Source organism: Leptodactylus fuscus, chromosome 1 (assembly GCF_031893055.1).
Source record: "Leptodactylus fuscus isolate aLepFus1 chromosome 1, aLepFus1.hap2, whole genome shotgun sequence".
In the NCBI taxonomy this organism is placed as follows: Eukaryota; Metazoa; Chordata; class Amphibia; order Anura; family Leptodactylidae; genus Leptodactylus; species Leptodactylus fuscus.
The window spans coordinates 58,222,908-58,294,996 of record NC_134265.1 but is presented as its reverse complement, the minus strand read 5'-3'; the positions used below and the strand labels follow the sequence as shown (position 1 = coordinate 58,294,996).

General features: G+C 43.2%; 1 protein-coding gene across 2 annotated transcripts; it reads right to left on the bottom strand.

Moving 5' to 3' along the window:
- Positions 1 to 24,825: 24,825 nt before the first annotated feature.
- On the bottom strand, positions 24,826 to 69,956 carry LOC142200723 (V-type proton ATPase subunit S1-like protein). Of its 2 annotated transcripts, none has more exons than XM_075271297.1 (7): positions 69,657 to 69,956; positions 61,575 to 61,621; positions 61,177 to 61,238; positions 47,253 to 47,494; positions 32,761 to 32,811; positions 26,669 to 26,912; positions 24,826 to 25,455 (listed from the first exon to the last, which is right to left on the bottom strand). In XM_075271297.1, the coding sequence occupies exons 1-7, from the start codon at positions 69,695 to 69,697 to the stop codon at positions 25,129 to 25,131; spliced, it is 1,014 nt and encodes a 337-aa protein (XP_075127398.1). In that variant the 5' UTR covers positions 69,698 to 69,956; the 3' UTR covers positions 24,826 to 25,128. The 2 variants fall into 2 exon arrangements, with proteins under 2 accessions (XP_075127398.1, XP_075127390.1); XM_075271289.1 differs by lacking the exon at positions 69,657 to 69,956 and adding an exon at positions 69,462 to 69,637.
- Positions 69,957 to 72,089: the final 2,133 nt, after the last annotated feature.

Sequence of the window (72,089 nt, the reverse complement as noted above, 5' to 3'; positions counted from 1 at the left end):
ATATCCTGCTGGCCTTAGAAGCAGCTGATTGACATTGGATGCTGTAATTTAACCCATGATATACAAGTACATGCAGGTATGAGCTTGACTAGACAGTGTCAATAATGTGGATGTGGCTTGGCAAAATATTGTCTAATATAAAACCCAAAAAGTGGCATAAGGATGATAAAGATTATAGCATGAAACTCCAAATTTATTATACAACTTGTGCCAATGTGATGTATTTGCTAGTCTGGTCTAATTTAAGTTAAATGGGTAAACTATGCAGTTGGGTAAAATAAAAAATAAAAAAAAAATAGGGTTAAACACTCCCATAATCCATTGTGGCATCACATTCTCCATTCCACTCTATGACCATACTAGTCAGGGTGGAAGGGAAGATGCTCAGGTGACCACCATGGCCATTCAATGGCATTAGCAGTCAGATGTTGCATACACCATCACTGCTAATATGCTGTTGACCAGTGTGGGCACAGGATGGAAAACCCCTTTAAGTTTTAAGTGCAGACACATGCACATTTGTGGCCTGCTGGATGTCATTTTGCCGGGTTCTGGCAGTGCTCCTCCTGTTCCTCCTTGCACAAAGGCGGAGTTAGTGGTCCTTCTGCTGGGTTGTTGCCCTCCTACAGCCCCCTCCACATCTCCTGGTGTACTGGCCTGTCTCCTGGCAGCGCCTCCAATGTGTCACATTGCACCACAGACTGTCCAGGAGTTGGCAGATACGTTAGTCCAGGTCTGGGAGGAGATCCCTCAGGAGAACATCCACAACCTCATCAGGAGCATGCCCAAGCATTGTAGGGAGGTCATCCAGGCACATGGAGGCCACACACACTACTCAGCCCCATTTTGGCATGTTTTAAGGACATTACATCAAAGTTGGATCAGCCTGTAATTTGTTTTTCCACTTTAATTTTGGGGGTGACTCCAAATCCAGGCCTTCATTGGTTAATAAATTTGATTTCCATTGATGTTTTTTGTGAGATTTTGTTGTCATCACATTCAACTTTGTACAGAACAAAGTATTCAATGAGAATATTTCATTCATTCAGATCTAGGATGTGTTATTTGAGTGTTCCCTTTATTTTTTTTGAGCAGTGTATATGTGTACATAATATGTCATTAATGTCCCAAATGAAACTTTTACCTACTGCAAGAACTAGGGTCTTGAAATCTTCACTTTGCAATACAATGACCCTTGAGGCTGCAAATAGTAGACAAAAGTACACAATTTCTGAGCAAGAATCTTGTATTGTTAACTAGAACCCCTACAATATGTCCTATAGCTATGCCATACTGCATACATCTTTGGTCAGTATACCCTTTCAACATATTTATAAGTGGTTTGAAAATTGTATATTGCACACATTGTCAAAGACACATGAGCGAAGCATTCTTTCCAGAACTGGTATAGGGACACAATGTGATGTTATGTATTGTATACAACAAAGTATATATTCTGCATCTACAAAATCATCCATAAGGCTCCTGGACTTCATTAGACCATAAAAGGAAAAACTTGGCATAGTGGCACATCTTCCAGAGATTCCAAGGTTTGGATGGTTTGCCAAAAATGACTCCCAAGGGCTGAGGAATAACTCATCCGAGAAGTCAAAAAACACAACATCCAAACCACAGGTTTCTTTGGGTCAGTTTTCATAACCTTTTAGTGCCTAAAATTGAGTCTTATTGTGAGTACTTTGGGTCTCAGGCTCATTGTAAACAGAAAATATTCAATGAATGTCACTATAAGCCTAAGGCCCCACATAGTGTAGTTTTTCTCTGTGGACTTTCTGCTTCCATTATACCTATAGTTAAACCATCGGCGTTTCCGTAGGTATAATTGACATGCTGCAATTTCCAAGACCACGATGGCTTTGGAAATCACAACATGTCCGCAGCACATATTTTCCCACACTATGGGGATGGGATTCAGTACAATCCCATAGGCTATACAGTGACTGTAAAACGCTGCTTTTTTTGGTGGCATTTCCACTATGGGCAAACTGCAGCGTTTGCGCCACGTGGGTTTCCGGCCTTAAACTCTACCACTCTGCCTGATAGGACCAGAGCCATATAGATGGCTGAGCCATTGAAGTAAGGCATTGATTTCATATTGAAAATCTGCCGAAAAACCCTGAAATATCTGTAGATGCTTATTTTATCATGGAAACCAGCAGGAAAGAATCCTTCTGTCAATTGGATATAAGCTTTAAAGGGGTGTTAGGGAGTTATTTATCGAAATAACGTATAATCAGTGAATGAATGAAAAGCCCTACAACTTTCCGGTATACAGTACCTTATGTTATATTTCCTCTTCATTGCCAAAAAATTAGTTTACTGTCAATAAGTGTGAACACTGTTGGTTATATTCATGGGTTGTAAACCTGAACATAGCCAGTCCTGCTCACTACAGAAGAAGGGGTCACAATAGTATCCAGTCTAGGTAATGCTGCGTGAGTGCACCAGCCTGGACTTCATACCAGTGCATTGTAGGATACTAGCAAACAGATCTGTGCAGCTGCTGTGTACATATTTAGCTCGCAGAGCATTGCCTAGACTAGATACAACTGTACCCACTTCCAGCTCGTAGTTGCCTCCCATACCTCTTCACTTCGGGCCCAGCGAGCCCATGGTTAGGTGAGTATGATTCTTTTTCATATTTTGCACCACCCCAAGCCCACCCTGACTTAGCTGTTTATCCTGGACAAAAAAATTCTAACAATTGTGCAAATTGAAACAAATTGGCTTCATTATTTATTATCACTTGACACAATAAGTGCATAATGTTTTGTTTGTGCCAGGGTCAGGCTGGAGTGACTTTTATATTAGGCATAATTGTAGAACATTTTACAAGAAATCGGAAATAATACTCGACCAGTGCAAAACTGTCAGAAAATAATGTAAAAAGAGAGCATAACTATAACCAATAATTATTACAGCCACAAATTACATCATTATTTCATACATTATTATTTAATTCCTCCAAAACTATTTGTTGTAGAACTTTCTACAAGCTTCATTCACACGTCTTTTTATGGGTAGTATAAGTATAAGCTCTTCTTTGTTTACAATTACTTTTACTTCCACTTGTGCCCTTTGCTCAAAAAATTGCCCTACAACTACATGTATGATCCCAGCCTAAGGGTATGTTCACCTACAGCAGACTGTGATACAAACTTTTCTGACTAACAATAAGTTTCATTCATCTTAATGGGGATTGTAGAAATCCATGTAGTGGCCTCCAAAATAACTGTCAGGGTCTGGGGTTGCTAGGTGGGGTGGCATAGACACACAAGTCCAGATTCTTAGTCCACAAATGATAGAGTTTTATTTTCACTCCAAAAATAGTACAGCAAAAAAAGAAACAATACAAAGATAAATACCTGCCAGGCTAGGCGCTAACTAAACACAGAATAGGTTACCTCACTTATAACAGCAGATTGAATAGCAAGTTGAATCATACAGGACACAGCTCCAATAGTGCGACCTTCCTGCTGGCTCTCCAGCCAAGCTCTGTCCAAGGTCTTGCTGCTGGAGCTGACCTCTTATTTCCTCACTGATAAGGACAACTCTCAGCAGCTGAATTTCTGCAGGAACAACCACAAAGTGTGGACTGGAGGGGAGTGGAATGACAGGTTCCACTACCAACCTACCTGTCTTTCCTAAAAAATCCAGCCCAATAGACAGAACTTGAAATAACGCCCAGCAGACAAAAGTTATCTGCTGAGAAACAATCTTTCTGGAGTTTTTCAACTCACCCACCTGAGTAGTCTGGGTGAGATGTATACCCCCTCCATTATCTGACCAGCCATTGGCTTACGTTGGGTTCACACCTGCACCACGGTCTCCGCTTTCAGTTTCCGTCTTCTGCCAACAGAAGACAGAAACCTGGCAGACCGTGACAGTGAGCGTTTTGTGCTCTCCGTGGTGAAACAGTTTTTTTTAAAACCGGACATAAAGTCCTGCATGTCTGACTTTGTGTTCCGTTAAAAAAAAAACGGTTTCGCCGTGGAAACAAAACGCTCACCGGCACTCATGGCCAGACACTTTTCAAACCCATTCATTTGAATGGGTTTGAAAAATCCCTGCAGGTTTCCGTCTCCTGTCCAGTTTCGGGCAGGATACGGAAACCTGCATAACGGAGACCCGAGGCGCTGATGTGAACGAGCCCTTAAACATCCTATTGCGTCTAAATGCTACACCGATGCCAGTGTGTGCCAGTCATTGAATTGGCTGCCTATTCATTAGAATACAATATAAATATAACCCTTATTTACAAAGCTCTCTATAGCACTGCACCTCCCTCATCTCTGTTTATCATCCAACTGATGGTGTCCTTTTGGCCAATGACTATCACCCTCAATTATTGGAAACCTCCCACTCCAGTACCCAAGACTTCTTCTGAGTTGCACCCCTTCTCTGGAATGCCCTACCCTGGACAATCAGAATAACTTCTACAGCTTCAAGCACATCCTAAAGACACAGGACAGGCCTATCACAATTCATAATCTAAATCCTTCCACAGTTAGGCTCCCTAAAACTAACCCTCCTCTCTTCAAGCCCCCCTATTATCCAACAGAACATGATGCCTTATTGGACTGTAACCTTGTATGCCCAGGCACTTTAGATCTGCTAACTGGTGATGGCTCATATAGCTTTTTATAATTACAATAACCTTTATCATAAGAATGGCTTGTGCACTGTATATGCAATGTTACCTCTTATGTCACCCCTGCTACCTCTTGTGTCACCCTCTCTACCTGGTAGATTGTAAGCTCTTGCGAGCAGAGCCCTCATTCCTGTTGTGGGAATTAATTTATTACTCTGTAATGTCTCATTTTGTCTGGATGTGAACTCTATGATTCATAAAGTGCTGCGGTATATGTATCATTTTTATTATTCGGATGAATGGAACCAATTTTCAATCACAGAAACTTCTGCAACTGAATATGCAGCATGTGAACACCCCCTAAGACTTCTCAAGAGCAATTTCCACCTAGAAATCTCCATTTATATTGTTCAGCACTGGTGAATAGCCCCGGTGCTAGGATGCTGATTGGAAATACTATGTAAGATAAATGACTTACTTATTAATGCCATATGAAACATGCAGTATATCAGTTTCACAAGCTACACAGTGCAAACAAAGGATCCTTGTCCAATGTTAAAAGACCTAATCAAATAAAGATGAAATTCCTTATCGGTAGTTAATCATGTATTTCAATGGGCTTCTAGAACAAGTCTAGAGATTCCCACAACATACATGAAAACCACTGATATGTGGACAGAAGCCAAGAAGCTAGAATGTGTGGACACCGGTGACACAATTTGATGAAATTGTTGATAAGGGATAATTAGTGGCAATAGACTTGGCTTCATGTATCACATCGTTCCCACCAAATACTTATTGGTAAGAAATACCTCCGAGCAGCTGGCATTAAATGGTTCACATTAATAACATTAAGATAACAAAGTAAATGAAAATTGGCCTTAGCCTAATGTAATGGATAACTCAGGTCCTGAATTAAAACGTCAGTTTTAGGTGCATTACACTAAGAAAGTAGCCAAGTCCATGTACTGTAATTTTTCAGACTATAAGATGCACTTTTTCCCCAAAATTTGGGAGGAAAATGGGGGTTGCGTCTTATTCTCTGAACACATAGTCCCACTCTTTCCACTGCCGGCTTCCTGTAGCAGGGCTTCCAGCAGCGGCAGGAGTGGAGCAATGCTACGGGCCCTGGGCTTGAAAGAGAGGGTATCCCGGTGGTAAGATCTCAACCCATCATCAACCAAGCTATTACAGTGAATGCCAGGTCTGTAAAGATAATGGCGGCTGATCTCCTGCAAAATGGTCACCATAGCTATTGAGTCTCTGCTGTAATATACAGCAGAGACCCAGAGCTAATGCCCGCGATCAGAGTCCATTCTGATCGTGGGCATTACCACCTTTAAGCCCCCCCCCCCCAACTGCTCCCAGGCCAGTGGGTACCTTGTTTGTTGCAGGCCTGCTCCTGCACGGCAAGATCGCAGGAGCCAACCTGTTCAAGTGACAACCAGAAACCTTATGAAGCTTCCCAGAATTGCAGGCTCAAGCTCTGTGGGGGGGGTTAATAAAATAGTTAACAAAAGGAAATCTTTAAAAATAAATAAATAAATAAATAATGAAAAGTTCTAAATCATGCTCGGTCCCTTGAATACATATAAAATTAGAAAATTATTTTGAAACACATACAGATTAGGTATCCCTGTGTCTGAAAATGCCTGGTCTACAAACTTATAAAAATATTTTTCTCATAGGGTGAACGTTGTAGAGGGAAAATAATCAAAATTGCCAAACTGCCTTTTTTTCACTATTCCGCCTCTGATTCGAATAAAAAGTGATTAAAATAATAGACATTCCCAAAAATGGTATAACTAAAAAGCACATCTGGCCCCGCAAAAAAATATGCCCTATACAACCCTGGACGGCTGCAGGGCCTCCTGTCCCCTATATTAAATATTTTACCACATTTTTGCTGCAAATTTTTCCCCTATTTTCCTCCTCTAAAACATAGGTGTGTCTTATAGTCCGCAGCATCTTATAGATTGAAAAATATTGTATGTACTATACTGATACCAGCTGAGACATGTGGCAGCAATGGAAACATGTAAAAAATAAAATATCATAATAATATATTGGCTTCATTAACAGAATATCAATACACTTTATTGTGCCCTAGCAAGAAACCGATGACATGGGTCAGTTTCCTACATGTAACAATGCTGAGCTTTAAATTTGGATTACAGATTTATAGGATTTTATAAGAGCTTATTGAGTTAGCTTAGAATCTGTTCACATTACATTTATGGCTTCCATTAAAGCATACCCCCAAGGTAAAACTTTTCATAAATGAATGGTACGAGTGACTAAAAGAAACTTTGCAATACATCTAACTAAAGAATTACTTTTCTATTTTCACTTATTTAACTGCTCTGCTTCTTCTTCCCTTCATCTGGGCTCTTATTTATAATAGTTTCTGTAGTCTTCTTCAGTCTCACACACAGACGTCTATGGAGAGGGGGGTAAAGAAGCCTATTAACTGATTTATTGTCTCTGTGCAGTGGCAAGCAGTAGCAAAAGAGCTGTCTTATTCATGGTGTAGCAATCCTGAGTAGCTTCAGTTATGTGTCTGTCTTTACCAGCATCCTAACCCTCGCACTCCTCACTCCATAGACTTCTATGTAGCACAAACTCAGCCTGTTAAGGGAAAGAAGTATATATCATTCATATGATATATTGCAATGTTTCTTATACTCACATTTAATATTCATTTATGGAAAAACAATGCAATACCATAATCCTATAACCTTACCAACCTTCCCTAGACTGTTGTTCTAATGGGCCACATGCCGAGAGCAGGCCATGTGCATGGGGTCTATATGAAGTAATGCTTCTAAAGTAGTCCTCTGTACTGCATACACAATGGAACAGAAAAGAATCAAAGAGATACCAAGGTACCATAAGTCTTCAAAGATGTCTATGGGTTTTGAGTTACTGCTGCATACAAAATAGAAATTGTATGGAGTGGAAGAATGAAAATGAGCCTTGGATTTACATTCTAAAATATGCGAGTGTGCCTGAATTATTAAGAAGCCAGAACTGGAGCCTCTTAATATTTCAGGCATAGTTAGTGCTAGCAGAGCAATGGATGAAGACTGCCATACAGAACACCAATCCATTGTAACAAGTTAACAGAACAAAAGATGATGTCTATAAACAATACGATGGCAATATACTGATATATAAAGATTATTAAAAAGATGTAGAACTTTGTTACAACTGTGTTACAATGACTCAGCTTTACGTTACGATTTACATAATTCTACATAATTTTATTCTATGAGTTATAATATGGATATTCCTATAACCATGCTAAAGTAAATTATCAGTGTTAATAAGACTTGAATCTCCTTACTATTTTTTACGGGCCTCTTGTTCTTTTCCAATGCAGTCTTAACTACACCCAACCAAACCACATACATACACCCTTAGGCTAAGTCCCCACGTAGCAGCCTGCAGCAAAACAGCGGACGAGACATGACTCAAAAACAGTAGATAAGATTATATCAGAAACAGAGTAGGAAAAAAGTGGAACAATTAAAGCAAAGATCTAATTGGGTGATAATTGTAACCTTTAGGCTGGTCTTACACGGCTGTAATGATTTTACGGTCTGCAAGTTGCTGATCAGCAACACTAGACACCTCAGATGCCCGTAAACTGCCGCACAGAAGTCTATGGGCGAGTCCATGCAGTGCTGCAATTCACACTCATTACGGACATGTCCTATAAATTGCAGACCACAGCCACATCATGGATAAAATATCCAGTGGTGTAAGAGGCCACATTGAATATAATGTGCCTGCAAATGGTCCGCAATTGAAAACCCTCAATTGCGGACCATTTGCGGATTTACTTTACGGCCTTATATGTTTCCCTAGCACTAATTTTGATAAATCTTCTCCATTATCTTCAGATCACTTCCTATACTGAAACCATACAGGACAAAATACTTAATTTATATGGTCATGAACCTTTCAACAAATTACAAAATACTAAAAATTATATAAACTTTACAAAATAGGCATGGTAAATCTAATTTATCAGGTTCAATAAATGTATAATCACAGTAAATGATGTTAAATATGAAGCAACAGATCATGTGAATTCTGCAATGTGTTTTACACATACAATACTAAATACAGAATATAGATTAAGCAGATAGGAAACTATTACATGTGAAAACAAGGGAGGACACTGCCTAAAGTAAATCTGTGATAATTGTCTTATAATATCTCCAAATTGTCTGACAACACTTATATATGATAGAGGAAACAGATTTAGTCTTAGATAGCAAATGTTGGAGCCATTAGAACTCATTGATTACCAGGTGGGCTTTGTTCCCTGTTGCTAGGGATGTGATAATACCAAAAGGGCTGTGGACTTGGTGGAGGTAGCCAACCACTCATATACACCAGCCCTACTTCTAAGTCTGGATGCCGAAAAGTCCTTTGACCGTCTGGACTGGTCATTCATGCAGGCCACCTTGGTTGCTTTAGGGTTCTCGGATCCCTTCCTCGCAGCTATCCTGGGGCTTTATTGCTACCCCTCGGTGGCGTTTAAGCTCCCCCATGCTTCCTCGCCCTCCTTTCCCATCAGTAATGGTACCCGTCAGGGATGCCCCCTCTCCCCCTTAATCTTTGCTCTGTGTATTGAGCCTCTGGCGGCCAAGATCCGTCATGACCCCGATGTCGAAGGCATACTAGTTCGTGACAGGGAGTTTAAGGTGTCTCTCTTTGCTGATGATGTCCTTCTTACCCTCTCCTCCCCCCATACCACTCTCCCTAACCTCATACACTTGCTTGAACCTTTAGCAACTTCTCGGGCTATAAGGTGAACCCCTCCAAAACTGAGGCCCTCCCTCTTAATATCACAGCACGTGATCTAGCACTTCAACAGACTAATTTTTGACTTCCAGTGGCGCTCCTCCTCCATTCGCTATTTGGGGGTCCAAATTACCTTCTCCTATTCGACCAAACTCAGCAAACTACCCACGCCTATTCTGTGACCTTAATTCCCTTCTTGACAAATGGCAACCCCTGCCTATATCTTTGTTGGGTAGGATTACCGCGGTCAAGATGACCCTCCTCCGGGAAACTTTTGTATTACTTCGAGATCCTTCCCGTTGCGGTCCCGCGAGCTGAACTTCATAATCTGCAGAAGGCTAGCTTTCATTTCATCTGGCAAGCTAGGCGCCATCGTATCCCTCGTTCGGTTGTTCTGGCGGGCAAGGATTGTGGGGGTCTGGCTGCCCCGAATCTGTTGCATTATTACTGGGCGTCCCACCTGCGTTGAATCCCATTTTGGGCTGCTGCCCTGGCTTATACCAGGTGGGTGGAGATTGAAAAGCTCTGGCTGGCTCCGATGCACCCCAACGCCTTTCTGTGGGTTGCCTACCCCCGCACCTCCTTCTCTGTACTTGCTAGGCCCCATTTGCTTTACCTGCTCCATATGGTCGACCTGTAAGGCCCAGTTCTCCCTAATGTCCCCACGATCGTCGATGGTGTCCGTCCTTTATAATCCTCTCCTCCCTCCTAGCCTATCCTCTGATATGGTCCAGGCGTGGTCCAGGGCGGGTGTACTGCTGCTGTGGGCACACTGTAACATATTTTTTGGACCTGCCCCATTATCCTGCGCTTCTGGCAGGAGGTTAGGGCATTAACGGCCTCCCTTTTCTTGCAAGGGATTCCCTTAGACCCCCTCATATACATTTTGAACCTCCCCCCCCCCCCCCCCCCAAACAACGGGTAGTAAGACCTCCAGGCTATTCCTCTATCTCTGCACAGCAGCAAAGACCCTTATTGCCAAGCATTGTAGGAGCCCTAAACCCCCTTTGGTACTGAGCTTTTGGCCCGCATTAAGGACGTGCGGAGCCTTGAATTTTTGACTGCTAGCCTTAACAATACACTAGATGCTTTCCATTCCATTTGGTCCCCTTGGGACGCTTACAGAGCATTGCATGGCCTAGGACCTAGTACCCCCCTCCCCCTCTTCTGTTTCTGTGTGTCTGTCTTCCCCCTGTATTCTTTTCTACTATTGTGCTTCTTTATCTTGTTTTTTTTTTCTTGATTGACACGAGTTGCAGGACTGGCAGTCTCACCATTTCTTTATTTACACTTCGTTTGATGGAATTGTTCTACTTCTTGTTTTGTTATGTTAAAAAAAAAAATTCAATAAAAATTACAGGTGAACAAAAAAAAGAACTCATTGATTTAACTATTCCCTGGTTAAATATTAGAAGCAGTTTAGTAAAGTTTATAGCTAACTACATACCTTCCAACTCTCCTGGATTCTGCGGGAAATTCCAGGATTCAGGGTCCTGTCCCGCAGTCCTGGTCAGCGGGAGGTATGTCCCGGTTTCAACTGATCTGCATCCTCTGGATGAGTTGAATACACTGGCAAGTGAAGCAGCGGCTGTCACAGCTCAGCTCCTACACTCCTCCGCTGCACTCCAGATCCTGGAGACGTAGGCGCAATGTGATGACATCACTCATTTCGCGCCTACATCTCAGTGAGTGAGACTGCAGAGAGAACTGCGGGGGATAGAGGGAAGGCGGGTATCACTGTTTTTTATGTTAAACTTTGAGGGCAAGTTGAGGGGGAACATAATGAAGGGGGCCCATGAAAGTTGGGGCAGATGAAGGGGGTCAAGAAACTGGGCGTAGAGATGAGAGAGCACATGAAACTGGGGTCAGAGATGGAGGAGGGCACATGAAAATGGGGACAGAGAATGAGGGGAGGACATGAAACTGGGGAGAGATAAAACTGAGGGCAGATGACACAGGGAGCAGTTGAATGGGGGATATGGAACTGGGGATAAAGATGGAGGGGGACATGAAACTGGGGTAGATGAAGGGGGCACTTAAACTGGGGGGAATATTAAGGGAGACATTAAACTGGGGACAACCAATTACCTTTGATCCAATGTTTGTGGGCATTGTTACCTTCCCCTTGTATTCAATGTTTTGCGATATGATTATCCTTTTGTAATGAAAAATTTCTTTCTCAATAAAAATCAAATTTAAAATAAACTGGGGACAACTTTAGGATATTAAGCGGGGCATTAAACCATGGGGGTAGCTGGAGGGGGACGTGTCTGCCTCTAGTTGCCCCAAGTTTAATGTTTCTCTTCAGCTACCCCTATGGTTTAATGTCCCATTCCAACAGCCCCAGTTTAATGTCTCACTTCAGCTGCCATTAATTTATTGTCCCCCTCCAACTCCCCCCACTGTTTAATGTCCCTCTCTAGTTTCCCCCATTTTAAACTGGGGCACCAGGGGAGGGACTTAATATTGTGGGGCATTTGGAAGGGAACATTATAATGTAGGAACATATAATTTACGGGTGACTGTAAGAGGATTATACTGTGTGGGTGCAGATGAAAAATGAATGAGAATGGGCGGTGTCAATGTAAAAGTGGGCGGAGCTAAATTTGCTGCAGGGCGCACATTTCTATTTTTCAAAAGTTGGGAGGTATGGCTAACTATGGACCTGGGCACGAAAGGTAGCACATAGACGAGATACTTACACTTAAAGCAGCAGGCTGCATTGGTCACATGGATGTACTGTATGGTATTCGGGTGACCAACTGTCAACTCAGCACCAACTCATGTTTTGAAGTATTGTACCGCCAAACTTTGATGTGGTTGTACTGTGTTCTAACTCAAATAAAAGCTGCAAGTTACCCTGTTCTTGCATACCTTGTGTCTCTTGTGGCTTATTCCTGCACAACCATCACAGGCAATCCAATTCCCATTAGACTTAGGAAAGCTGACAACATTTAGGACATGTCACAGGGGGAACCACTACCACCACCAGCAGGTACCCTGCAGTCCTCCTCAGCGCAGTAGCTGATTGAATGTTTAGCTAGCTATAGTGACCACTGCAAGTACTACTACTCCTGGCCTCCCCCAATGGGTTTCTGCAATTCTGCATGCTCCACTTGAAGTCGCCACAGCAAAATCCTGCTTAAGGCTGAGGCCCCACGCTGCAGAATTGAGGCTTTTTTTTGTTGCAGATTTTGTTGAGGTTTTTTGACCAAAGCCAACAATGGCTACAAAAGGAATGAGAAATATCTAGGAAGTTCTTGTACTTCTCCCTTCTGCTCAATCCACTCCTGGTTTTGGCTAAAAAAAAATGCAACAAAATCGGCAACAAAAAAAGCTGCTTTTTCGCAATGCGGGGCATCAGCTTGAGGCAAATTCTCTGTGATACAGAAACACATCCTTTTTAGCCATTGAGGAATTGCTGAGTTTTACAGTCCCAGCAACACGTTACCAACAACAGTGTTCTTAAAAACTGAGCCTAAGTCACTCTGTGCTAAGGGTCTTAGTTGCAGCAAGTATATGAGATCTGTTTGAATCTCATCCACAATGTTGCTGCTGTAGATAGCAATGGGTTACTCACCTGTGATTTCACATTGGCTGACATATTGGGATCACTGCATGTGTGGTCCCAGCCTTAAAGAGGACCTTTCACCATCTCCACCAAGTTATCAACTCAGCTGGAATTTTTCTCTCTAGCCCCCACTATTCCTGAGCAACAAACACTGTTATTTATGGTGCCTGATGTATTATTTAAGATCTGTGGGCGGTGTCAGTTAGGGGGTGTGACTCAGAGCTCCAATCAGAGGCAGCCAGTGTCAGAGCTCAGAATCACACCCTTTGACTGCTCCTGCCTGACTCCGCCCTCCTGACAGTACAGAGACTAAATAGCATATCAGGGACCACAACTAACAGCATTGATTGCTCAGGAATGGTGGGGGGCAAGGGAAAAAATTCCAACTGTGCCAGAATCAGTGGTGCAGCACCTATTAAATGATGTAAAGCGCTGGACTTGGAGGTAGTAAACTGTCCTCTTTAAGAGGACATTCAATAATATCCTATTTTCATAAGTTCTGCAGTTATGTACAATCTATTGTTCTCTGTAAGCAGACAGTTAACTAGGCAAATGTTAACTATAGTGTTTGCATACCTCCCAACTTTTGAAGAACCGAAAGAGGGACAAAATGTGCGGTGCGCGTAGAGCGCCGCGGAAAATTTAGCCCCGCCCACTTTTGTGTTGACTCCGCCCACTCGTTAATTTTTCATGTGCCCGCACACAGTATAATCCTCCTACAGTCACCCGTAAATTATATGTCCCCCCTCTATCTCTCCCCCAGTTTCATATACACCCTTCATCTGCCCCCAGTTTCATGTCCCTCTTCCATCTCTGCCCCCAGATTCATGTCCCTCCATCTCTGCCCCCAGATTCATGTCCTCTCCATCTCTGCCCCCAGATTCATGTCCCACATCTCTGCCCTCAGATTCATGTCCCTCCATCTCTGCCCCAGATTCATGTCCCCCATCTCTGCCCCCAGATTCATGTCCCCCATCTCTGCCCTCAGATTCATGTCCTCTCCATCTCTGCCCCCAGATTCATGTCCCCCATCTCTGCCCCCAGTTTCATGTCCACTCCAGCTCTGCCCCCAGATTCATGTCCCCCATCTCTGCCCTCAGATTCATGTCCTCTCCATCTCTACCCCAGATTCATGTCCCCACATCTCTGCCCCCAGATTCATGTCCCTCCATCTCTGCCCCCAGATTCAAGTCCTCTCCATCTCTGCCCCAGATTCATGTCCCCACATCTCTGCCCCTAGATTCATGTCCCTCCATCTCTGCCCCCAGATTCATGTCCCTCCATCTCTGCCCCCAAATTCATGTCCTCTCCATCTCTGCCCCCAGATTCATGTCCCCCATCTCTGCCCTCAGATTCATGTCCTCTCCATCTCTGCCCCCAGATTCATGTCCCCCATCTCTGCCCCCAGTTTCATGTCCACTCCATCTCTGCCCCCAGATTCATGTCCCTCCATATCTGCCCCCAGATTCATGTCCCTCCATATCTGCCCCCAGATTCATGTCCCTCCATCTCTGCCCCCCGATTCATGTCCTCTCCATCTCTGCCCTCAGATTCATGTCCCCACATCTCTGCCCCCAGATTCATGTCCCTCCATCTCTGCCCCCAGATTCATGTCCCTCCATCTCTGCCCCCAAATTCATGTCCTCTCCATCTCTGCCCCCAGATTCATGTCCCCCATCTCTGCCCCCAGATTCATGTCCCCCATCTCTGCCCTCAGATTCATGTCCTCTCCATCTCTGCCCCCAGATTCATGTCCCCCATCTCTGCCCCCAGTTTCATGTCCACTCCATCTCTGCCCCCAGATTCATGTCCCTTCATCTCTGCCCCCAAATTCATGTCCTCTCCATCTCTGCCCCCAGATTCATGTCCCCCATCTCTGCCTCCAGATTCATGTCCCCCATATCTGCCCTCAGATTCATGTCCTCTCCATCTCTGCCCCCAGATTCATGTCCCCCATCTCTGCCCTCAGATTCATGTCCTCTCCATCTCTGCCCCCAGATTCATGTCCCCCATCTCTGCCCCCAGTTTCATGTCCACTCCATCTCTGCCCCCAGATTCATGTCCCTCCATATCTGCCCCCAGATTCATGTCCCTCCATCTCTGCCCCCAGATTCATGTCCTCTCCATCTCTGCCCCAGATTCATGTCCCCACATCTCTGCCCCCAGATTCATGTCCCTCCATCTCTGCCCCCAGATTCATGTCCCTCCATCTCTGCCCCCAAATTCATGTCCTCTCCATCTCTGCCCCCAGATTCATGTCCCCCATCTCTGCCCCCAGATTCATGTCCCCCATCTCTGCCCCCAGATTCATGTCCCCCATCTCTGCCCTCAGATTCATGTCCTCTCCATCTCTGCCCCCAGATTCATGTCCCCCATCTCTGCCCCCAGTTTCATGTCCATTCCATCTCTGCCCCCAGATTCATGTCCCTTCATATCTGCCCCCAGATTCATGTCTCCACATCTCTGCCCCCAGATTCATGTCCCACATCTCTGCCCCCAGATTCATGTCCTCTCCATCTCTGCCCCCAGTGTCATGCCGTCCTCTCCATCTCTGCCCCCAGTGTCATGCCGTCCTCTCCTTTATCTGCCCCCAGATTCACGTTCCACCTCCACATTAAACTTACCTTCTCCTCTGCTCCCTCGCCGCTCTCTGCCCGCCTCTCTCACTGACACATGCGGCTGAAGGAAGGAGCTGACACAGGTCAGCTCCTCGCTTCGCCGCTGCCCGCCTCTCTCCCTGACACATGCGGCTGAAGCTGCTCGCGTGCTCGCTTCGCCGCTGCGTCTCTCTCTCGCTGACACATGCGGCTGAAGCGAGGAGCTGACCTGTGTCAGCTCCTCGCTTCGCCTCTGCCACCGGCTCCTGGCTTGTACATCGCGTCTACAAGCCAGGAGCCGGCGGCAGCAGCGAAGCGAGGAGCTGACACAGATCAGCTCCTCGCTTCAGCCACATGTGTCAGCGAGAGAGAGACGCAGCGGCGACGCGAGCACGCGAGCAGCTTCAGCCGCATGTGTCAGGGAGAGAGGCGGGCAGCAGGAAGCGAGGAGCTGACCTGTGTCAGCTCCTTGCTTCAGCCGCATATGTGTTCAACTCAGATCTGCGTCCTCCGGACGCAGATCTGAGTTGAAATCGGGACATACCTCCCTCCAACCGGGACCGCGGGACATGTCACCCAAATCGTGACTGTCCCGCAGAAATCGGGACGGTTGGGAGGTATGTGTTTGTAAATGGGATTATTGACAGGAAGGCCAGAAAAATGTCTTTCCTCAATGATCACTTCTTTATATAGCTTTAAAAACCTCAAGGAGCCTATATATACTTTCTGTTCAGATTTTTCCAACATTGAAGACAATGGAACATCAGTTTTTTCCATCCATCACTGAGAAGAAGAGAATGACGTGAGACTATGTGAATACACTTAGCAGCAATTTTTATAAACTGCACTTTAGCTGTATTGGACATTGCTAGCCAGACACCCTTGCTATGGTGACACAGACTTGTTTTTGTCCCTGTATTCCATTATTGTAAGCAATATATAAATTACATAGAGGACCTCCAAAGTTGTCACAAAGGTCATTTATGAATGAGAAGAGCGTTCGAGAAGTTTGATTTGGGTTCCATCTTTTATACATGTCCCTGTTCTGTCTTGTTGCACTACTTTAATCTGTTTGTTGGTAATAAAAGATTTTTAGCTTTAGCCATAAAATTCTTGAGAGTGGGATAAAGCATTAATGTGCAGATCATTTACCCATGCAAAGGCCACATGAACTGCTGAGCGCTACTGCCATCTTGTGGTGTTTTAGTATATTGACAAAAAGTAACTGCAACTTTGGGCTGCCAGTGTTCTCGTCACATTCTATCACATCTATATTAGGTGGTGTGTTATGTATATATTTTCTATAAATGCTTTGCTATTATTATTATTATTATTATTATTATTATTATTATTATTATTATTAATAATAATAATAATATTAATAATAATCATAATAATAATATTTTAAAAATCTGTTAATTGTATATTGTTCTTAGTACTGTATAAGTAGAACCCAACAGTAAGCACAGTATAAAGAAAATGGTTTGCCTGCAACAGTGATCTCACTGGTTTCCAGGCAGTGAACTACAACCTTCTGGGTGGTCATATAAAGACCTCTGGTGAGGTACGAGCCTAGAATGATATAGTCTAGCAGTGCAGTCCTGAGGGACTCTGGAGGGAAGAAGAAGAGGCGGAGGCAGCTGTGAGCAGGAGTGGGGATCAGTAATTGAAGCCTGCACCCCAAAATACTGCTATCATTATACTCTGAGGTCTTTTCAGACCCCAGAGTATAATAATCAGAGGGCAAGGGGAGGTGAGGGAACATAAAAAACAGTGTTACTTACCTCTCCCGCACTCCAGCAGTCTTCAGGCCTCTTTGGTGATGTCCCAGACGTCAAGTAGGCCAGGTCAGCGTCATTATACAGTACTAGCTGGTACCCGCGACTTCGTCTGCGGTGATTGTAAAAGTGGGTATATACAGGCGTGGGTAAGGTTTTCGTAGTGTGTATAAGGTATGGGATATGAAATGTAACTTTGTATCTTGTTTTTGCTGTAATTCACAGAATACGTGAGACTTTTGTGTAGAAGTTACTTTGTATTTGAGCTGCTATATATACGGTGTTGTGAGAAACTGTACATAGTGAGTTTGGGACAGAAGTATTTGAAGTTAACCCCTTCCTGTCGATGGAATTTTTTGATTTTGTTTTTTCATTTTTGACTCCCCTCCTTCTAAACCCCATAACTTTTTTATTTCTCCGCTCCCAGAGTCATATGAGGTCTTAATTTTTCTTGGGACAAATTTTTCTTCATGATGCCACCATTATTTATTCTATATAATGTACTGGGAAGCAGGGAAAAAATTCAGAATGGGGTGGATTTGACAAAAAAATGCATTTCTGCGACTTTCTTAGGGGCTTTGGTTTTACGGCGTTCACTGTGCAACCAAAATGACATGTCCCCTGTATTCTGTGTTTCGTTACGATTCCGGGGATACAAAATTTATATGGTTTTATTTACATTTTGACCCCTTAAAAAAATCCAAAACTGTGTTAAAAAAATTTTTTTGAAAAGTCGCCATATTCCGACAGCCGTAACTTTTTTATACGTGCGTGTACGGGGATGTATAGGGCGTCTTTTTTTGCGGGGTCGGGTGTACTTTTTAGTTATACCATTTTCGGGAAATGTTATTGCTTTGATCACTTTTTATTCAAATTTTTATCAGAATCAAAAGAGTGAAAAAACGGCGGTTTGGCACTTTTGACCATTTTTCCCGCTACGGCGTTTACCGAACAGGAAAAATATTTGTATAGCTTTGTAGGGCGGGCGATTTTGGATGCAGGGATACCTAACATGTATGTGTTTCACAGTTTTTAACTACTTTTATATGTGTTCTAGGGAAAGGGGGGTGATTAGAATTTTTAATCCTTTTTATTTGTTTTTATATGTTTTTTACTTTTTTTTAAACTTTTTTTTTGCATTTATTAGACTTCCTAGGGGTATTGACATGGGTGGGCGGTGTCGCGGATTGTCAGAGCGGTGGGGGTCGGCAAACATGGCTGCTCCGGAGCGTTAAAGAGAGTCTCCTGGAGTATCGTTAAGGGGAGGGGCAAAGTGGTAAAGTATATGTATATGAGATTGTGTGGGGTTAGGGGCTAGACTGCAGAGGGTAATATGAATTTTGTGGCTTGCTATGGTCCAAAGTGTGTGAGATTGCAGAGATGGTGGTGTGAGTTTGGGTTTTGTGGGGGTCCTGGCACAAACGTATGTGCGCTGTTGTGACGAAAAGTAGCCTATTGCGCAATCGGGTGTATTAACTATGTTTGTGGAAACTTTCAGCCAAATCGGTCGAGCGGGTTTTGCGTGATTGAGGAACAAACATCCAAACATCCAAACATCCAAACACACAAACCCACAAACATCCAAACTCACAAACTTTCACATTTATAATATTATAATAATAATAATAATAATTATATAATAGGATGTTCCAATGCCAGCCTAGTTCACATGTTATATAACCAGTAGAATAAAAATCCAGCGTAAACCAGGCGGAAAATCTTCAGTAAAATATAGCCTTTATTTTTGTAACATTTTATCTGGATTCAAAATAAAGGCTGTATTTTACTGAAGATTTTCTACTGGGTTGACTCTGGATTTTTATTCTACTGGTTATATATCCTTCAGCTGGTTCAAGTCTGTCTGGCATCCGAGCCTCCCAGGAAAGGTTTTTTGTCTATGGTTGGGTGAGCTGGACCAATGTTTCCTGTTTGGTACGTTTAGCTCATATGTTGGCTGTACCAGAATTGAACAGAGCCAAAAGCAGTAGGGAGTGTGCCGTAGCCCGGGAGAGGAAAGTAACATTGTTTTTTATGTTTGTATCCTCCCCAGTTCTCTGATCATTATACTCTGGGGTGTGAAAAGACCCCGGAGTATAATAATTGTGGTGGGTGGTTCACTACACTGTGTGTAGGGGCCACTATTGGGCATAATAGTAAGTAGGGGTCCACTATGGTATATAATAGTGTGTGTAGGGGCCACTATGGGGCATAATACTGTGTGCTGAGGCCACTATGGGGCATAATAGTATGTATGCAGGGGACATTATACTGTGTGGAGGGGCAGCTATGTGACACTATACTGTCTAGAGGCCACTTTGGGAATTTATAGTGTGTGTAAATGTTATACTATGTGGTGGCCAGGAAAGGTGGCACTATGCTGTAGGAGGGGGGGGGGGGGCAAATCAAAAGTTTGCTGGGGAGCCTAGTCTTTGATAGTTACACCACTGAACCTCTGTATACATTTTTGATACCTGATGAATGCCCATTATATAATATTACCTATTATATGATTGAAGTCGTCATGGAAGGGCAATAAAATTAGAAAAGGTTCCCATTTGTGTATCCAGCGTGACAAATAATACCATTATTTGAGAAATTATCCATAGGATGGAGTAGAAAATGTACCTTGATGTGGAAGAAGCTATTAGTGTTTGATCACTTGCTATGATATGTATTAGACTTTTCTCAGTATGGGATTTATGATTGTTTAGTCTGACGGACAGGGTAAGTAAATACGGCATAGAAATGGCCACAGTTAGTAAAGTTGTTGCTCTTGTCATTCACATCTGGGTTAAATCTACCGAGATGAAGCTAAACACTGAAATCTTATGGATCCCACTGTGAGGTCAAATGGAAGAACATGATCTAATTTATGACCAGCACTGCTCTAATGTATTTCTACAATAACCACTGGAATACACAGCGCATAATGCTGGCGACCCAGTGTTACAAATGGTAGTATATACAGGCAGCATGTAGAGATAGATAAGGACCTTGATCTTTAATAAATACATTACATGGGCAGGGGATTCAAATAGCTTAACCCTTAAGTCCTATCATGGTGTCTATCATACAACACTACCATATACATATCATTATGATAGAAACCATGATAGTACTTAGGGGTTAAAATAACAAAAAGTAATGTACCCACATTTTATTACTTTTGCTTACAATTCCTGCTATGTCCGCCACCACCTCATATGTACTACAGTAACAGAATGAATCTTACCTCTACATCTTATGACCCCAATGCCAGTCTCTAGTAGTAATGGTAACACCTTATACCAATTTATATAACTTTCAAGATTGAAAAAAGCAAAAAATCTTTGAGGACATGATTTAAGCAAGTGCCAATGGGGACAAGGTTATTTTAAGAAATTTAGAGTCTCCTATTCAATGTCATGAAAAGTCCTCATGTCTTCCCCTGCTCTATACATTTTCTTTGAGGTTACCTGAAGCATATATTTTTTTCATAATTTTTCTTGAATTCAACACAATATTACAATATGATAACAATAGGCAGAGGATTTTGGCCAGAGTTGGCAAAAGTGTAACTAAACTTTTAATTGTTTTTCATAACTCCATAGTTTAGTTGAAAATACCAAATTTTGTAACATACATTATATAAGAAAAGTACCAGTTTGTTCACTTATTTGTCTCCTTCGCCACTGATAAAATTTGTACAACAGAGGTCTATGGAGAAGGGAGGATGAGGAAAAGTAGAGCCTCTCAAACAGAAAGGCATCTGTACTATAGAGAGACAATTATGGATTACTAGCTGGTACCCGCGACTTCGTCTGCGGTGATTGTAGAAGTGGGTATATACAGGCGTGGGTAAAGTTTTCGTAGTGTGTATAAGGTATGGGATATGAAATGTAAGTTTGTATCTTGTTTTTTCTGTAATTCAGAGAATACGTGAGACTTTTGTGTTGAAGTTCCTTTGTATTTGAGCTGCTATATGGTGTTGTGAGAAACTTTACATAGTGACTTTGGGACAGAAGTATTTGAAGTTAACCCTTTCCCGCCGATGGCATTTTTTGATTTTCATTTTTGACTCTCCTCCTTCTAAACCCCATAACTTTTTTATTTCTCCGCTCCCAGAGCCATATGAGGTCTTAATTTTTCCTGGGACAAATTTTTCTTCATGATGCCCCCGTTATTTATTCTATATAATGCACTGGGAAGCAGGGAAAAAATTCAGAATGGGGTGGATTTGAAGAAAAAATGCATTTCTGCGACTTTCTTACGGGCTTTGGTTTTACGGCATTCACTGTGCAACCAAAATGACATGTCCCCTGTATTCTGTGTTTCGTTACGATTCCGGGGATACCAAATTTATATGTTTTTTTTTACATTTTGACCCCTTAAAAAAAATCCAAAACTGTGTTAAAAAATTATTTTTTGAAAAGTCGCCATATTCCGACAGCCGTAACTTTTTTATACGTGCATGTACGGGGATGTATAGGGCGTGTTTTTTTGCGGGGTCGGGTGTACTTTGTAAGTCTACCAATTTCGGGAAATGTTATTGCTTTGATCACTTTTTATTCAAATTTTTATCAGAATCAAAACAGTGAAAAAATGGCGGTTTGGCACTTTTGACCATTTTTCCCGCTACGGCGTTTACCGAACAGGAAAAATATTTGTATAGCTTTGTAGAGCGGGCGATTTTGGACGTGGGGATACCTAACATGTATGTGTTTCACAGTTTTTAACTACTTTTATGTGACAAAAAGTAGCCTATTGTTTAATCGGGTGTATTAACTATGTTTGTGGAAAATTTCAGCCAAATCGGTGGAGCGGTTTTTCCGTGATTGAGGAACAAACATCCGAACATGCAAACATCCAAACACACAAACCCACAAACCCACAAACTCACAAACTTTCACATTTATAATATTAATAGGATTAGGAATTACTATTTAGAAATGATTTGTATAACAATGCAGACATGCCTCATATATGACTTTGTCCTTCTCTTCCTCACTCTCATCTCCATACAGCACATTGTATACTGAGACTGCTTGTGTATGGAATATGGATAGAATGAATCAGATAAGAAATACTTAAAGACATAGGTACTTTTTCAATGACGAATATTACAAAGATTGTTCTGTTCACCTGAACTATTTATTTATGAGAAAATAAATACAAGTTTTCTTGGATCCCAGAAAACATTTTGACAAAATCGGATTAATGGAGAAACGTTCTATGCTACATGAGCTATCAGAATGATATGAAAATCAGACTCATTTATAGATTGTATGTAACGTATAGTATCTTCCATTTTACTCTTGCTCACCATTTTCTGGTTAATTATACTTACTTTTGTTCTGGCCTCAAGGGGGTCTGACTACTTATATTATGGGTAAAGGGGATAGTCACTCCTTAGGGAGAGACCACCATATAGATGTGTGGAGACCTATCAAGCCATTTGCGCTCCACTGTGAGGGATCATGGGAAGAATATGCAAATCTGTCTCCCATGATGTTAATATAGGGAGACAGTGCCTCAGTCATGCAGCCCACTAGCGGGCGCTCCCACACACCTATATGGTGGTCTCTTCCTAAGGAGTGACAATATCCTCTTAACCTGGTCTGAAGCCTCTCACCTCTGCCAAGTTAGTCTTCTCTGTGCAGGGCTGAAGAGATTCAACCAGATTTAAACATTTGTCCTCGGCTGAGAGACTGACTTGGTAAAATCCCACAGCATTGCAGAAAAGGCCTCTGGGAAGGTCCAGCATGATGTTAAAGGGAGCGCCCCCTAGTGGGCTGCATGACTGAGGCACTGTCTCCCTATATTAACATCATGGGAGACAGATTTGCATATTCTACTTATATACTGGTACAATTGTGATGCTGAAATTCATTGTTTGTACTATAGACTAGTATATCAGGTAGCCACAACTTTGTTCACATTGGATTAATGGTCTCAAATGAGAAAAAGCTCCTGAAAAACTCATATGTATTTTTTCAATGGATGGCTGTTGCAGATGCCATACGGTGGCATTCCTCACCTATAGGATAATATGGTACAACAGCTGAATCTCACCTTGGAAGTGAAAGTTGAAAAAAACTCTTATGGTCTCTGGCTAACGGGTGGCGTAACAATTGTGGTCATAGAGAGTGGGACCACCATAATGCCCTGAGAGGTGGGGGTCCCATGGCCAGTTGCAGATAGCCAGGGCCCTGCAGAACCATGATAGCGGTTGGGGAAAGTCTGGTTCTCTGACCGATATGTATCTCAGGTAGCAGAGATTATCATTCATCTATGCTGCCTGTGGAAAGCGCCATTAATGGAAAGGGGCCTGGCTTCATGTGATGTATGTCCAAGCTATTGGGCCCCATTCCAATAGAAACCTTCCCAGGGGAGGTGAATAAAAATACCAAACTGGAGGGCAGAACCTCACAAATGTTCATAGAAATGAATTTCGTGATGTTCATCTGAAGCAGCTCGAGATTTCCAGAACATATTATACTGGGGGAGAGGGCTCTTAAGGGCATATTATACTGTGTGGGGCCACTATGGGGAGAATAGTATACTGTGTGGGGCCACTTTGGGGAGCCATTATACTGTATTGGGCCACAGTGGAGCATTATACTGTGAGGGGGGGCTCTTAGAAACATATGATCATATATTTAGGACTGCTGTAAAGCATCATACTAAGGTGGGGCTCTGGGGAGCATATGATACTGTATAGGGATGCTGTGGAGCATTAAACTTGGGAGGCTCAAAGGAGTGCATTATACTGTGTAGGGTCACTGTGGAGAGCATATTATACTGTAGTGTGTGGGTTCACTGTGGAGTATTATACTGTGAAGGAGGCTCTGGGGAGTATATTATACTGTGTGGTGCTCCTTCACTATTTACATCCCGCCTATCTATTATATAGCAGCCATGAGATGTTATTAAAGGCTATAATGACATTGCACGGTCACTATAAAACAAATACTGTGGGATGTAAATAGCAAAGGGGTCACGGCACTGACAAAAGCATCATGGTTCTTTCAAAAAGCTGATCAGCAGGGGCCACGGTGTTGGACCCCCACTGATCTCATAGACTGTAGATCATCTGTTTCCTGGATCACACAGCTCAGGTGCTGTGCTTCTCTCTTACCGTATTCTTAAGAACTGTAGTTATGGGTAGTATAGTATAGTATTTGAGATACTACTGCAGTTCCTATAACTGTTGCTATCAGGAATACGCTGTTGGGAGGGGGTAGAGGGTCCTAGTCACATTTTTTACTGGAGTCTACAAGACTTTAGTTATGTCACTGCATCAAATGGAACCCTATGGGAACATCTAGCATATACATCGGGAACATTTCCAATGTACTGTACCTGTTAAATGTAGGTGGAAAACACAGTGTGAACACTACTTAAGATGATCCATACAATAAAGCGTTTGGTACCAGCTGCTGTGTGTAGACTTGTTTGGAGGAAGAACCAGCGAACAGAATAAAACCATCAAGCAGGCTTTTATTCAGCGGCAGGACCGTGGTAGCCATGATTACCTTCACGGCTCTGGATTCACAATCTAACACAACAACAATACACGGCAGACAATAAACGTTCCTGGGACAAATGCTCTGTAGTTTCACAAGAGCCTTTCAGGGTCTTTGGTCTCCAGAGTTACTGTGTTGCTCAAGAGTTTATTTTATAACGTCTTTATCTGGGGAGTCATTTCTTGGAAACTGTGTTTAATGTGAAATCAGAATAACAGAAATACACAAAGGGGAACAATGGTCAATTATAAAGCTAATGGGAAACAGATGCACACTGCTGAATGCTTAGTCTACAGTACTCCGGCTGTCTTAGTTCATAGAATTCCTGTCCATTGCCTCTGAGGGGCTCCCTCTCATCTTCCAGGTAATTGTCTTTCATTTTGGGAAAATAAGTGGCAGAGCATTTCCTCTGATAGTGTCTGTCCATAGATTTCAAATGTATCAGCATGTGGAGTGCGTAGGCCAAGACTAGTAGAAGGATAAGTGACATAACTAGACCCATAAGAATCGCTGGTGAAAAATAGGTAGTGCAGTCCTTGGCATAAGCAAATTCTCCATCTTCTATGTTAAATCCCTGTATCTGAAAAACAATTAAAAACACTGAAATAGCAAGCATTAAAGATCAGCAGGGTCAGAAATGTATCAGTCGTACATTAAGATTGGTTGGTGGCTGTAATTGCCTTTAAAGAGGACCTAAAGAACCTTTCATCACCTCCACTCTTGGAATTTTTCCTCTAGCTGTTACCATTCCAAAGTAATCACTGATTCTGGCACAGTTGGAATTTTTCCTCTAGCCCCTACCATTTCTGAGCAATCAGTGCTGTTCGGTTTAGCACCCAATTATGCTGATTATGCACTGTATTGTCAGGTGAGGGTCCTAGACTGTCTGATCCAGTCCAAGACCACACACTTGACAGTAGTAGAATTATCCCAACTAATAGTACTGATTGCTCAGAAATGGTAAGGGCTAGAGGAAAAAGTCCAACTGTGCCAGAGTCAGGAATTGCTCTGGAATGGTAGCAGCTAGAGGAAAAATTTCAACTGGAACAGAATCAGTGTAGCGGCACCTATTGAAGGATATAAAGAGTTGAGTTGCTTTTGTACTCCTCTGTTGGTAATCTGATTTTTCTACTGTTACTAGAGATCTGTTCCCTTGGTCCAACAAATTATCAGATATAATTGTAAGTTTCTAGTTGCGAGGGCCACAAAAAAAAGCACTGGTTGTCCACTTAGGATACGGTTTTATCTAAAGATAAGTTGCTGGAAACACCAATGATCACAATGATCTATCTATAAAGATAGATAGATAGATAGATAGATAGATAGATAGATAGATAGATAGATATGAAATAGATAGATAGATAGATAGATAGATAGATAGATAGATAGATAGATATGGATGGATGGAATAAATCACTTATGAGGAGCCAACAGGATTTCCAGTAGTAAACTCTGGATGTAACGCTGTCAGACACAGCCTGATATTATGTGACAGTGTAAGCTATAGAAGTAAGATGTTCCTGATGACAATCCTCTCAGGTCATGTCACCGCCTGAAGAATACAACTGCAGTATCAAGGTAGTATAATGCTGGCAAGTCGTGTGTGTGGCAGAAACGCCTGACACTTGTGACATCATTAATCTAGAAAGCCTCAGGCTTTCACCATGTACAAGTTGAAAGTACATAATGCTATAAGCTTCGCTTTATTTTCTTCCTCCTGTTATTTGCTGTGTACTTTCATGCTCTTGTTAAAGTAAACCTTTTATGTCTGACATCCAAACCATTTTTATTACCTGGAAATCCTGGAAAGTGACATCCCACAGTCGGGAGCTGTTTTCGGCAGAGCTGGGGACTAACAATGCATCATATTTCTGTAGGCTGCTGACATGCTGACAGTGGTAAGAATAGCTTATTGGAGCAAATATCTTGGAGGTATTGAATGTTGCTTGCACAGAATGGTTGAGCAGGATCTGTACACTCTGCAGTTTGTACCAGTTTTGCACAGAGAGTTTGTAGTAACTTTTTACTAATAAAAATCTACAAGAAAATAAAGAAAAAAATCAGAACACAAAGTTATGTGTAAAACCATTTACTTTGGGACATGTTTTGGCATACAAGATTTTAAATAGGCTTATAACAGTTATATAACCCCTTAGTTACAATAAAAAAATATCTTAAAGGGTTTTCTATCATTTAAACAATGGTGTTATATTCTTGAAGGGGGTGTCCAGATTCAGCAATTACATGTTATTGTTTGTATAACGAAAAGTTCTACAATTTTACAATATACTTTCTGTATTAATTCCACATGGTTTTCTAGATCTCTGCTTGCTGCCATTCTTTGTTTACTTTCAGTAGTAGGGGTGTAACAAAAGGGGGTGCAGAGATACTGTTACCGGGCCTGGAGCCTGAGAGGGCTTAAAAGCTCCTCTAAAATATAGGAGGCCACCAGTATTATACATATCAGTCCATGGTCATGTGATATGCAGTCCACAGTCATGTGATGGACAGTCCATGGTCATGTGATTTGCAGTCCACAGTCATGTGATGGACAGTCCATGGTCATGTGATTTGCAGTCCACAGTCACGTGATGGACAGTCCATGGTCATGTACACAGCTCAATACCGTCCCTGAACAGCCATGAGACTGTTTTGTAATAAGTTGTCAACCTGTGTGTTCATCACATGACCATGGACTATATATCACATGACCATGGACTGTATATCACATGACCATGGATGGATTTTTATCAGTAAACAATGAATGTCAGCAAGCAGAGATTTAGAAAACCCTGAGGAATTAATACTGAACGTATATTGAGAAACTATCTAACTTTTCATTATACATACAATAACATGTATTTGCTAAATCTGAATAACCCCTTTAAGATATTAGAATAAGCAGTTCCCTGTCCCAAAATGCCAGGAGCATATGGACCTACATCTGCATTCAGGGGCTGTTGCTAAGTAACAACCCAATCTGCATCCTCTTTGCATGTCCCCTTGTACGGATCACAAATTACAGTAATTTAAAGGCATGTTACCATGAAAGGAACTAAACATAGAAAATTCATCAATGTAATATGGCAGCAATTCCTCTCATATTTTCTTCATTTCCATCGCTCATTTTTGTCTCATACTGCAATAATTTGAGAGTACTTAGGAAATATCAAACTTTTTGTATGATGTTTATTTGAGCCAAAAAAACATGTTTTCTATGTGCCCCAATAGAGCAGTCATGTCCTCTTCCTCAAAATATTCAGCATCTGGTTGGAAGACAACTGGCCACAGCAGGAGTTCCCCCCCTCCCTGCTCTGTCTACAATGACTGTTAAGTCCTGCTGGAAATGGAAGGGGTTATTAGGAAATTCGCAAGATTGTAACCCTGTAAAATGTAACCATGGAAATGTTTCTTCTGTTTAGTTCTACCATTCATTTCTAGATTTTAGTGTTCTAAAAGTAATATATATATATATATATATATATATATATATATATATATATATATATATATACACACACATTGCAGGTGTTTATTATGGCTTGTTTACAAGATTAAAATGCCATAAATAACAATATTTGAAGGTAACTGCAAAGATTCCTACAACTGTTTATTCAGGGGTAGGCTCACACTACTGTTATCTATCATTAGCCATCACAAGGTGAGAGGGATGGACATTAAAGGACAGATGGAGAAGAAGCCCCCTCTGCCAGGCAGCCGTCCGCATTCACCCCAATATAAAAAATATGATAAAATATCTCTTCTGTCATGGTTTTTTTTTTACTTTTGTGTCAGAAGGAATAGTTCTGTATGTAGGACTTTTTCTTCTATTACAAAAGTAAACAAACGTGAGAGAAGAAAGTGTCCATCATGTTTTTTATACTATCATCAATGGGAACGGACGTACAGTAGATGACATGGACTCCATCAGTGTTTGTTACTCTACTGCCATTAATATCCATTGCTGTCATCCTATGATGGATACAACATGAAATCCAGCACTCAGAGCTAAGTCTGAATCACACACTACATGTATTCCCTCCAAGGAACATGAACTGACCGAACACTTGCATCATATGAACACTTGGAAAAAGAAGTGGTCAGAAGAAAATAACAAACACATCAATAATATAAAAGTATGAATTTATTAATTAAATATAAAGTCAAAATAATGATACAGCAGGGCAAGATGGAAATAAGAATGTAAATATCTAGCTGAATAATATAGAGTGCAAGGCATGTCAATGATGTGAAGGGATTACTAAATCAGAGTCTACTCCAATATACACAATAAATAATGGCCAAATTTTATATATATATATATATATATATATATATATATATATATATATATATGTATATATACTGGAGAAGAGAGAGAAAAAGCCAGCCAGATAATCATTTGAATACTAATAATGCATATACGGTAAAAAGAGAACGTCCCCAGACACAATCAAATAGCTATACTAACTCTGAAGACATGAACAAAGCAGAGCATAGGTGTATCACCCGGAAAAGTCTATATAAATCATATGGATATACCTGAAGTCATGATGCTTACTTACTGGACCCAAACAGATAGAAAGAACATAGATGGATACACCCAAACGTGTTTTGCCGCAACCAGAGGTGCGTAAGTCTGAATCACACACATGGTTTTATTTGCAATCCAAATACCTACAACATTCGGTCCTGCCTCAGATCTCCTTCAAGTAATTTAGCAAAATAACAAAAATCCAACATTCACATATAATAAGACCTGAAAATCCTCTAAAAATTGATAAGGCAGATGAATTCAGGGTCAACTATAGATTCTGCCCAAATACTCTTCCTTGACATTTAACATCCCTACAAATCCGAAGATGGTATATATCCCTTAGATTTGTTATCCTTTTGTTTTATTTGTGAATGTTTTGGGCATATTGGCGTCTCGGCTACTACAATTGGCGAGTGGTGGCAGCTATTTGTGTGGATGTGTGATTGTAGGGCTCGCTTTACTCCTATGTAGCCTGGTGTAAAGTGACTGTGGAAAAGAGTGTGGAGTCAAAGTTTCCCATTAGGGACACATCCTGAGTTTGGGTGTGGTAAGCAAGGTGTATGGATACACCGACAGAATTGATATATTGCTATACAGTGAGTGAGATACATCTTGTATAAGACTCGATTCCTGACAATTATATATATTCATGATATTATATTTGAATACAGGATCTTTGTTATTTTGCTAAATCGCCTGAGGAAGGTCTGAGGAAAGACCGAAACTTTCTAAATATTTGGATTGCTAATAAAAATGGTTATATGATTCATATTTAGCTTCGAGGGACAGATTTCATTTACTACTTAGGGCCCCTTCACATGGCGTAAGCGCGCCGCTCAGTTAGACCCGTACATGCGAACGCTTCAAAACACATCCCATTCACTTCAATGGGAGCGCGCTTAAACCCGGCACCCTATACATAGACCCTATACTGGCACTATGATTGGATTAGGATTGCCATGTCTTTACGTTCTATCTGATATACATCCTATGACAGATGACAGCAACTGACTGTAATGATAGAAGTGTGAACATAGGCTAAGTTGTTAGCCATCATGTTAAAGGGGTTGTCCACTTTCAGACCAATATTGAGAGACAAATGTTATGGTTTGTATAATAAAAAGTTGTACAATTTTCCAATATACTTTCTGTATCAATTCCTCACATTTTTCTAAATTTTGGCTTGCTGTCATTTATTCTGTTACTTCTAGTGTATAAAAGCTTGACCATGGTCATGTGATTTACAGTCCATGGTCATGTGATTTACAGTTCATGGTCATGTGATTTACAGTCCAAGGTCATGTGATTTACGGTCCATGGTCATGTGATGAGCACACAGGTGCACAGCTGATTACCAGGCAGATGTCTGATTATTGTGCTGTGACTATAACGAGCAGCACCTGTGTGCTCATCACATGACCATGGACCGTAAATCACATGACCGTGGTCAGACTTTTATCCACTAGAAATAACAGAATGAATGACAGCAAGCCGAGATCTAGAAAACCATGAGGAATTAATACAGAAAGTATATTAGAAAATTGTACAACTTTTTTGTATACAAACCATAACATTTGTCTCTCAATATTGGTCTGAAAGTGGCCAACCCCTTTAAGGATCATCACATCTATATTACTGTTCTAAGTCGCAAAATAAACTATGAACTCCTTCCCTAAACTAGACCAATGAAATGAGAAGAGATCAGCTCCAATTTATTGGAATAACAACAAAGCAAACAATGTGAATAGACCACAGAATTCCAAAAGGTAAAGTGTTGCTCTTCCCAACAAGTATAACACCAACATGGTCATGAAAAAATTAATTACACAAAATATAGTTATCCCAAAGCCTGAATATCAAGTATCCTTTATATCAGATTTTATATCTATATCTGAAATAAAAGAACAATTAAGAAAGACGTGTAGGCAAAAGAAGAGAGGCAACAATAGACTAATGGCCATGAAGTCCATGTAAAATCCTGTTATGAAGTATAGGCAGATCTTCAAGACATGTTATTACACAACATGGCTCACAGCGATACACTCTAATACCATGTCCAGGGTGCCTGAAAGTTCATTGGCAGCAAAGTAACTAAATAAACTCCCTAGCCATGTCTCATAAGGCTGCGGCTTTCTAGGCTTTGATATTAGAAGTTTAATACTGTAGCTAAAATAATAATGGCAGAAGTTACAATAAAATCATTACAGCGTGAAGGAAATGCAGATACATAACAGAACGTAAAGGGGGTTGTACAATGGGGACCATTAGTCTCTATTTATCAGTTCCATTTGTCTCTGTTTCACCTGTGGTCTCCACACTTCAGATTCTACGTTACGTTGCAGCACTAGGTGGTGGCTACAGGCAAAAATGAGAAGTCTAGAAGCCATGTCACCAGGACTTGCACATACAAGGACACTTGACAATATACATGCAGGTCCTGTTACTCTGGGAAAACTTGCACAGAGAAGGTGACATGACTATATCTGTGCAAGTCCTCAAGCAAAAGATGAAAGCAGAAAGAAGGCAAAGAAGAAAAATGTGAGTAATTGTAGAAGTGTAGTCCTGTCTGGGGTCTGTATCAGTTTAGAGGGTCTGGTCTAGGATCTGTGTTTAGGGGGTCTACAGTCTGAGCTTACTTAGGGGGCTGCACCCTGCACTGATGATGAACCTGCTTGTATTTTGCTTGAACAGAACTCAACTGAAGTGGCTGTGAGGGATTAGCAACGGAAAAGCAGGGTCCACAACAGATAGAGGCCTTGGCACTGCTTGAAGGGTGCAAAACAGGAGGTACCTTACTTTGGCAATACAAAAAACTAAACCTGCTCATCTGAGCAATAACTAACAAAATAAACGTCCCTGACTATACCAGGCGCCATACACTTTATATCCATAGGCTGGAGGTGCAGCGGACTACCCAGCAACCTGGTCTAAATAACAAACATGGACTAGGGATTGCCAACCAACTCTCCCCAATCCAACCCCAAAACCTTTTCAACTTTTCAAAAAAAAAACGTAGAGAAAAATCTGAGCTTTCCACTACAGACACCAAATTTTTAGAACACGTATAACAGAAACAGGAGAAGTACATCTTACCTCCATGACTTTCCCATCACCGTCTCATGCAGTGTTAAAAAAATCCATATCACTAGTTTGCAACTTTTTTCTGCCAAAATAATGGAGCAGATTCTTAGTGAATCTGCTCCATAGTCTTTCCTGGCTAAACAAATTTATTATCCCACTGTGACAAGTGACAATAACGATCGGTACAGCTTCATAGAGTATATAGTCACCATAATAGCTGAATTACATTCATTTACACATCATTGTAGAATTCATATTATGGCATACCTTAAGGCAAGTCCCTTTAAATGTCCAACCTTGAGAAATTTTAAAACAAGTCTACAAAGGAGGGAAAAAAAACATGTCAGTAAAGAGATGAATTTACGTGATGCTATAATACAGAAGATAATGGCAATGAGCCATTGCTGGTAATTACAGGGCATGACGGAAAACCTTTAGAGATGATCTCCATTCTATAGAAATCAAGGAACAAGGGAAATGTCTGCTAAAGTTTATATAAAGAGTAAGGCTGCATTCACACAGGTACGGCACATGTTTGATATCCATGTGAGTCTATCAGCCCAATCCTGCTGTTAGGTTAGGGTGACCCGAAACAAACAGGGTATTCCACTTGTGAATCGATGCCTCCATTGTTAGGAAATTGCACTTTTTGATAATATGCAAATGAGCTCTATACAGCAAAAGGGTGTTGCTGTAAATAGCTCATTTGCATATTGACAAAAAAAACAATATCTTTGGAGGAAGCGATTCACAAGGGGTGACACTAACCTATCTATCTGCAGAGCTGGGTTGATCTGCTGAGTTCTGTTGGCAGACTCCCTTTGTGTATTACATTGCGTCTATAGTGCAACTACACCATCTATTGACCAACACTGGTACTGTGCTGTAAGAGATCAATACAGAAGATCAAAACATGTTACAAATTCACAGAAAACTAAATAGTAAAACAGAACAAGGCAGTGTCTTATCCATCACACAATGGACATCAGTGGTGCTTCATATATCCTTTTGGCTTATTGTTGCGCCATCTGGCCATGCTGTTCAATGTTCCCCCTCTGCCAGTCGCACTGTTCTTCCTTGTCATGGGAACTATTCTCCAGTACTTGCCCATAAGATGTGCTAGACCTTTTAGGAATTCTACACCTTGCTATCTGCTTTTAGCCACTTCCCTGCACCTGTGAGCTTTGCAAAGCAAACTCTCCCACAGCAGGTTTCGTGAGCAAAAAGTGCTCAGATTGCTAAGGAGGTGTTTGTCTGCACTATGCCTCTTTGCCTGTTACCTCGGATGATCCTTGTACCTGATGTTCTGTGCCACCTGCCCTGACCTCAGCTTGGATCACTGTGATAAATGTATTCTGCCCGTCCTGATCTTGGTTGTAGTTGAAGGACAAGTGTATTATTGAGCATGAATCATCCCTGGGCACCAGTGGTGTAACTAGGAACGGCGGGGCCCGTGGCGAACTTTTGACATGCTCCCCCCCCCCCCCCCGACTGATGCCCGCTGAAGACCACGACCGACCCCATAGTGGCCCCTGCACACAGTATTATGCCCCATAATGGCCCCTGCACACAGTATTATGCCCCACAGTGGCCCCTGCACACACTATTATGCCCCATAGTGGCCCCTGCACACAGTATTATGTCCCATAGTGGCCCCGGCACACAGTATTATGCCCCATGGTGGCCCCTGCACACAGTATTATCCCCTATAGTGGCCCCTGCACACAGTATTATGCCCCACTGTGGACACCCATGAACAATTATTATACCACTGCCAGGATTGGTAAGTAAGTAGGGCCCATTACCAGCTGGAGTACGGGGGGGAAAAAACGCAGCGGTAGCAGCTGTCACTGGGCCCCTAATGTCCAGGCCCTGTGGCAGCCGCTACCCCTGCTACCCCGGTAGTTACGCCACTGCTGGGTACTCTCCTACAACCAAGGCTGGGGGATTAGACATTGTAGTACTACTACCGCTATTTGGAAGCTGCCATTTGTACCTGTTCCAGTTGCTGAATAAAGATGTTCCCTGTTCAACTGCACTACTGGCTTTCTGAGTAGTGCTTGTTGTATCATCAGAGCTCTTTCAACCAACATCATACTGGCTCAGAAAGGAGAGGTCTCCTCTACAACTTGAAGCGCCCCAGGGGAAACTACTACCACCACCATCCAAGTAGTGCTGCAGGAGCCCCTTCAATGGTGTCCGGCACAGGAGCAGAGCTGAGGGCTTAGTTTGGTGTGCTTGGCCTAGCAGGTGGCACATAATCCACCATTACTACGCCCATCCTCCTGTTCCCTCCATCTGGGTTGCGGCAGTGGTGCACATTATATGGTGGGGGAGCTGCATGGCTCCCGACATGTTATTACCTGTAGCCATACTGTCTAGGTACGGCTGATCTACAGGAGTCCTGGCTGTGGGCAGTGGACCCCTAAAATCACTTCCCCTGGTGGCCCCTAGACATTACAGTCCCACACTGTCTGGATCTACCAAGATACAGCATTTCTGGTAGTAAAGGGCACATTTAGGTCAAATGATTGCTGGGGACAAAGATGGCAGCACCACCACTGTCTCAGGGGAATGCAAATATCTCAGGGGAATGCAAATGTAGCAGTTGCTACTGGGCCATGGACACTGAGTGGGCCCAAAGGTCCTTCAGAAACATAATATATAAAACCTAAATCTAAATGCCACCATGTAGGTACAGATTTTGCATTGGTGCCCAGGAGCGTCAAGTTACACCTCTGCTCAGATCAATACCCAGTGCATCTACAGCTTCTTACGGGAAAATACAATTGGAATGACTTACAACCCTTTGAAGTATAGAAAGAACCAGTATATAAGCAGCATCGACAATGACTATACATGCACCTTTCATCAGACAAAAGAAATAATTGAGAAAATGGCAGCTATTATAAGAACATCAGTACCTTGCTTCAAGCAACTTGATATGAATATTAAGTGCAAAAATGTATCTCATATGAAGTTTAGGTAAGAGTAAGGACTGTGAAAGACATTAAAGGGGTATTCTTTAGAGATGAGCGAACAGTGTTCTATCGAACTCATGTTCGATCGGATATTAGGCTGTTCGGCATGTTCGAATCGAATCGAACACCGCGTGGTAAAGTGCGCCATTACTCGATTCCCCTCCCACCTTCCCTGGCGCCTTTTTTGCTCCAATAACAGCGCTGGGTAGGTGGGACAGGAACTACGACACCGGTGACGTTGAAAAAAGTAGGCAAAACCCATTGGCTGCCGAAAACATGTGACCTCTAATTTAAAAGAACAGCGACGCCCAGCTTCGCGTCATTCTGAGCTTGCAATTCACCGAGGACGGAGGTTTCCGTCCAGCTAGCTAGGGCTTAGATTCTGGGTAGGCAGGGACAGGCTAGGATAGGAAGGAGAAGACAACCAACAGCTCTTGTAAGAGCTAAATTCCAGGGAGAAGCTTGTCAGTGTAACGTGGCACTGACGGGCTCAATCGCCGCAACCCAGCTTTCCCAGGATCCTGAATGGAATACACTGTCAGTGTATTCCCGTATACCCGATATATACCCCGATACCCGTTCCAACGGTGTGCCCCCCCACCTTCACCCCAGAAATACCCTGCAAGTCCCCTAGCAATAGAATTGGGGCTATATACACCCACAATTTTTACTACTGGTATACAGTGCCATTGTCTGACTGGGAATTCAAAGAATATATTGGGAATACAAATACCCTCATTTCTTGCTACTGCCATATAGTGCCAGTTTCTGACTGGTAATTCAAAGAATATATTGGGGTTACGTTCACCCACAATTTTTACTACTGGTATACAGTGCCATTGTCTGACTGGGAATTCAAAGAGTATATTGGGAATACAAATACCCTCATTTCTTGCTACTGCCATATAGTGCCAGTTTCTGACTGGGAATTCAAAGAATATATTGGGGTTACGTGCACCCACAATTTTTACTACTGGTATACAGTGCCATTGTCTGACTGGGAATTCAAAGAATATATTGGGGTTATAAATACCCTCATTTCTTGCTACTGCCATATAGTGCCAGTTTCTGACTGGGAATTCAAAGAATATATTGGGGTTACATGCACCCACAATTTTTACTACTGGTATACAGTGCCATTGTCTGACTGGGAATTCAAAGAGTATATTGGGAATACAAATACCCTCATTTCTTGCTACTGCCATATAGTGCCAGTTTCTGACTGGGAATTCAAAGAATATATTGGGGTTACGTGCACCCACAATTTTTACTACTGGTATACAGTGCCATTGTCTGACTGGGAATTCAAAGAGTATATTGGGAATACAAATACCCTCATTTCTTGCTACTGCCATATAGTGCCAGTTTCTGACTGGGAATTCAAAGAATATATTGGGGTTACGTGCACCCACAATTTTTACTACTGGTATACAGTGCCATTGTCTGACTGGGAATTCAAAGAATATATTGGGGTTATAAATACCCTCATTTCTTGCTACTGCCATATAGTGCCAGTTTCTGACTGGGAATTCAAAGAATATATTGGGGTTACGTGCACCCACAATTTTTACTACTGGTATACAGTGCCATTGTCTGACTGGGAATTCAAAGAATATATTGGGGTTATAAATACCCTCATTTCTTGCTACTGCCATATAGTGCCAGTTTCTGACTGGTAATTCAAAGAATATATTGGGGTTACGTGCACCCACAATTTTTACTACTGGTATACAGTGCCATTGTCTGACTGGGAATTCAAAGAGTATATTGGGAATACAAATACCCTCATTTCTTGCTACTGCCATATAGTGCCAGTGTCTGACTGGGAATTCAAAGAATATATTGGGGTTACGTGCACCCACAATTTTTACTACTGGTATACAGTGCCATTGTCTGACTGGGAATTCAAAGAGTATATTGGGAATACAAATACCCTCATTTCTTGCTACTGCCATATAGTGCCAGTTTCTGACTGGGAATTCAAAGAATATATTGGGGTTACGTGCACCCACAATTTTTACTACTGGTATACAGTGCCATTGTCTGACTGGGAATTCAAAGAGTATATTGGGAATACAAATACCCTCATTTCTTGCTACTGCCATATAGTGCCAGTTTCTGACTGGGAATTCAAAGAATATATTGGGGTTACGTGCACCCACAATTTTTACTACTGGTATACAGTGCCATTGTCTGACTGGGAATTCAAAGAATATATTGGGGTTATAAATACCCTCATTTCTTGCTACTGCCATATAGTGCCAGTTTCTGACTGGGAATTCAAAGAATATATTGGGGTTACGTGCACCCACAATTTTTACTACTGGTATACAGTGCCATTGTCTGACTGGGAATTCAAAGAATATATTGGGGTTATAAATACCCTCATTTCTTGCTACTGCCATATAGTGCCAGTTTCTGACTGGTAATTCAAAGAATATATTGGGGTTACGTGCACCCACAATTTTTACTACTGGTATACAGTGCCATTGTCTGACTGGGAATTCAAAGAGTATATTGGGAATACAAATACCCTCATTTCTTGCTACTGCCATATAGTGCCAGTGTCTGACTGGGAATTCAAAGAATATATTGGGGTTACGTGCACCCACAATTTTTACTACTGGTATACAGTGCCATTGTCTGACTGGGAATTCAAAGAGTATATTGGGAATACAAATACCCTCATTTCTTGCTACTGCCATATAGTGCCAGTTTCTGACTGGGAATTCAAAGAATATATTGGGGTTACGTGCACCCACAATTTTTACTACTGGTATACAGTGCCATTGTCTGACTGGGAATTCAAAGAGTATATTGGGAATACAAATACCCTCATTTCTTGCTACTGCCATATAGTGCCAGTGTCTGACTGGGAATTCAAAGAATATATTGGGGTTACGTGCACCCACAATTTTTACTACTGGTATACAGTGCCAATTTCTAACTAGGAATTCAAAATGCGCAAGGCTCCCGGAAAGGGACGTGGACGAGGCCGTGGGCGAGGTCGGGGGAATGGTTCTGGGGAGCAAGGTAGCAGTGAAGCCACAGGGCGTCCCGTGCCTACTCCTGTGGGGCAGCAAGCATTGCGCCACTCCACAGTGCCAGGGTTGCTTGCCACATTAACTAAACTGCAGGGTACAAACCTTAGTAGGCCCGAGAACCAGGAACAGGTCTTGCAATGGCTGTCAGAGAACGCTTACAGCACATTGTCCAGCAGCCAGTCAGACTCTGCCTCCTCTCCTCCTATTACCCAACAGTCTTGTCTTCCTTCCTCCCAAAATTCCGAAGCTTTACAGAACAATAACCCAAACTGTCCCTGCTCCCCAGAGCTGTTCTCCGCTCCTTTCATTGTCCCTCAACCTGCCTCTCCACGTCACGATTCCACGAACCTAACAGAGGAGCATCTGTATCCAGATGCTCAAACACTAGAGTCTCCTCCATCTCCGTTCGATTTGGTGGTGGATGACCAGCAACCCACCCTCATCGACGATGATGTGACGCAGTTGCCGTCAGGGCATCCAGTTGACCGGCGCATTGTGCGGGAGGAGGAGATGAGACAGGAGTTGGAAGAGGAAGTGGTGGATGATGAGGACACTGACCCGACCTGGACAGGGGGGATGTCAAGCGGGGAAAGTAGTGTGGATGTTGAGGCAGGTGCAGCACCAAAAAGGGTAGCTAGAGGCAGAGGCAGAGGTCAGCAGCTTAGGCGAAGCCAGGCCACACCCGGAATCTCCCAAGATGTTCCAGTTCGTACCCAGCCCCGAAAAACTCCCACCTCGAGGGCACGTTTCTCGAAGGTGTGGAGTTTTTTCAAGGAATGCGCCGAGGACAGATATAGTGTTGTCTGCACAATTTGCCTCTCGAAATTGATTAGGGGCTCTGAGAAGAGCAACCTGTCCACCACTTCAATGCGCCGTCATTTGGAATCCAAGCACTGGAATCAGTGGCAGGCAGCAACGGCAGGACAAAGGCCGACTGCCGTTCACGCCACTGCCACTGCCTCTGCCTCTGCCTCTGCCACTGCCACTGCTGACTGTGCTGGCGATGCACTCCAGAGGACGAGCCAGGACACCACTTCATCTGCCTCCGCCACTTTGTTGACTTCTACCTCATCCTCCCCTGGTCCTGTCTTATCTCCTTCTCCTGCACCATCAAAGGCACCATCAGGCGTTTCTTTACAACAACCCACCATCTCTCAGACATTGGAGCGGCGGCAGAAATACACTGCTAACCACCCACACGCGCAAGCCTTGAACGCCAACATCGCTAAACTGCTGGCCCAGGAGATGTTGGCGTTCCGGCTTGTTGAAACTCCCGCCTTCCTGGACCTGATGGCAACTGCGGCACCTCGCTATGCCGTCCCTAGCCGTCACTACTTCTCCCGGTGTGCCGTCCCCGCCTTGCACCAGCACGTGTCACTCAACATCAGGCGGGCCCTTAGTTCCGCGCTTTGCACAAAGGTCCACTTGACCACCGACGCGTGGACAAGTGCATGCGGACAGGGACGCTACATTTCACTGACGGCACACTGGGTGAATGTAGTTGAGGCTGGGACTGCTTCCCAAACTGGCCCGGTGTACCTCGTCTCCCCGCCTAACATTCCTGGCAGGGACACGAGAAGAACACCCCCCTCCTCCTCCTCCTCCTCTACCGCCTCCTCCTCCGCCACCGCCTCCTCCTCCGCCACCGCCTCCTCCTCCGCTGTTAGATTGACCCCAGCTACGAGTTGGAAACGTTGCAGCACTGGCGTTGGTAGACGTCAGCAGGCTGTGCTGAAGCTGATCAGCTTGGGGGACAGACAGCACACTGCCTCCGAGGTGAGGGATGCCCTCCTCGATGAGACGGCAATATGGTTTGAGCCGCTGCACCTGGGCCCAGGCATGGTCGTTTGTGATAACGGCCGGAACCTGGTAGCAGCTCTGGAGCTTGCCGGACTCCAACATGTTCCATGCCTGGCCCACGTCTTCAACCTAGTGGTGCAACGTTTCCTAAAGAGCTACCCCAATGTTCCAGAGCTACTGGTGAAAGTGCGGCGCATGTGCGCCCACTTTCGCAAGTCGACAGTAGCCGCTGCTAGCTTAAAATCTCTCCAGCAACGCCTGCATGTGCCACAACACCGGCTTTTGTGCGACGTCCCCACACGCTGGAACTCAACGTTTCAGATGTTGAATAGAGTGGTTGAGCAGCAGAGACCTTTGATGGAATACCAGCTACAAAACCCTAGGGTGCCACAAAGTCAGCTGCCTCAGTTTCACATCCATGAGTGGCCATGGATGAGAGACCTTTGTGACATCCTACGGGTCTTTGAGGAGTCCACAAGGAGGGTGAGCTCTGAGGATGCGATGGTGAGCCTTACAATCCCGCTCTTGTGTGTTCTGAGAGAATCCCTGATTGACATCAGGGATAACTCAGATCACACAGAGGAGTTAGGGATAGCATCCGATCCGTCACAGCTGGAGAGTAGGTCCACACATCTGTCCGCTTCACTGCGTTTAATGGAGGAGGAGGAGGAGGAGGAGGAGGAAGAAGAGTTGTCCGATGATGTGATGGTGATACAGGAGGCTTCCGGGCAACTTCGAATCGTCCCATTGTTGCAGCGCGGATGGGTAGACATGGAGGATGAGGAGGAAATGGAGATTGAACTTTCCGGTGGGGCCAGAGGAGTCATGCCAACTAACACTGTGGCAGACATGGCTGAGTTCATGTTGGGGTGCTTTACAACCGACAAGCGTATTGTCAAAATCATGGAGGACAACCAGTACTGGATCTTTGCTATCCTTGACCCCCGGTATAAAAACAACATCTCGTCTTTTATTCCGGTAGAGGGGAGGGCCAATCGCATCAATGCTTGCCACAGGCAATTGGTGCAGAATATGATGGAGATGTTTCCAGCATGTGACGTTGGCGGCAGGGAGGGCAGTTCCTCCAGTAGGCAACCAAGTTCTCACCGGTCCACACAAACGAGGGGCACACTGTCTAAGGTCTGGGACACCTTGATGGCACCCCCTCGCCAAAGTGCCGCCACGGAGGGTCCTAGTGTCACCAGGCGTGAGAAGTATAGGCGCATGTTGCGGGAATACCTTTCCGACCACAGCCCTGTCCTCTCCGACCCCTCTGCGCCCTACACGTATTGGGTGTCGAAGTTGGACCTGTGGCTTGAACTTGCCCTATATGCCTTGGAGGTGCTGTCCTGTCCTGCCGCCAGCGTCCTATCTGAGAGGGTGTTCAGTGCAGCCGGTGGCATCATCACTGACAAGCGCACCCGTCTGTCAGCTGAGAGTGCCGACCGGCTCACTTTGATAAAAATGAACCACCACTGGGTAGAGCCGTCATTTTTGTGCCCACCTGTGTAAAGCACCCCAACATGAAACTCCATGTCTGTACTCAACCTCTCCAATTCCTCCGCATCCTCATACTCATCCACCATAAGCGTTGCACAATTCTGCTAATACTAGGCTCCCTCCACCCTGATTTCCCCCAACTCTGCTGGTTAGAGGCTCCCTCCACCATGAATTTGCCCAAACTGGGCTGTTTAGAGGCTCCCTCCACCATGAATTGGTCCAAACTGGGTTTTTTAGAGGCTCCCTCCACCATGAATTTGCCCAAACTGGGCTGTTTAGAGGCTCCCTCCACCATGAATTGGTCCAAACTGGGCTGGTTAGAGGCTCCCTCCACCATGAATTTCCCAAAACTTGGCTGTTTAGAGGCTCCCTCCACCATGAATTTGCCCAAACTGGGCTGTTTAGAGGCTCCCTCCACCATTAATTGGTCCAAACTGGGCTGGTTAGAGGCTCCCTCCACCATGAATTTGCCCAAACTGGGGTGGTTAGAGGCTCCCTCCACCATTAATTGGTCCAAACTGGGCTGGTTAGAGGCTCCCTCCACCATGAATTTCCCAAAACTTGGCTGTTTAGAGGCTCCCTCCACCATTAATTGGTCCAAACTGGGCTGGTTAGAGGCTCCCTCCACCATGAATTTGCCCAAACTGGGCTGTTTAGAGGCTCCCTCCACCATTAATTGGTCCAAACTGGGCTGGTTAGAGGCTCCCTCCACCATGAATTTGCCCAAACTGGGCTGTTTAGAGGCTCCCTCCACCATGAATTGGTCCAAACTGGGGTGGTTAGAGGCTCCCTCCACCATGAATTGGTCCAAACTGGGGTGGTTAGAGGCTCCCTCCACCATTAATTGGTCCAAACTGGGCTGGTTAGAGGCTCCCTCCACAATTAATTGGTCCAAACTGGGCTAATTAGAGGCTCCCTCCACCATGAATTGGTCCAAACTGGGTTTTTTAGAGGCTCCCTCCACCATGAATTTGCCCAAACTGGGCTGTTTAGAGGCTCCCTCCACCATGAATTGGTCCAAACTGGGCTGGTTAGAGGCTCCCTCCACCATGAATTGGTCCAAACTGGGGTGGTTAGAGGCTCCCTCCACCATTAATTGGTCCAAACTGGGCTGGTTAGAGGCTCCCTCCACCATTAATTGGTCCAAACTGGGCTGGTTAGAGGCTCCCTCCACCATGAATTTGCCCAAACTGGGGTGGTTAGAGGCTCCCTCCACCATTAATTGGTCCAAACTGGGCTGGTTAGAGGCTCCCTCCACAATTAATTGGTCCAAACTGGGCTAATTAGAGGCTCCCTCCACCATGAATTGGTCCAAACTGGGTTTTTTAGAGGCTCCCTCCACCATGAATTTGCCCAAACTGGGCTGTTTAGAGGCTCCCTCCACCATGAATTGGTCCAAACTGGGCTGGTTAGAGGCTCCCTCCACCATTAATTGGTCCAAACTGGGCTGGTTAGAGGCTCCCTCCACCATTAATTGGTCCAAACTGGGCTGGTTAGAGGCTCCCTCCACCATGAATTTGCCCAAACTGGGGTGGTTAGAGGCTCCCTCCACCATTAATTGGTCCAAACTGGGCTGGTTAGAGGCTCCCTCCACAATTAATTGGTCCAAACTGGGCTAATTAGAGGCTCCCTCCACCATGAATTGGTCCAAACTGGGTTTTTTAGAGGCTCCCTCCACCATGAATTTGCCCAAACTGGGCTGTTTAGAGGCTCCCTCCACCATGAATTGGTCCAAACTGGGCTGGTTAGAGGCTCCCTCCACCATGAATTTCCCAAAACTTGGCTGTTTAGAGGCTCCCTCCACCATGAATTTGCCCAAACTGGGCTGTTTAGAGGCTCCCTCCACCATTAATTGGTCCAAACTGGGCTGGTTAGAGGCTCCCTCCACCATGAATTTGCCCAAACTGGGGTGGTTAGAGGCTCCCTCCACCATTAATTGGTCCAAACTGGGCTGGTTAGAGGCTCCCTCCACCATGAATTTCCCAAAACTTGGCTGTTTAGAGGCTCCCTCCACCATTAATTGGTCCAAACTGGGCTGGTTAGAGGCTCCCTCCACCATGAATTTGCCCAAACTGGGCTGTTTAGAGGCTCCCTCCACCATTAATTGGTCCAAACTGGGCTGGTTAGAGGCTCCCTCCACCATGAATTTGCCCAAACTGGGCTGTTTAGAGGCTCCCTCCACCATGAATTGGTCCAAACTGGGGTGGTTAGAGGCTCCCTCCACCATGAATTGGTCCAAACTGGGGTGGTTAGAGGCTCCCTCCACCATTAATTGGTCCAAACTGGGCTGGTTAGAGGCTCCCTCCACAATTAATTGGTCCAAACTGGGCTAATTAGAGGCTCCCTCCACCATGAATTGGTCCAAACTGGGTTTTTTAGAGGCTCCCTCCACCATTAATTGGTCCAAACTGGGCTGGTTAGAGGCTCCCTCCACAATTAATTGGTCCAAACTGGGCTAATTAGAGGCTCCCTCCACCATGAATTGGTCCAAACTGGGTTTTTTAGAGGCTCCCTCCACCATGAATTTGCCCAAACTGGGCTGTTTAGAGGCTCCCTCCACCATTAATTGGTCCAAACTTGGCTGTTTAGAGGCTCCCTCCACCATGAATTTGCCCAAACTGGGCTGTTTAGAGGCTCCCTCCACCATTAATTGGTCCAAACTGGGCTGGTTAGAGGCTCCCTCCACCATGAATTTGCCCAAACTGGGGTGGTTAGAGGCTCCCTCCACCATTAATTGGTCCAAACTGGGCTGGTTAGAGGCTCCCTCCACCATTAATTGGTCCAAACTGGGCTGGTTAGAGGCTCCCTCCACCATGAATTTGCCCAAACTGGGCTGTTTAGAGGCTCCCTCCACCATGAATTGGTCCAAACTGGGCTGGTTAGAGGCTCCCTCCACCATGAATTTCCCAAAACTTGGCTGTTTAGAGGCTCCCTCCACCATTAATTGGTCCAAACTGGGCTGGTTAGAGGCTCCCTCCACCATGAATTGGTCCAAACTGGGGTTTTTAGAGTCTCCCTCCACCATGAATTGGTCCAAACTGGGGTTTTTAGAGGCTCCCTCCACCATGAATTTGCCCAAACTCTGCTGGTTAGAGGCTCAATCCACCCTGATTTTCAAAACAAATGTTGGTGCCAACCTCAACTTACTACAAGGGCCAAATTCACTGCTGGTGACAAGCTCTCCTCACTGCAAGTGCCAAATACACATGTTTCAAGGTGTTTTCCTACTGTCAGAGAGGTGGTATTGAGTGTGTAAAGTGTGTAGTTGTTAGGCTGTGATGTTGGGGTAATAGAGGGTCTTTGGTGTGTTAGATGCCCCCAGACATGCTTCCCCTGCTGTCCCAGTGTCATTCCAGAGGTGTTGGCATCATTTCCTGGGGTGTCATAGTGGACTTGGTGACCCTCCAGACACGGATTTGGGTTTCCCCCTTAACGAGTATCTGTTCCCCATAGACTATAATGGGGTTCGAAACCCGTTCGAACACACGAACATTGAGCGGCTGTTCGAATCGAATTTCGAACCTCGAACATTTTAGTGTTCGCTCATCTCTAGTATTCTTATGACCATAGCTATAGTTACATTTTTAGGCAATTGAAAGTTAAACATTTTAGCACATTTAAGTAATTCGAAATTGTAGAATTTCAAAGATTTTATCTAAGCAGGTTAGTGATGACATCTTTTGTCTTGATCAGGTGTATGAAAGCTGGAACTTTTTATGGTCTGGGACTTGTCAGAAATGCAGTTATGACTTCTTCATTGTCAGTGTCTTTTGACTCTTCCCTGCCAGTAACTTGCTAAAGCATAACCTGAATCCCATGGACAGCAGGTGTACTTTCTATAGGTTTGCCCTGAATTAACAACCAGTGGCAACCACCACCATTCCTGCCCACATCCCACCCAAATTCACTTATTTCAACATTTTGAGTTTATGCCAATAACTGCATAAGTATAGTCCGCAGTTTGTTTTTTTGATGAAAATAAACCTTTTTTCCATACTTTTTCCTTATGCGATATATATTATGAAGGTTAGGGGATAAGCTCTGTGCAAATACTCTGGTGGTGCTCACAGTAAGTAGAAAAAGTCCAGATATAGTCAAAAAGTAGAAAAAGCTGGGCACTCACCATTAGAAGAGTATAAAAATTTGAATCTTTATTTCAGAAATCCATGTTAAAATACAATACGGGAGGAGGCATGCCTGGGAGAGGAGAGCGACAGCCATTTCGTGCTGACAGCACTTTTTCAAGTGTGACATAAACGCAATGATCTTTGGAATTGCAGCATTTCCACTGCAGATTTCTTTTCTGCATTCCCACCACAACCACAATGCTGCATATTCTCAAGGTGGGGCCCCGGCCTAATAGAGAACTTACGACTAGAGGATAATGTTGTATAAATCTAATATCTTGACTATAGATGTTACTATAATGTATTCCGTCAGAGAGGTTTATACATCCTGGATTTTATGCTGATGGATTTTGCATACACTGACACATTATATCAAACTACCAGGCCAGGAGATAGACGCAGTTACATTATGGTGGCATATACAGCATGCAAATATTTTCAATTTTATAATAGAAATCATATTAACCCTTTTCCAACCTCCACAAGCTATAACCATGGATGTGGGTTCTTTAAACATGGGCGGTTGTTCAGGAGCTGAGCACCCACCATAGCCGCCGGGTCTCCACTGTATTATACAGTAGAGACCCACTGGCAATGTCTTGCAACCAGTGCTAGTACTGATCTCGGACATTACACCTACTAATGCCTTGGTGAAACCTGACAGAGGGCACGGTCGCCACCATTTTCCTTGTGATCACTACACCCTGGAATAAGATCCATTGCCATGACAGCTAGGAGTATATTGAAGGCTCCCAACCTTGTCTTCAATAGGTTTCTAATACAAGCTGCATTGTGTAACAAAAACTGTATAAATTTAGTATTGCTGTAATCGAGCTGACCCACAGAACACTGGTAATGTCATATGGCAGTGCAATAAATGCCATAAAAATGAAGCAATAAAGTCACCCAAAAGCAGTTATTTTCATTCAACCCTATTCTGAATTTTTTTTTTAAATTTCCCATTAAGAAGTGCAATGTGTCCCTCAAAAAGGAAGCCCACATATGGCGTTGTGAACGGAAAAATATAAAATCTGTGGTTTTCGGAAGGCAGGTAGTAAAACATAAAAATAAAAAAAATGGCTCTGGGAAGAGGTTAGAAATATAATAATATTATTCACATATATGATCACTATTTGATCAACAGAGACCAATTTTATAACACTACAAGACTGATGAGATATGTCCAGAAATGGGCACAACAGAGGGCTCTGCCCAAATGAGCTTACAACCTCATTGGTCACCCATTATGAGTACAGTGCTCCAATTCATATATACAATTTATAGAAAATGAATTCATACTTGCTTACGTGGAATTTTCTTCATTGCAGTTGGATTCGCCTTTATCCACATTGTCATACAGGCTGAAATTTCGATTTGTCAGGTCCAGTTGAGTTTGATTCTTAAATCGGATTATTATTCTCTTCACTCCAAATAGAATGCAAGTGTTGCCATTTTTGGTGATGTTGATGGTGCTTTGAGGAGGGGAATGACTTCCATGTATAACTTCTCCGGTCATTGTCTCTTTTCTTACAATATTGTAATATACACCCTGTATAAAAAGATACTTTGTATTTAAACCCACAATAATACCAACATGGTTTTAGAAAGTTAATACTACAGTACACACAGAGTTAATATGATATCTCTAAGTCACTGTGAAGTGTGATATTCTCTCCTCATATGATATCAAGGCTCAATAGTTATATTCAACCCTGTCATCCTTTCTCCAATTCCGGATTTTTGGCCTCTACTATGATCAAAGATGTCTCTGAAGTAGCCAAAACTTCAAAATATCACTTTCTGCAGGGGAAATTTTGTAGATGTAGGCTCTCCCCCACACCATCAGACCCAAATAGTGAGCACTGGACACAGTACAGATTACCACATAACCTTGAAGACGCACGGATACATAGTAAGAGTCAACTAGCAAGAAGACAAAGTTACTTGTGACCAGAGGAGAACTAAGTGGAATTAAACCATTCACAATATTAGAGACTTGTCTTGTTACAGTTGCTGAAAGACATTCATTGTAATTCATTGTATTTAATGCCAGAGGCCACATTGGGAGGAGAGGGAGACTCCCTCCCCACAGGGGTACCACTTAAATGGGAGAGCTACATCATGCAGTTACTTCCTGTTTGTATCAATTGCCAGTTTGATCTTTATCTTGTATATTTCTGAAGATGGTTCAGTAAAGAGTTACATAAAGCAGACCATTGTACACACAGTGTTTTGCTACCATTTCACACTCTTACAGAGAGATCATAGTCTGGGACACTCTCGAGGCGTTGCTGATACCTATATAGAAATCAGCACAGTTAACGGCCATTGACCAGAATCTGCAAGATAAAATGGGAGAGCACCGAGCCGATCCTCGTGTATTACCTCCAAGGTAAATGGCAGAACGTACAGACAGATACCTGCCTAACCTGCGCTGTTCCCTCTCACAGAATCACTGGATTAGGCTGGTCCATCATTCCTTTGCACTGACCAGAATATATCTACCTGCTCCATTCTGAAGCAAGAAGAGTAGCCATGGGAAGAAACCACCACCAATGCTTATGTGCTATACGGGGGTAGACGCCAAAAAGTCCAGGTCATCAACACCAATTTTAATTTGTTATGTAGTCTGATGCGAATACATAATAACATAAATAATAAAAACATGATGAAATAAAAAACTTGTTTTGTTTTTTTTATATGTATATACAGAGAAATCTAGAGAATTATTTTAAAAGGGTTTTCTAATGAAAACATTTTTATCACATATTACTCTGCATTTTTTGGAATGTTCATCAGCTGTAAATCTACACATTCACCTACTGTGACCAGAGGGAAAAAAAAAAATAAGAATACACATTTTTATAGAAAAAATCTTCTTGGGGCCACATGGTGGCTCAGTGGTTAGCACTGCAGCCTTGCAGCGCTGGGTCCTGGTGTTCAAATCCCGCCAAGGGCAAAAAACCATCTGCAAGGAGTTTGTATGTTCTCCCCGTGTTTGCATGGATTTCCATCCCATATTTCAAAGACATACTGATAGGGAAAAATGTACATTGTGAGCTCTATGTGGGGCTCACAATCTACATTTAAAAAAAAAAAAGGAAGAAAAAATCTTCTTGTGAAGGACTCGTGGGCCTACTCTGCCACCAATATATGTGTGTATATATGTATACAATGTGGAGACTGGATTTTTCAGTATTGCGATAAATACACCTGCAATTACAGTAAAAATATAAGAGCATCAATTCCACGATAACCTAGAAATCCATCAGTATCCAAAATGCTTACACAGCAACGTTCTCTTATGGCCTCTACATAGGAAGCCGAAGCTTTGAAGTGCATTAAATCTGGACTGCTGTCCTTTTGTGTGGCTTATTCTTACGACCTTCATACATATGTGCTCACAATTTGTGTCATTGAGCAGTTTTCTTCCTATACAATTTGTGGTCGCACCCCAACCAGGACTGTGATTAGAGCCCAGGCAGTAGAACAAAAAGCTCTCTCACTCTCTCTCTCTCTCTCTCTCTCTCTCTATATATATATATATATATATATATATGTATATATATATATATATATATATATATATATATATATATATATATATATATATATATATATATATACAGTCCTATGAAAAAGTTTGGGCACCCCTATTAATCTTAATCATTTTTTGTTCTAAATATTTTGGTGTTTGCAACAGCCATTTCAGTTTGATATATCTAATAACTGATGGACACAGTAATATTTCAGGATTGAAATGAGGTTTATTGTACTAACAGAAAATGTGCAATATGCATTCAACCAAAATTTGACCGGTGCAAAAGTATGGGCACCCTTATCATTTTATTGATTTGAATTCCCCTAACTACTTTTTACTGACTTACTGAAGCACAAAATTGGTTTTGTAACCTCAGTGAGCTTTGAACTTCATAGCCAGATGTATCCAATCATAAGAAAAGGTATTTAAGGTGGCCAATTGCAAGTTGATCTCCTATTTGAATCTCCTCTGAAGAGTGGCATCATGGGCTACTCAAAACAACTCTCAAATGATCTGAAAACAAAGATTGTTCAACATAGTTGTTCAGGGGAAGGATACAAAAAGTTGTCTCAGAGATTTAACCTGTCAGTTTCCACTGTGAGGAACATAGTAAGGAAATGGAAGACCACAGGGACAGTTCTTGTTAAGCCCAGAAGTGGCAGGCCAAGAAAAATATCAGAAAGGCAGAGAAGAAGAATGGTGAGAACAGTCAAGGACAATCCACAGACCACCTCCAAAGAGCTGCAGCATCATCTTGCTGCAGATGGTGTCACTGTGCATCGGTCAACTATACAGCGCACTTTGCACAAATAGAAGCTGTATGGGAGAGTGATGAGAAAGAAGCCGTTTCTGCACGTACGCCACAAATAGAGTTGCCTGAGGTATGAAAAAGCACATTTGGACAAGGCAGCTTCATTTTGGAAACAAAAATTGAGTTGTTTGGTTATAAAAAAAAGGCGTTATGCATGGCGTCCAAAAAGAAACAGCATTCCAAGAAAAACACATGCTACCCACTGTAAAATTTGGTGGAGGTTCCATCATGCTTTGGGGCTGTGTGGCCAATGCCGGCATTGGGAATCTTGTTAAAGTTGAGAGTCGCATGGATTCCACTCAGTATCAGCAGATTCTTGAGAATAATGTTCAAGAATCAGTGACGAAGTTGAAGTTACGCCAGGGATGGATATTTCAGCAAGACAATGATCCAAAACACCGCTCCAAATCCTCAGGCATTCATGCAGAGGAACAATTACAATGTTCTGGAATGGCCATCCCAGTCCCCAGACCTGAATATCATTGAACATCTGTGGGATGATTGGAAGCGGGCTGTCCATGCTCGGCGACCATCTAACTTAACTGAACTTGAATTGTTTGTCCAAAATACCTTTATCCAGGATCCAGGAACTGATTAAAAGCTACAGGAAGCGACTAGAGGCTGTTATTTTTGCAAAAGGAGGATCTACTAAATATTAATGTCACTTTTCTGTTGAGGTGCCCATACTTTTGCACCGGTCAAATTTTGGTTTAATGCATATTGCACATTTTCTGTTAGTACAATAAACCTCATTTCAATCCTGAAATATTACTGTGTCCATCAGTTATTAGATATATCAAACTGAAATGGCTGTTATAAACACCAAAATATTTAGAACTAAAAATGATTAAGATTAATAGGGGTGCCCAAACTTTTTCATAGGACTGTATATATATGTATATATATATATATATATATATATATATATATATATATACACATATACAGTGGGGCAAAAAAGTATGTAGTCAGTCACCAATAGTGCAAATTCCACCACTTAAAAAGGTGAGAGGCGTCTGTAATTTACATCATAGGTAGACCACAACTATGAGAGACAAAATGAGAAAACAAATCCAGAAAATCACATTCTCTGATTTTGTAAGAATTTAATTGCAAATTATGGTGGAAAATAAGTATTTGGTCACCTACAAACAATCAAGATTTCTGGCTCTCACAGACCTGTAACTTCTTCTTTACAAGTCTCCTCTTTCCTCCACTCATTACCTGTAGTAATGGCACCTGTTTAAGCTTGTTATCAGTATAAAAAGACACCTGTGCACACCCTCAAACAGTCATACTCCAAACTCCACTATGGTGAAGACCAAAGAGCTGTCAAAGGACACCAGAAACAAAATTGTAGCCCTGCACCAGGCTGGGAAGACTGAATCTGCAATAGGCAACCAGCTTGGATTGAAGAAATCAACTGTGGGAGCAATAATTAGAAAATGGAAGACATACAAGACCACTGATAATCTCCCTCGATCTGGGGCTCCACGCAAAATCTCACCCCGTGGGGTCAAAATGATCACAAGAACGGTGAGCAAAAATCCTAGAACCACGCGGGGGGACCTAGTGAATGAACTGCAGAGAGCTGGGACCAATGTAACAAAGCCTACCATCAGTAACACACTACGCCGCCAGGGACTCAGATCCTGCAGTGCCAGACGTGTCCCACTGCTTAAGCCAGTACATGTCCGGGCCCGTCTGAAGTTTGCTAGAGAGCATTTGGTTGATCCAGAAGAGTATTGGGAGAATGTCCTATGGTCTGATGAAACCAAACTGGAACAGTTTGGTAGAAACACAACTTTTCGTGTTTGGAGGAAAAAGAATACTGAGTTACATCCATCAAACACCATACCTACTGTAAAGCATGGGGGTGGAAACATCATGCTTTGGGGCTGTTTCTCTGCAAAAGGGCCAGGACGACTGATCCGGGTACATGAAAGAATGAATGGGGCTATGTATCATGAGATTTTGAGTGCAAACCTCCTTCCATCAGCAAGGGCATTGAAGATGAAACGTGGCTGGGTCTTTCAACATGACAATGATCCAAAGCACACCGCCAGGGCAACGAAGGAGTGGCTTTGTAAGAAGCATTTCAAGGTCCTGGAGTGGCCTAGCCAGTCTCCAGATCTTAACCCTATAGAAAACCTTTGGAGGGAGTTGAAAGTCCGTGTTGCCAAGTGACAGCCCCAAAACATCGCTACTCTAGAGGAGATCTGCATGGAGGAATGGGCCAACATACCAACAACAGTGTGTGCCAACCTTGTGAAGACTTACAGAAAACGTCCGACCTCTGTCATTGCCAACAAAGGATATATAACAAAGTATTGAGATGAAATTTTGTTACTGACCAAATACTTATTTTCCACCATAATTTGCTAATAAATTCTTACAAAATCAGACAATGTGATTTTCTGGATTTGTTTTCTCATTTTTAGAGATGAGCGAACAGTGTTCTATCGAACACATGTTCGATCGGATATCAGGGTGTTTGCCATGTTCGAATCGAATCGAACACCACGTGGTAAAGTGCGCCAAAATTCGATTCCCCTCCCACCTTCCCTGGCGCCTTTTTTGCACCAATAACAGCGCAGGGGAGGTGGGACAGGAACTACGACACCGGGGGCATTGAAAAAAATTGGAAAAAGTCATTGGCTGCCGAAATCAGGTGACCTCCATTTTAGACGAATAGTGGATTTCAAATCCGGGTCATATGAGAATGTGAACTTTGTGACTATGAGACAGGGATAGCTGTACAGGCAGGGATAGCTAGGGATAACCTTTATTTAGGGGGGAATGTTATTAAAAATAACTTTTTGGGGCTCTATCGGGTGTGTAATTGTGATTTTTGTGAGATAAACTTTTTCCCATAGGGATGCATTGGCCAGCGCTGATTGGCCGAATTCCGTACTCTGGCCAATCAGTGCTGGCCAATGCATTCTATTAGCTTGATGAAGCAGAGTGTGCACAAGGGTTCAAGCGCACCCTCGGCTCTGATGTAGCAGAGCCGAGGCTGCACAAGGGTTCAAGCGCACCCTCGGCTCTGATGTAGGAGAGCCGAGGGTGCACTTGAACCCTTGTGCACCCTCAGCTCTGCTACATCAGAGCCGAGGGTGCGCTTGAACCCTTGTGCACACTCTGCTTCATCAAGCTAATAGAATGCATTGGCCAGCGCTGATTGGCCAATGTATTCTATTAGCCTGATGAAGTAGAGCTGAATGTGTGTGCTAAGCACACACATTCAGCTCTACTTCATCGGGCTAATAGAATGCATTGGCCAGCACTGATTGGCCAGAGTACGGAATTCGGCCAATCAGCGCTGGCCAATGCATTCTATTAGCCCGATGAAGTAGAGCTGAATGTGTGTGCTAAGCACACACATTCAGCACTGCTTCATCACGCCAATACAATGCATTAGCCAGTGCTGATTGGCCAGAGTACGGAATTCGGCCAATCAGCGCTGGCTCTGCTGGAGGAGGCGGAGTCTAAGATCGCTCCACACCAGTCTCCATTCAGGTCCGACCTTAGACTCCGCCTCCTCCAGCAGAGCCAGCGCTGATTGGCCGAATTCCGTACTCTGGCCAATCAGCACTGGCTAATGCATTGTATTGGCGTGATGAAGCAGTGCTGAATGTGTGTGCTTAGCACACACATTCAGCTCTACTTCATCGGGCTAATAGAATGCATTGGCCAGCGCTGATTGGCCGAATTCCGTACTCTGGCCAATCAGCACTGGCTAATGCATTGTATTGGCGTGATGAAGCAGTGCTGAATGAGTGTGCTTAGCACACACATTCAGCTCTACTTCATCGGGCTAATAGAATGCATTGGCCAATCAGCGCTGGCCAATGCATTCTATTAGCGTGAACTGAGTTTGCACAGGGGTTCTAGTGCACCCTCGGCTCTGCTACATCAGATTGCTACATCTGATGTAGCAGTGCCGAGTGTGCATCAGATGTGTAGTTGAGCAAAACTGACTCAGCACTGCTAAGTCTGCATTCGCATAGGAATGCATTGGCCAGCCTTCGGCCAATCAGCGCTGGCTCTGCCGGAGGAGGCGGAGTCTAAGGTCGGACCTGAATGGAGACTGGTGTGGAGCGATCTTAGACTCCGCCTCCTCCAGCAGAGCCAGCGCTGATTGGCCGAATTCCGTACTCTGGCCAATCAGCACTGGCTAATGCATTGTATTGGCGTGATGAAGCAGTGCTGAATGTGTGTGCTTAGCACACACATTCAGCTCTACTTCATCGGGCTAATAGAATGCATTGGCCAGCGCTGATTGGCCAGAGTACGGAATTCGGCCAATCAGCGCTGGCTCTGCTGGAGGAGGCGGAGTCTAAGATCGCTCCACACCAGTCTCCATTCAGGTCCGACCTTAGACTCCGCCTCCTCCAGCAGAGCCAGCGCTGATTGGCCGAATTCCGTACTCTGGCCAATCAGCACTGGCTAATGCATTGTATTGGCGTGATGAAGCAGTGCTGAATGTGTGTGCTTAGCACACACATTCAGCTCTACTTCATCGGGCTAATAGAATGCATTGGCCAGCGCTGATTGGCCGAATTCCGTACTCTGGCCAATCAGCACTGGCTAATGCATTGTATTGGCGTGATGAAGCAGTGCTGAATGTGTGTGCTTAGCACACACATTCAGCTCTACTTCATCGGGCTAATAGAATGCATTGGCCAATCAGCGCTGGCCAATGCATTCTATTAGCGTGAACTGAGTTTGCACAGGGGTTCTAGTGCACCCTCGGCTCTGCTACATCAGATTGCTACATCTGATGTAGCAGTGCCGAGTGTGCATCAGATGTGTAGTTGAGCAAAACTGACTCAGCACTGCTAAGTTTGCATTCGCATAGGAATGCATTGGCCAGCCTTCGGCCAATCAGCGCTGGCTCTGCCGGAGGAGGCGGAGTCTAAGGTCGGACCTGAATGGAGACTGGTGTGGAGCGATCTTAGACTCCGCCTCCTCCAGCAGAGCCAGCGCTGATTGGTCGAGTTCCGTACTCTGGCCAATCAGCACTGGCCAATGCATTTCTATGGGGAAAAGTTAGCTTGCGAAAATCGCAAACTGACAGGGATTTCCATGAAATAAAGTGACTTTTATGCCCCCAGACATGCTTCCCCTGCTGTCCCAGTGTCATTCCAGGGTGTTGGTATCATTTCCTGGGGTGTCATAGTGGACTTGGTGACCCTCCAGACACGAATTTGGGTTTCCCCCTTAACGAGTTTATGTTCCCCATAGACTATAATGGGGTTCGAAACCCATTCGAACACTCGAACAGTGAGCGGCTGTTCGAATCGAATTTCGAACCTCGAACATTTTAGTGTTCGCTCATCTCTACTCATTTTGTCTCTCATAGTTTAGGTCTACCTATGATGTAAATGACAGACGCCTCTCATCTTTTTAAGTGGTGGAACTTGCACTATTGGTGACTGACTAAATACTTTTTTACCCCACTGTACATATTGTCAGAGTCTGGGGTTGCTAGGTGGGGTGGCATAGACACACAAGTCCAGTTTGTTTAGTTCAAAACAAAGGTAGAGTTTATTTTCACTCAAAAATGTAGTGCAGCAACATAAGGAAACAATACCAAAATAAATCCCTGCCCGCCTAAGCTCTAACTAAACATAGAGTAGGTTATATCACCTAGAATAAAATAAATCAAAAGCCAGTAGAATTATTCAGCACACAGCTCCAAAAATATGACCTCTCTCTTTGGCTCTCCAGCCAAGCTCTGCCAAAGTGTTGCTGCTGGAGCTGGCTTCTTAAGCCTCCTTGACGAGAAGACTCTCGACTCTCTGAGTCGCTGCTGGAACATCCCCAAAGTGTGGACTGGTGGGGGGTGGAATGACAGGTCCAACTACCAATCCTACCTGCCATTCCTAAAAATCCAGCCCAGTAACTGGAACTTTGAAATAACCCTCAGCAGACAATAGTTGTCTGCCGAGAAATGTTCTTTCTGGAGTTTTCTCATCTCACCCACATTAGTAGTCTGGGTGAGATGTGCACCCCCTCCATTACCTGACCAGCCATCAGCTTACTACATACAGTCCTATGAAAAAGTTTGGGCACCCCTATTAATCTTAATCATTTTTAGTTCTAAATATTTTGGTGTTTGCAGCAGCCATTTCAGTTTGATATATCTAATAACTAGAGATGAGCGAACAGTGTTCTATCGAACACATGTTCGATCGGATATCAGGGTGTTCGCCATGTTCGAATCGAATCGAACACCGCGTGGTAAAGTGCGCCAAAATTCGATTCCCCTCCCACCTTCCCTGGCGCCTTTTTTGCACCAATAACAGCGCAGGGGAGGTGGGACAGGAACTACGACACCGGGGGCATTGAAAAAAATTGGAAAAAGTCATTGGCTGCCGAAATCAGGTGACCTCCATTTTAGACGAACAGTGGATTTCAAATCCGGGTCATATGAGAATGTGAACTTTGTGACTATGAGACAGGGATAGCTGTACAGGCAGGGATAGCTAGGGATAACCTTTATTTAGGGGGGAATGTTATTAAAAATAACTTTTTGGGGCTCTATCGGGTGTGTAATTATGATTTTTGTGAGATAAACTTTTTGCCATAGGGATGCATTGGCCAGCGCTGATTGACCAAATTCCGTACTCTGGCCAATCAGTGCTGGCCAATGCATTCTATTAGCTTGATGAAGCAGAGTGTGCACAAGGGTTCAAGCGCACCTTCGGCTCTGATGTAGCAGAGCCGAGGCTGCACAAGGGTTCAAGCGCACCCTCGGCTCTGATGTAGGAGAGCCGAGGGTGCACTTGAACCCTTGTGCAGCCTCGGCTCTGCTACATCAGAGCCGAGGGTGCGCTTGAACCCTTGTGCACCCTCGGCTCTGCTACATCAGAGCCGAGGGTGCGCTTGAACCCTTGTGCACACTCTGCTTCATCAAGCTAATAGAATGCATTGGCCAGCGCTGATTGGCCAATGCATTCTATTAGCCCGATGAAGTAGAGCTGAATGTGTGTGCTAAGCACACACATTCAGCTCTACTTCATCGGGCTAATAGAATGCATTGGCCAGCGCTGATTGGCCAGAGTACGAAATTCGGCCAATCAGCGCTGGCTCTGCTGGAGGAGGCGGAGTCTAAGATCGCTCCACACCAGTCTCCATTCAGGTCCGACATTAGACTCCGCCTCCTCCAGCAGAGCCAGCGCTGATTGGCCGAATTCCGTACTCTGGCCAATCAGCACTGGCTAATGCATTGTATTGGCGTGATGAAGCAGCGCTGAATGTGTGTGCTTAGCACACACATTCAGCTCTACTTCATCGGGCTAATAGAATGCATTGGCCAATCAGCGCTGGCCAATGCATTCTATTAGCTTGATGAAGCAGAGTGTGCACAAGGGTTCAAGCGCACCCTCGGCTCTGATGTAGCAGAGCCGAGGGTGCGCTTGAACCCTTGTGCAGCCTCGGCTCTGCTACATCAGAGCCGAGGGTGCGCTTGAACCCTTGTGCACACTCTGCTTCATCAAGCTAATAGAATGCATTGGCCAGCGCTGATTGGCCAATGCATTCTATTAGCCCGATGAAGTAGAGCTGAATGTGTGTGCTAAGCACACACATTCAGCACTGCTTCATCACACCAATACAATGCATTAGCCAGTGCTGATTGGCCAGAGTACGGAATTCGGCCAATCAGCGCTGGCTCTGCTTGAGGAGGCAGAGTCTAAGGTCGGACCTGAATGGAGACTGGTGTGGAGCGATCTTAGACTCCGCCTCCTCCAGCAGAGCCAGCGCTGATTGGTCGAGTTCCGTACTCTGGCCAATCAGCGCTGGCCAATGCATTCTATTAGCCCGATGAAGTAGAGCTGAATGTGTGTGCTTAGCACACACATTCAGCTCTACTTCATCGGGCTAATAGAATGCATTGGCCAATCAGCGCTGGCCAATGCATTCTATTAGCGTGAACTGAGTTTGCACAGGGGTTCTAGTGCACCCTCGGCTCTGCTACATCAGATTGCTACATCTGATGTAGCAGTGCCGAGTGTGCATCAGATGTGTAGTTGAGCAAAACTGACTCAGCACTGCTAAGTCTCTGCATTCGCATAGGAATGCATTGGCCAGCCTTCGGCCAATCAGCGCTGGCTCTGCCGGAGGAGGCGGAGTCTAAGGTCGGACCTGAATGGAGACTGGTGTGGAGCGATCTTAGACTCCGCCTCCTCCAGCAGAGCCAGCGCTGATTGGTCGAGTTCCGTACTCTGGCCAATCAGCACTGGCCAATGCATTTCTATGGGGAAAAGTTAGCTTGCGAAAATCGCAAACTGACAGGGATTTCCATGAAATAAAGTGACTTTTATGCCCCCAGACATGCTTCCCCTGCTGTCCCAGTGTCATTCTAGGGTGTTGGTATCATTTCCTGGGGTGTCATAGTGGACTTGGTGACCCTCCAGACACGAATTTGGGTTTCCCCCTTAACGAGTTTATGTTCCCCATAGACTATAATGGGGTTCGAAACCCATTCGAACACTCGAACAGTGAGCGGCTGTTCGAATCGAATTTCGAACCTCGAACATTTTAGTGTTCGCTCATCTCTACTAATAACTGATGGACACAGTAATATTTCAGGATTGAAATGAGGTTTATTGTACTAACAGAAAATGTGCAATATGCATTAAACCAAAATTTGACCGGTGCAAAAGTATGGGCACCTCAACAGAAAAGTGACATTAATATTTAGTAGATCCTCCTTTTGCAAAGATAACAGCCTCTAGTCGCTTCCTGTAGCTTTTAATCAGTTCCTGGATCCTGGATAAAGGTATTTTGGACAAACAATTCAAGTTCAGTTAAGTTAGATGGTCGCCGAGCATGGACAGTCCGCTTCAAATCATCCCACAGATGTTCAATGATATTCAGGTCTGGGGACTGGGATGGCCATTCCAGAACATTGTAATTGTTCCTCTGCATGAATGCCTGAGGATTTGGAGCGGTGTTTTGGATCATTGTCTTGCTGAAATATCCATCCCCGGCGTAACTTCAACTTCGTCACTGATTCTTGAACATTATTCTCAAGAATCTGCTGATACTGAGTGGAATCCATGCGACCCTCAACTTTAACAAGATTCCCGGTGCCGGCATTGGCCACACAGCCCCAAAGCATGATGGAACCTCCACCAAATTTTACAGTGGGTAGCAAGTGTTTTTCTTGGAATGCTGTTTCTTTTTGGACGCCATGCATAACGCCTTTTTTTTTATAACCAAACAACTCAATCTTTGTTTCCAAAATGAAGTTGGCTTCTCCAAATGTGCTTTTGCATACCTCAGGCAACTCTATTTGTGGTGTACGTGCAGAAACGGCTTCTTTCTCATCACTCTCCCATACAGCTTCTCCTTGTGCAAAGTGCGCTGTATTGCTGACTGATGCACAGTGACACCATCTGCAGCAAGATGATGCTGCAGCTCTTTGGAGGTGATCTGTGAATTGTCCTTGACTGTTCTCACCATTCTTCTTCTCTGCCTTTCTGATATTTTTCTTGGCCTGCCACTTCTGGGCTTAAGAAGAACTGTCCCTGTGGTCTTCCATTTCCTTACTATGTTCCTCACAGTGGAAACTGACAGGTTAAATCTCTGAGACAACGTTTTGTATCCTTCCCCTGAACAACTATGTTGAACAATCTTTGTTTTCAGATCATTTGAGAGCGGGCTGTCCATGTTCGGCGACCATCAAACTTAACTGAACTTGAATTGTTTTGTAGAAAGAAATGGTCCAAAATACCTTCATCCAGGATCCAGGAACTGATTAAAAGCTACAGGAAGCAACTAGAGGCTGTTATCTTTGCAAAAGGAGGATGTACTAAATATTAATGTCACTTTTCTGTTGAGGTGCCCATATTTTTGCACCGGTCAAATTTTGGTTTAATGCATATTGCGCATTTTCTGTTAGTACAATAAACCTCATTTCAATCCTGAAATATTACTGTGTCCATCAGTTATTAGATATATCAAACTGAAATGGCTGTTGCAAACACCAAAATATTTAGAACTAAAAATGATTAAGATTAATAGGGGTGCCCAAACTTTTTCATAGGACTGTATATATATATATATATATATATATATATATATATATATATATATATATATATATATACAATTCTTTAACCCTCTGTGTTCTGTCTTATAGAGCCTAATTTCCTATCAGCAGTCTGTATTAATCTTCACATAGCATATTTTCAGCCTCCTTACTCTATGATCTCATTTGCAGTCCTAAGTGCACAATAAATATGGCATCATCATCACATCATCTACAAGAGCTACCAGGATTCTTGTAGACCCTTACGAATGTGGCCTAGTCTGGTCTTTAGGGACATTGAGAAGATGGAGGAGGCGCTGGAGAGTTCTCTCACAGCATTGGGGATGCCCCCAGTGCTGTTTGAGCACTGGGGCCCGCCCCCAGTGCTGTGAGAGAACTCATTTGCATACCAACAAAAACCGGGATTTATACCGAATGGTGGCCCAGAGAAGACATCTAAAAGTAGGAGAAGAATAGCCTTGCTTTGGGCTATTGCGACGTGGTACCCAGAAAAAATTGCAATTTAATGATAGAATCCCTTTAATCCCCTTTTTTACCATTCACAGAGCCATATGAGGGCTTACTTTTTGCAGGACAAATTGTACTTTGTTATGGTACCATATAATATTCTGTGTGATGTACTGGCAAGCTTGAAAAAAAATTCAGAAAAGGTGGAATTCACTGGCCAGCCAGAGCCATGTCCACAGAGTGGCCAATTACTGCATGTGTTCATTGCATGTAGGTGGATAGGACTACAGACATGACAGTCGATGCCGTGCTAACAGATTGATATATATGATATAAGTGATGATTGTCATTATCATCTCCACATCTCACCTGGTTATTCTCTGTTTGAGGTAACGTATAATCTTCTTGTGTGCTGGACATGTTAGAATATCCTACAACAAAGTCAATATATTAAAATACAATCTAAACAACATGCAAAGGAATTACAATGATGGAATGTCTCAATTGTAGTAAGTTTGACTGGTGCGATCCCTATGAACAGATGAAGACTGTGAATGGCCTAGACTTGAATCCCTTCACCATATTACACCTCATTAGAGTTCCAGGGCATATAAGAGGTTAAGGATACTTATCCATTCTAGATTCTCTTCTATTTTTGCACTTTATATTCTATGCTATCTTTCCAATAGTCCTCAGTCAGGTTGAATATTATAGTAAGAATCTCAGCTGCAAACTATATAATGAATATCAGGGAAAAAAAACCTTACCATAACTCTGCGGTAATTCTGTCTGTGAAGACGTCTGCAGATTATACCTTGAATAAAAGACACAAAGGACAATACAATCATTGTAAGAATTGTAAATTAATATGTACATTGCGACTATTACTTGAAGCTTTGCTACGTTTCAAAAGATTTTCTAGTTTTAAGTATGTGAAGCCTAAAAGGAATGTGTCACCATTTAAAAAAAAACAAAAAAAAAAAACAACTTGAAAGTCTTCAGTAGGTGATACCTTTTTTAATGGCTAACTCATAATGATGACAGATTATAACGTTTCAAAGCTCCCGGCTTCTTCTTCAGGTATATCTAAAAACAATTTCTGAAGGCTGCATATTTATGTACAACAGGACACAAGGAATAGAATTTTAGGAGGGAGCGGGGAAGAGGGGAAGAGGCTTATTGGTATATACAAGTAAACCAGTGGCGTAACTAGGAATGGCGGGGCCCCGTGGCGAACTTTTGACATGCCCCCCCCCCCTTCCTGACCGACACCGAAGACCTTGACCGACCGCCCCCCCCCCCCCCGCCACATTCCTGCGCACTCTATTATGACCCATAGTGGCCCTAGTACACAGTATTATGCCCATTGTGGCTCCTGCATACGGGATTATGCCCCATAATGAACACCCATGAACAATTATTATACTCTGGGGTCTTTTCAAACCCCAGAGTATAATAATCGGAGACCCAGGGGAGATACAAACATAAAAAAAAAGTTACTTACCTGTCTCCGGCTCCGCTGTAGTCTTTGGTGGTGTTGGCCATCTTTAATAACGCATGAATGCCACATGACATTTCATGCCCTCCCTCCATCTGTCCCCAGTTTCATGTCCTCCCTCCATCTGCCCCAAGTTTCATGCACCCCTCATCTCTACCCCCATTATGTCCTCCCCTCCATCTCTGCCCCCAGTATAATGTTCCCCCTCCATCTCTGCCCCTAGGTTACTGTTGCTCCTCAATTGCTCCACACCATACATACATTTACACTCACACACAGACACATACTCTCCATCCGGCATCTCACATCCCCCCTCCCCTTCAGTACCTAGCACCACATCTCTCCTTCTCTTCATCTCTTCCAGGACTGCACGGGCTATAAAGACGTCACACACAGGTCCTTCAGCACAAGCTTTCCTATGCTCTTATCGCAGTTACAACATTTTGTCTGTTATAAGGAAAGTTTTTTAATAAGTAAAACACTACAAGGAGCTGCGCGGGACAGCAGTATAAATGCGGGACAGGCAGGGAGATATGTTGTTACCAGCTGGAGTAACTCTAGCTGGTAACGGCCTGTTAAGAAAAAAAAACCCCGCAGGGGTAGGGGCTGTCGCCGGGCCCCCTAATGTCCCGGGCCCTGTGGCAGCCACTACCACTGTTCCCACGGTAGTTACGCCCCTGACGTAAACAATTCCACAGTTCCCAGGTTCTTATCAGTTCACAAAATTGACATGAAAATTTTGGTCCTAAGAGGGAATTTTAAATCCAGGAAGAACAGACAGATTTATGAGTACAAGCTGATGACCTTATTTAACACTCTGGAGAATGGGATGAACCTCTCACATGGGTTCATGGCATCCTACAGAAATCACTGAACTGAGACAGCCATAAATCCACTCTGTGAACTGATAAGAACCTGGGAACTGTGGAATTGTTTACGTGTATATACCAATAAGCCTCTTCCCCTCTTCCCCCCTCCCTCCTAAAATTCTATTCCTTGTGTCCTGTTGTACATAGATATGCAGCCTTCAGAAATTGTTTTTAGATTTATCTGAAGAAGAAGCCGAGAGCTTTGAAACATTATAATCTGTCATCATTATGAGTTAGCCATTAAAAAAGGTATCATCTACTGAAGACTTTCAAGTTTTTTGTTTTTTATACTACCTACCCACTAGCTAACACAGTACAAAAACAAACATTTACCATTTTTTAATTATTTATTAAAACTAGAAGTGAAATATCAATTTTCCTAATCTGTTTTTTCCTAATTGTACATTTTTTCTTCAATTTTATGTACATGATTATGGGGGCAGTCATCTGGCCTGAGATTCTTTTCTGCTCTGTTAACAGTATTTAGTAATATGCTTTACAACATAGTCACAGCTATATACACCATTGGACTGGAGTTGACTGAGATCTCTTGGAGAGTTTTCTATAAATGCTCTATGCAGGTAGATGGAGTAGATAAACTGTGACATCTTCTATTGTCAGTAGTGGATGTAATGATAGGTCAATGGGTTTATCTATAAAGGTGTTATCTTCTGGTTACATTGATGATGTAAATGAAATAAATGCTTGAAAGAAAACCCCTACAGAATTGGCAAGTGGTAATCTATAATTAGGCTTACTGGCCAGAGTGAAAGTTGCAGGATTTACTACTTTTTAAAATATAGATAGAGACATGGAACATTAAAAAAATATATATTAAAAGTTCTTTAAAACTATGTTTCACATAAAGCATAGTTAAAATTAGGTACCAATGTGTAGTATACTATCTAGACTTATAGAACTTATGTACTATAGCTATCATTGGGGTATACAAGGCCTCTACTATACCTCCTTATGTCTATGGTTCCATACAGAGACACGTGGACAGTATCTGTGTAAGATTCCATATTAACTGGACTGTATAATAATGTGGTGCTCGCTCAGATACTATATATACAGAGTTATTTTTCCCTAGGAGCATTGGTTCTTGTGAAGAACACCTTCAACCATACAATACTGTGCAAGCACTTTAGGCATGAGGGGAAATATGCTGTTCTCAGCATCATCCAGTCTGTCTGGGGATTACATGAAGAGACAGAAGGATTGGATCAAGCCTACATCCACAGAAGATCTGTGCTTAGTTCTCCAAGATATCTGGAATAACATCCCTGCGAGTTCCTTCAAACATACTGTACCTGCAAATGTACCTGAATGAACTGATGGAAGGCAATGGGCGGTCACACCAAATATTAACTTGTCTTAGATTTCTATTTTGTTCATTCAGTCAATTGCTAAAATTAAGACTTCTATATTTGCTCAGTATTGTACACAATAATATATATATATATATATATATATATATATATATATATATATATATATATATATATATATATATATATATCTCATTGCAGTACAGGTTTCATGCAGAGGGCTGTCCCTAATGCATTAGCCCTAATAATAAGCATATCAGATAAAGTTGTGGATTTTTTCCATATCATACATTTATCCTTCTTGCTTTCAGGTGTAAAGTTTTTTTTAGTCCTGCGCTATGGGTGTAAAATATAGACTAAGAATGACATGCTAGCAGCTCTTTTTATAGGACATGACAAGCACACAAGGTGCAGCTACATTTTCTATTACAGTAGCTGTAAAAAGTGGGCTTTATCCAAATCACCCTAATCTCTAAGCAGAATCTGGTTAGGAAGGCGTATTAGCGCCTCTAAGTACCACGTCCAGCTCATTACACTGGGTTATCCACTAAGCAGGTTACCCCTTACGAAAGACAGAACTTACAAAGTTATTGATATATCGTAGATACAACGTTTACTGCAGAGAACACATCTTATCCTGACACGTCTTCAACATTTTCCCTGGAGACTTCTACATAATACAAAGAAAATGAATGAAATAGAGAAATAAAAGAGAGACATAAGAAGAGAGGACAAAGCGCCTATGTAAGGTGAAATCATCACTCACCTTCACACAGCAGGAACCCTGCCTAATATCTGCCCTCTTTACATAATCCAATTGACGAAACCAAATCTTGTCCCTGCACAGAACATAATCTAAAGCCAGAGTGAAACATCCGGCATCTGATCATCTCTCTCTGACACCTATTGCCCTGTTGACCTCTGAGGGTATATGGTCCATGTGACATTAGGAAAAACTAAAAAAAAAAAAACATGCTCCATATCATACTCTCAACAGAGCAGTCTGTGCCATGTGATGGAATATCATGCAGATATCCAGCCCAAGAAGCAATGTTTCCAGGAAAAATACCTCTGTCATACATGATCGGATAGTACATGCCACAATTCAATTTATGGCAGATTCATAAACTATAATAAACATCATGCCATAACATGAAGCCTATAGGTGCGATATTATGGCTCCATAAGCTACAAAGGTTGTGTGAAAACATTATAAGAACATATACATGATCATATAGAATGTGCCTGGGGCAAGGCTCACATCTGTGTTCGGTATTCTGTTCTGGTAGTCCGCTTGGGGAAATTGGAAGGCAGTTTTAAAACCCATTCATTTGAATGGGTTTTTAAAGTGTCCGCCTGTGAGCGTCTGTGAGCGTCTTCTGCTCTCTGCGGCGAAACCATTTTTTTTAACCAGACACAATGTTGGACATGCAGGACTTTGTGTCCAATAAAAAAAAAAAAAAAGTTTCGCTGCGGAGAGCAGAAGACGCTCACAGGCGCTCACCGGCGGACACTGAATGCTGTTGGAAATTGGGCACTGGTGTGAACCCGCCCAGACTTTGAGCTACTGTGATATTGCAGCTATCCTCTGTCACCTGCTCTGCTTTTCTATCCTAACCCAATACCCTCAATTAGATCATTGACTGCTGAGGATATTACCAAGAAACAATATAAAATCATATTAGAACAGAATATTTCATCATTTTTTCAGGCAGTTAGAAATTTCTAAAAGTATTTAAAAAAAATTCCATTACTGTATTTTGAGTGGTTTTATTTCATCATAATTGAGGTCAAAATCTACAAGTCCAAATGCCAAAAAGCAATTCTACACACTTGGACATTTGCTTGCTTTAGGCTACCTGCTGTCCAACTTTATATTATTATTATTATTTTAAAAAATATTAACATTTTTTTAAAAACTTTTTAAACATATTTGTCCAAAAATTATATATAAATGTGTATGAGAAGTGTGCAATTAATTATTTTGCTGACAAAGTATGTACTGTATGTGTGGCCACTGCTGGGGGACATTAAAGTGATCCTATCATTTAAACACATTTTTTTATGAGTAACATGTCGGAATAGCCTTAAGTCTATTCTTCTCCTACCTTTCGTTGTCTTCTCCACGCCGCCATTCCGTAGGAATCCCGGTTCTTGTCGGTATGCAAATGAGTTCTCTCGCAGCACTGGGGACGGGCCCCAGCGCTCAAACAGCACTGGGGGCATCCCCATGCTGCGAGAGCACTCTCTCCAGCGCCGCCTCCATCTTTGTCAGCAGCGTCTTCATCCTCTTCTTCTGGTGCAGGTTTCAGACTTCTAGGCCTCGGGCCTTGGGCAGAGCAGACTGTGCATGCCTACAGGCCATGAGAAAATGGCCGCTTACACTACTGTGTAAGCGGCCATTTTCTCGTAGCCTGTGGGCATGCACAGTCAGCTCTGCCTAAGGCCCGAGGCCTAGAAGTCTGAAACCTGCGCCGGAAGAAGAGGATGAAGAAGACGCCGCTGACGAAGATGGAGGTGGCGCTGGAGAGAGTGCTCTCGCAGCATGGGGAGAACTCATTTGCATACCGGCAAGAAACGGGATTCCTACGGAACAGCAACACAGAGAAGACAATGGAAGGTAGGAAAAGAATAGCCTTTCTTAAGGCTATTTCGACGTGTTACTCATAAAAAAAAAGAGTTTCTATGATAGGATCCCTTTAAACTATGTGGGGCCACTACTGAGGGCAGGACCCTACATGCAGGAGTTTTTCTTCCATCAGAGAAATAAATAAGGGGGTGTTCACATTACCATTGGTGACCTTCAGTAGTAGCTGTGGCTATTGTCCGTTACAAGATTTTAGCAATGGATAATAGCTGAACTGTCAGTAATTCGTTAAAATTTCCATTCGTTTCAATGGGATTTTATCTTGTGTCCATTTGTGTCCGTTTACACCCAATCTGTCAGAAGTCCATTTTTTCCATCGGACAAAATATCTTACATGCAGGACTTTTGTGTCCATTTTAAAAAACAGATTCTTGATGGACGGTAAGTGTCCGTTATTTTTTTTAATTGAAGTCTATGGGCAACGGACTTATAACGGACAGTAACTAATAGCCATCAGTTACTGTCCGTTATTTTTGTCCATTGTTTTCTGCGCATGCTCAGAAAGCAAAAACAACAACAACAACAAAAAACAGTACAAAAAACAGACACTAATTGCCTAAAAATGCAGATTGATTCCCGATAGAGGGGGTTCAGTCTGCACCTGTCATCAAAAAGGGTTGTCCACGAATTTCAGGACCCAGAGAGGAGGCTGGAGAAAGGGAAACATTAAGAAAAAGAAAGACTCTCCTGACACCATTGTCTGCCACTGCTTTGTGATCTGGCACGCACCATGGAGCTGCCATTGGAAGTCTTACACCTCATGTAACTGCTGAGGCCAATCAGTGGCCAGAGGAGAGGAAATGGTTAACGTAGGTTTGTGACATCACTGGTTCCTTTACAGGATTTCTTTGAAATTTTACCCTCCCCGACCTGCTTTCTGGGTCCTGAAATTCCTAGATAGCGCCTTTAATGTCTGCTGCTTTCATCCTGTGTGAACCCACCCTAATTCTGATCCATTAGAATGGAACACACAGACATGGAAGACAGATGGCTTAGGCTCGGACTGCTTCCATGCACACACAAATATATATATATATATATATATATATATATATATATATATATATATATATATATATATACACACAACATTTGCACTGCACATTTACAGTATGTCCGTTTATACTTCATATTAGGCAAATTGGTCTGGAAAGTTCCTCCCATACACTGAATGTGTCCACAGGGACCCCATGCATTCACCATATGTCAAAAGAGTGTCCTTGTGTCATTTACTGGATCAGTAGGCATTGGCCTGGCTTCTTTATCATTGTATAGGGAAAAAATCTGCTGCACGTTCCTATTCAGAGGGACAGAGTAATAATCTATACACTAATACAGTATATACACTACTGGCAATGTATATAGTGGGAGTCAATGGGAGATATATATACATACAGCGGCATACTGTACATCAAAACTATAATCCTAAGAGATAGAAGTGAATACTAAGCCTAATAGGTAGGTGCAGAAATGTATCCAGGAATGAATAGCAGAATAAGTCACTTTGATACACTTTATCGTGTGTACAGAGATTACATGGCCACACCATTCCCTGGAGGAGATGAATATCCATCTGATACAGGAGGCGTCACTTATTCCCACTCTCACATGTCCATTAAGCAGGTTTTAACGCCCGCTAATTAAAATGTGCTGGATACGCAGCGGCAAACATATTGTGGCTTTTATCCGTTATTGACCCAAAGTCGTCTTAATAGAAGATTAAACAAATCTCCACATGTCCAGTCTGCCCTATATCCAGAGATTGGATTCTCAGCTCCTCCGACCTCTAGGATATTTTGACCTGTGTTGTATATTTAGTCTCTGGTACATAGACAGAATATAGTTGCTGTGTAGTATGATACAGACTAGAAGAAAAACACTCGGCGGTGACTACAGATAGGAATCTCATAGACTCCACAATCACATATACATCACCTATTGTCAGATTATACATAATATATATAGACAGATAGCTATGGTATATCAGGTCTAGCAGGGCTAGCTTAGTTAGTATAGCAGAGCTGGGTTTGTCAACCGACACAGTTCATCGTAATATTCTTACCTATGGTTTTAACACAGCGTCAGCGGACGAACTTGCTGCATTGACCGAACTGACGGCGAAATCGCAGGGCACGAAAGAAACCGTTAAATGACCTATTGCGCGCTGCTATCTCTAGGTAGGTTCGGCACGCCAGTAATATAACTCCTGATGGTAGTTTTATGCTTCATCGCTTCTACATGGATTAGTGATAATGTAATCTATAGCTTCGGACGATGAATATTATCATGAAATGAAGCTTTGTGCTCACCTGTTCTCCAGCCCTGCAGAGACCCATTCCTTTGAGCGCACAATTCCCATGCCAATAACAGCCACAATGAAGCAGAAGCTATTCTTTTCCATTGAGGTAGCGCAGATCTTGTCAGATCATGCACATTTGTTAATCTGGGATAGCAGAATGAAAGAAATGACCTTCCAATCACATGTGACATGTGACAGCACTTACGCCAATAGGAGGCAATAGACGGCAGAAGTTCTCATCCTCATTAGTGCGGCCCCCACACTCGCTCACAGCTCGCCTGCATTTATTTAGCACTTTGAAGTCACACATCTCCCAGCTATTATCTCCATAGAAATCTTTAATTGGTTTCAGCAACTTTGCTGCAAAAGAAGGAGAATATGGATGTGTTCAGAAAGGCAATGAGCGCGGTAACACAGAGCAGGCTGTGCGTGTCATAGGTATCAGAGACGTATTATTATACATGGCAGGCTCTAATCCCTCTGTAACAATACATCAGACAAGGGGATTCTTAGCACAATCCTAGCCAACGCCAATTTCTGAATTTCTATCCAAGTGTTACAGTCTTAAAACTTATATTTTCTAAAAATGTTACACCTCATGACACCGTTATGTCTAAGAATACAAGCCATATAGTTAGCAGTGTAAAGACATGCCTAAGCGGGTGTTCACATGTAGGATTTTGATGCTGAATTTGAGACAGAATCCGTCCCAATATCCACATGAAATCTGCCTCCAAGGGGAGCAGTAATTGATTTTTGCTGTAGCAGAAGAAATAAGTGTCTGGCCCATTTTTTTAGGCAGATTCCACCTGAAAACTACCATTTAAATGAATGGGAGGCGGGAAATACACCTTTTCTGTTGCCATGGAATTTGGCCCTGCCCAAAAAAGGCAAAATCGGCAACATACAGTGGCATTCAAATCTGATTCAGTGTTAAGATCCGCGTCAGTTTTTGACAAGCAAAAAAATCTGCTTCAAATTCGTGAAGCAGAAGTTTTCTGCTTGACAAATTCAGCATCAAATCCCTACATGTGAACCCCCTCTAAAGCCAGGTTCACACAGGGCTTTTTGGACCGATTTTGATGCAGAGGCGGCCTCAGAATCAGTTCCCAAAAATAGCTAGCCGCGACTGGATGCCAGTGCAGTGCATACAGTCGCGGCATTCCGCTCCAAATTAGGCTCAAATGAATGGGCGTAGTCGGGAGGGAGTGTCGCGCCTCGGACTCTGCGGTGGATTCCACAGCGAAATCAACCTCAAGAAAGGGCATGTCGCTTCTTGAGGAAAAAGGAATCCATTGAATTCAATGGGCGACTGTTTTTTGAGCCGGATTCGGAGACGGGTTCCGTGTCAAAATCTGTCCCAAAAAGCCCAGTGTGAACCCGGTTTAAAGGTGCCAATAAACCTTACACAGCCGGCATTTTAAACCGACATCAGAAAACCAAGAAAGGCCTTATTCACACAAAAGGGAAAAATTGCCATTTTTAAGACCCATTGGGGCAGACTTATTATGCTTTGTGTACTAGTTTTCTGATGTACACATTCAGGTCCTCCATCTGGAATTTCATTGTGACAATTGTAACTATTGTGCAGTGCTATTCCCAGGATGGAACAAGATTGTTCTTCAAGCCATGTTTAGTGAGCATAGCATGTATCTGTGTATGCGGTACCTGTAGGAGCTGAGCGCAGGCCCCTGTGAGAACTGTACTATTGCTGTGTGCTTATTTGAGACCACCACTCTTCACCGTTCTGAAAGTCTACAGTCCAGTGAACTTGTGTCGTGGATCCTTGCTACAACTGGGCAACTTGCTACTAGCAAGGGGACCCAGCTTGCTCTGTAACAATGGGGTGCAACAGAAAAACTGGTAATGGAGTCCTGCTCAGAACATGAACACTGTACAGTTATTTTGGTCTCCTTTACACACAGGGATAATACAGAGTGATTTTACAGTACAAAAGATGCACAAAGTGATGTCAGAGTACAGGAATAATGCCTATAGTGATGTCACAGTACAGGAATAATGCCTATAGTGATGTCACAGTACAGGAATAATGCTTATAGTGAAGACACAGGACAGGAATAATGCCTATAGTGATGTCACAGTACAGGAATAATGCCTATAGTGATGTCACAGTGCAGGAATAATAAAAACAGCAATGTCCCTGTACAGGGACAATGCACACAGTGATGTCACAGTACAGGGGTAATGAATGCAGTGATGTCACAGTACAGGAATAATATACACAGTGATGTCACAGAACAGGGATAATACACACAGAGATATCACAATATAGGGATATCTTATCTTATCGCATACAGTGATGTCACAGTACAAGGATAATACACACAGTGACATCACAATTCAGAGATAATATACACAGTGATGTCTCTCCACATTTCCTTCCAACATCCATAGGTATCACTGATTGGACCATAGATCTCAATGGAAAAGGGCCCCCTTATTTGTTGAGCTACATACCAGCTGCTACATTGGTAGTTACGCACATGGCCCTGGAGAGGTCGGGGTAACAGATAGCAGAAGAACATCTTTTTAGGCATAGTCAGTTGCCGTGTTGATAAGGCCACATATAATAATAATAAATTATATTTATATAGCGCCAACATATTCCGCAGCGCTG

Excerpts from the sequence above, each read along its gene's own strand:
- LOC142200723 (XM_075271289.1), bottom strand. The coding sequence starts at position 69,553 with ATGGAAAAGAATAGCTTCTGCTTCATTGTGGCTGTTATTGGCATGGGA. Across the intron at positions 61,622-69,461 it reads TCTGCAGGGCTGGAGAACAG|GTATAATCTGCAGACGTCTT; the intron begins GTGAGCACAAAG and ends CTTTTATTCAAG. Across the intron at positions 61,239-61,574 it reads AGAATTACCGCAGAGTTATG|GATATTCTAACATGTCCAGC; the intron begins GTAAGGTTTTTT and ends ACTTTGTTGTAG.